This window comes from Leptonotus elevatus, chromosome 3, assembly GCF_054856555.1.
Source record: "Leptonotus elevatus isolate MCC_2025b chromosome 3, RoL_Lele_1.0, whole genome shotgun sequence".
NCBI classification, from domain to species: domain Eukaryota; kingdom Metazoa; phylum Chordata; class Actinopteri; order Syngnathiformes; family Syngnathidae; genus Leptonotus; species Leptonotus elevatus.
This window is the reverse complement of record NC_141241.1, coordinates 10,388,658-10,460,746: the sequence shown is the minus strand read 5'-3', so window position 1 is coordinate 10,460,746 and position 72,089 is coordinate 10,388,658. Positions and strand designations below refer to the sequence as shown.

Sequence of the window (72,089 nt, the reverse complement as noted above, 5' to 3'; positions counted from 1 at the left end):
TTTTTTATGCTGTGAAATTAATAAATAATTCAAAGGAAATATATAGGTATACACTGAAAAGAATCACAATAGCTCAATAAAAATGTCTATAATAATAAATTATAAGCATGAGGTCATGAAGTCAAACTACTGCAAATCTAATGTTGTTATTGGTAGATGGGAGTATTTGTAATACTAATAGTAGAGGAAAAGTCACAAGTTTAAAAGAAAAAAATATTAATATTAAAGATAATGCAAGTCAAACTGAGAGTAAGTTTAAAATATACAAATTAAGTTGTAATATTGTGATAGGTTTTTTTTATGGTAAATATGTCAAAATGGAAGTTAAATATTTTGTGTTTTTTTAACTAAAAAAATGATTAAGTTGTATTTTTAAATGAATAGACATGATTTTCCCAGACAAAAGTCACATTTTTACATATCATATAAATATAAGTAGTCTTATAAAATTAAGAGTATGAAAAGAAACAGTCATTAATTAAGAGAATTAAGTAACACTGAGAAGAACACGAGAATTAACACGTAATGTTAGTAAATATTGTTTGTCAATTTGTTGTGGGAATTTTAAAACTCCATCATTACAATTGCAATTGTATTGTATTTCTTTATTTTATGTACGTGTTTATTTATTGTATATGTTGTGTTTTTCAAAAAAATATCTCGTGTCAGTTTTATTTTTATGTTTTTTTTGGTAGTAATTTTCAGGGGTTGTGGTCTTTTTGGTGTGGCCCTTTAACTGTGAAGTGGGAAGAAAATATGCATTATTGCAGGTGGTGTTTTCAATTAATTAAGTACATATCTTAAGTAAGCATTTGATGTAGTTCATTACGAAACTCGTGAGATAAAAAAAAGAAGGTAATTTATTATAGTTTGTGATGTATTTTAAAGTCACAGACAGTAGAGCAGTGACCTGCCTCTTGCTATGCGCCTGTTTGACCACAGGGAGGCGCTAAGGGATTTAGTATGAAATAAAATAATAATAAAAAAGCTTGATGAATACAGTTATTTTTATCCTTCACCAGCAATTGTCTCATTGCATGTGATTGCTTTACATTTCCCGTTTGTTTCCCTCTACTATTTGCATTCAGATGCAGCCCAACCTTGTTTGTACATTATTTATAAATTTTAGTTTAGTTTTTTTTTTAAATGTTATTATTATTTTAATTCTAATTGCATTAGACTGCAAGTGTATTTAATGAAATGTCCACTCATGCACATGTCATCAAAATACTATTACCACTATTACTACTCATACACCCATCAAAGGCTAAAAAAAACAATATATATATATATATATATATATATATATATATATATATATATATATATATATATATATATATATATATATATATATATATATATATATATATATATATATATATATATATATATATATACTGTACTGTACTGTGCATTGATTATGTGGGAGTCTCCTCTCTCAGTGAAATAATTAAACAACACGGCGATGACATTTTACTGCAGCGGGTATTCCCACAGGAGCCAAGCAGCGCTTTAATTGCCACACACACCCACACACACACACACACTGTAACCTCCAGAGACAAATTGATGACAGCTTCAGGTAAACAAGACAGCTTGTCAGTGGGAGAAAATAGTCGCAGATTAATATGAATCAAGTATGCGCAAGTGCATTTCTTTGATGGTTGTCCATTGAGTTGAGCTGCATTCTTGTTAAAACAAAATCCTAATTTAATGTTAAACTCCCTGTAAAGTGGAACTTCTAAATTTGACACAACGGAGTGTTGGTAACCAGTGCCACCATGATGATTAAAAAAAATGAGGCTTCAAAAACCGTAAAAAAATCTAGTTATTTCTCCGCTCTCAAACGTGCCGCTGAATGTGAAACCATCCCGCCTGTTGTGAAATTCGGATTAATTTTCGCGACTTTACTCCCCATAGAAAATATCGGGCCTGTCGTAGCGGGGCTTTGCACGCCATGACAAGGAGCGCTAGCCACCAGCTAGCGGCTAGCGAGCTAATACACTTAGCCTAGAAATTCGCAACGGCACCTGCTAACCTAACCACGGATGTGAAGAAGGCATTCAAGTTTGTGTACAGTGTGGGATTCCCTTGCAAATCACTGGGCAAAAAAGAAAACAATAATTAATCAGGAACTGAGTACTGCATAGAAGTTCCCATATTTTTTCAGCAATTATCTTCAAACATGTATTTCAGCCAAAATTTCTGAATTCACTTTACGGGGTATTTAATTCTGTAAGTCCATGGTTTATTTTTATTTTTATGAAAACATGCTAACACCTGATATGGTAACTGAGCAAGATAGCATCTTACGTACAAAGCACTAAAATAGGTTTTTACAGAGCCGTATATAAGCTCTGGGGTTTTAAGAACTATTTCTAGTTAGAATTTTTTAAACACTAACTTGATAAAAGTTGGTATACTATTTTGCTAATATGCTAATAGTTTGTAGGTTATCCTTATAAGTTAGTTTGTTAGTTAGCAGTTCATCTGCTAGCAAGAAAATCAATACAAGACTTGTGCATGAGGAGCAATGGATGACAAGGGTCTTCTGGATTTACCTTTTAGGGAAGGAGATAAGTTTTAGGCAACAGCACGCTGAGGACAGTGAAAAAACAGGCCACTGAAGTAAACTAGAGTTTGGAACATGAAAGTGCAGTATCCAGAACTAACATAGTAAGCTATCGCTACCATGCATGTTTATCTCTATTGCTAGTATGTAGCGTAGCTGTGTGTCTTCTTGAGGAGTAGTGGTTTCAATATGCCAATCAGCCTTTTTTTTTTCACAGCACAATAGTATGGTAATGCTTTATTTCCATGTAAATTATGTCAAACGACAGTGATAGTATTTCGCTAAAGAGTGCTGTAATGTCCACATAGGCTCATTAAAAACACAAGCTAATGTATTGCCAACACTGAGCTCACGAAATCCATGGTTTCCATTGATAACCGGCCACAAAAAATATATATTTTGGTCTTAAATAACACAATGTACATAACTACCCAACTGTGATTCCCAAATGGATGACAGAGGACACAAAAAAATTAGGTTTCGCTAAAGCACTCACTGATGCACTCACATCTTGTTGCATCATTGACCTCAATAATACATTTTAAGATTTTAAAAGTTTGGGATATTTCTCAGCATGGTGGATTACTCTAAAAATCTACTTCAGAACAACCAGAAGTTCTTTGTACATTGTTAATTCCAACCACTGACAGGGCAGAAGTAGGCCTACCTTCAAAATCACAGTTTCCTGTTTTTGCTCTTAATTCCTCTCCTGTCAAAGCAAGAACCCTATGATCTTTAAAAGGCACTCATATGTGATTGCCCCACAGGGATGCTACAAAGTCGCCTTGCCACAGTTATTTAGCTCTACTTTTTTGCTTTCAGTACAAAATAAACCCACAGAAGTTGTTGCCTTAATGGAGAACTCATAAAGTTAATGGGAGTCAACAGTGAGGTAATTATGGTTTTTCGTTTCAATTGCATAGTGGCTGTCAAAGAGTGTTCTTTTCTTCATGATCTGTCAAAAGCGGATTTAAGGAGGCTGGGAGGCAAGGCTGCAAAAGGGCAAGGTAAGTAGCGGTAGTGATGGTTTAGGGTATTTTCCCCTACTAAAATGGTCATGTATGACCTTAAGCTGACAGAGTACAGAGGAGCTTTTTGTTGTTGGTCCCAGGGGAGATGTGGATAGAGTGCTCTTTCATGCGGTTGAACAAACACGCGCGTTGCCGTCTGGACAACGTCTGTCGGGTGTGCACCTCACACAGGCATGTATTTAAGCTCTTGTAAGAGTCGCATGTGAGCGCAATGCAGGCCGGCATCCGGTGGGTGACGTGAGTGGTATGAGGAAGACTAGCGCTGTGTCCTCATGCGCACGGGAACTTTTTAAATGGACATTTCTCCCACTCTGCAACCATTTGTGTCCCAATCTATGGCAGCAATCAGACTGCATCCTACACAGGTCACCACTCAGCTACACTGAGATGCTAGCTGTAAAATTGTCAACTGTGTGACCTGCACTTCCAATGGCCCCCCCATTGGTGACTGATCCCATGACTTGAGGAATTAGCAGGTTTTAACATCTAGGGGAGGGGTCACTCCGGTCCTCAAGTGCCCCTATCCTGTGTGTTTTAGATGTTCTCCATAGATACCAATGGGGTATATGCCACGGAGGAGGCGGGACTTTCGACTTCCGGGTTTCACACATCAGCTTTGTTCCCGGTTCCGGTTTGAGACGTGTGAGCCGCATCTCAGTACTTGCGCTTTTGCCTTTATGTCCATCGGTTGCGCGTTCCTGTCGACGGGTGCGAGTGTGTCTCAGTTGTCTGAAGCATTTCTAAGAGCTGAGATGCCCTGGGCGGGAGCACGCGGTTGGGGGCGCAGGGGTGCGGGTGCGAGTGTTGGAATGCGGCTAGCAGTGGCCGGAAACTGCGCTGAAATGTGAAACCCGGAAGTCCGTGGCATCTACCCCATACACCCAATTCCAAAGATCAGGATTGTTATCAGGTTTCTGCAAAACGAGCTGATTACTGGAATCAGATACTTGCAGGATAGGGGCCTTTGAGGACCTGATCTAGGGTGTCCAGGGATATTTAATGTCTTGCTTTAAAAGCTGGTAAAATGGTAAATAGTAGCTATCCTGTCAGCCTCACAGTCAGGAGATGCAAATTTGAATTTCTATTGGAATATCTTTTCTCCCAGTATGCAGATTCCCGTGGCCCCAAAACATGTATTTGATGTTTGTTAAAGACTCTGAATTGTCCAAAAGTGTGACTCTGAGTTTATGGTTAAATGCTTTGTTGACATGTTCCTTGCGAACGACTGGCAACGAGTTCCAGAATGTACTCCGCCTTTTGCCGGAAGTCATTTAGCATAGCCACCAGTTTTCTGTTACCAGTGATGTAACATATCTGAGGAAGACAAGAGGAACAGGTTTGGGGAATCTAGGTCCAGAAAGTGAAAACCCTGCCACAGGTGCTTCTATTCAACTGGCAGGTAAACGAGCTCAACTCCACCTGTTGAGTAGAAGCACCTGTGGCTAAAGCCAAACTACACTATTTCAGGGTTTTTACTTTCTGATCCTGGATTGATGTCCCGTCCATTGATACCTCTGCAGGTGTTCCCGAATGACTCATCGCGAAACCCAGCCTGGACTGGTCAGCAGTTAGTCAATGGGTGATACCATCTTTACAAATATCAGCTATGTCAATCACTCTCAGAAAACCAAATTATCCTCTTCGTTGGAAAAAGACCAGTGGACCAGACTGTGGACTTGGAGCACAACCAAACTACATCTTCAAAGATGAATTTCCCAAAAATTGAGATGTGAAAATACAGTTTCATATTAGACGAATGATTAAAAACACAGCGGACCTGTAGAACATGAGTGATTTGGCAGTTGAAGTATGGGAGTCTCCCAAGAAAATCAACGTTGGTTGTCAAGTACGCTCTTAATCATGTTTCCTTACTAGTGCTGGGATTACATTATCGTAAACATCATACAATTCCACAAATCTCTCAAAATTCTGTGCCAGAGTATCTTTACTAAGGGGTTGGGTGGGGGGGGGGGGGGTGGAAGGAATCTCTGCATGCCGCCAGACGCTAAAGGAGGGCTCGCCCAGCTGTTTGGAAGGGGGCCATGTTAGTCATCCACGGCAAAGAAGGGGTGCCGCTGCCAGCCTTGTGTAATCACTGATCTCATGATGAGAGTCGTCCCCCTCTGACAGGGAATGATTCTGGTGAAATACTGTATTTTCCTGTCAGAGAGTGGTTGGGGTGTTGGAACAGTGGTCCCCGTGGTTGGCTCCATCATCGACACTCCCATTGGAACCTGCCAGTTGCGGATACTGTTTTTGCCCTCAAAGGATATCCTCCAATCATCTCTGCTCAGATAGGAGAATCCATTTTGAATCATCCCATCATAAATATCCTTAAAGCAAGGATTCCCCAGCTGGGTGCATGCACCCTTAGAGGTGAGTGAGTGCCCACTGGGCGTGCGCCATGTTACAAAGGCCATGGTGGCCTGGGATAGTAATTAAATATCTACAGGATAAAAACAGTACCTTGGAAAGTGGTTGGTTGTGAATATTCTCCCCCATCCAGGTTATTTCATTCTCAGACCTTTGAATAGATCACAACTGGACTGTTCTGGTTTTCTTAGAAGACACGTCACCTCGTGGTCCAACTTGGAGCTTAAATAGTCGGGCTGGTGCAGTCAAAACCCCCCACTAAGAACAGTCTTTGTGATCGATTCAACGTTTCCTTTTTTTCTACCTTCCTGAGGGTTATAACCGAGTTTTTGTTCTAGACCTCCCAAAGATTCCCACCAGGATGCACGTGCTTGCTCGGGGGCCGCATCAAGTCCCAACCCAAAGGTTGTTGGCTCGATCCTTGTGACCATGTCCTTGAGCAAGATTCTGACCGCCCAGTTGCTGCATCATCAGTAGCTTAACTCATTCACTCCCAGCCATTTTCACTGAAGCAACCCCCTTCGCTCCTGGCTGTTTTACTGGATTTCGACAAATTTTGCAAGGCCCACAGAAAATTGTGTTATACTGCTATAAAAACATAGAACATACCAAGAGAAAGATTAGAGTCTCTTCTTTCATCAGGATTTTTTTTTTTTTTTAGATTTGTATCTGTTTCCGTTTTGCAGCAATTAGCATTAGAGTATAGCTAAGTTTCATTATTATTCGCAAACCTATTAAAAACACTGGGGAAAAGAGCTTGTTGCAACATGGCCCTGGTTGATCTCTTATACTCTGCTGAAACTTGCTAGCCATTTTTTGTAATAAATACCATTGCTTAAAGCGACCTCTTCAGATCAGAAGCTGCATCAAAGCCTTCTGTATGCTCAAGCATAAAAAAACCCCATAAAAAACATAAAAATATGTTTTTGGGACCATGGCAATATTTTAAATACAATGTGTTTACACGTTTTTGGGAGCAAATGAAGTAATGAGGAGTCATTGTTAAAGTGCTTTGCATACCTTAGGTAGAAAATGTCGATTAAAATTGACCATTTAGCCCAAACAACGGTGAATTTCGGGCACGTTGAGGCTTCCGGAAAAACAAAACAATTCTAAAAGGGCCCTCCTACTGCCTAATGCTAAGGCCCTTGTGACCGAAAATGACCTAATTAGTTAAAAAAAAACACAACAAAAAAAAGTTTGATATCTGAGTAAATTATGTTAAGAGCTTGGAAAGAGAAATGCTGAAACATAATGTGTTAAGACACTCAAAAATGTGATTTAGTGGACAATATAATAAGCAACAAAAACCCTGAATAGAAGAAAAAATGTAATAAAATAGAAAATACAATACCCAAAATGCATAGTAGCTGCCTTGAAGGAAAAGTGTTTAATTCATAGAATTTATGGCAACTTGAAGACATACTCCATAAAATTGGTGAAGGAGGAAAAAGGAGGGAATTAAGTTGTCTTTGTTATGAGGCCCACCGACTGTCTGGCCGAAGGCGGACACAGCCAGCAGCTCCTACCTCCACCATGCAAGGGTGAGTTTATTCCTGCAGAAATGGGAGAGTCACTCCTTTGCATCTTTATTCTCATAATTAGGTCGCAAAGCCATGAAGAATGCAGCCAGAAGATGAATTACCTACGGCCTTGGTCCAGAGCCTCACAGTCTTTAGTTGCAAAAAGTAGCCCTTAAATCCCGAAGTTGTTGTTCATTGGCAACGTCGGCTCAAAGACGAGTACAGATACAAAACTGGAAAGAGACGTAATATCAAAAATTGTCCAAATTCTCGAAATTTCAGCCTCTCAAGTAGTCCTAAAGGAAAACAGACAGATTATCTTTGAACTAAATCAAAATAAGACACTAGCAAACATCTGCTTTAACTGTGGAAAACAAGAGCCAACATTTTGGCAGTTTTCTGACATGTTACGGCCCAACCAGTAACTGAATCGTAATTTTTTTTTTGGGGGGGGGTTACATTTTCTGTTCTGTTTTTGACTAAAGGGATGGCAATTTAAACACACACACACACACACACCCCCACACACACACACACACACACACACACACATATATATATATAATTCGATTAATTGACAAAATATTCGACAGTAAGCGAATTTACTGGAAATGCGCAAAACGGACATGCGAGTTATGCACGTTTCCATCTGTTCTTCTCTTGCAAATATTGAGAGGAGACTCCGCCGCTGTAGGTGGCAGTATACACCACAGATCCACCAGTAATTAAAAAGAAGAAGAAAAACAGGAAGCGACTGCGCCATGTGATGACGTCGTATGAGTTTGCTTTTGTAATTCTTGATAAACTGTAGCATTTCTTTGCTTACTTTATCGTCCGCCATTGCTTTGGGACTACAAACGTACGTGTGATGTAATATCCGGTCAAAACGTGCGACGTGTATCGGGTCTTGTTCGCAAAACCTATTTCCATAGCCAAAATTCACATTTTCCAAATCCACCCCCTCGAAGCAAAAAAATTTTTTTTTTGCAAATTTTGGGTATTTTTTCAAATTTTTTGCGTTTTCATTCAGTTTTATTTTCGCATTTCTGGAAACCCCACTACATTCGGCTATCAAAATATTCATTAGCTGCAGCACTAATGTAATTGATGACCCCACAAAATGTTTATAATAGCCTATAATAATTTAAATATGTGACAAATTATGATCCTTCCCAAAACAGTTCAATATCATTTCAAATAATCTTAAAAGTAAAGAGTTTATTATGTCCTTGATAGCGATGTCATGCTTTCCTTTAGACAGAGATTTGGCGCCATCTTTCGGGCCACTTTCAGAAATAGCACAAAAACAACAAAATCTCTAAATTGGGCACTAATAAGTCAAGGTACTGCCGGAACGCCATTCCACCTCGTTGTTTGGCCGTGGCTTCGGAATGATTGACAAGCTGGAGTTGGAAAGTAACAGGTGCCTCCTCGCGTTCCTCTGATTTTTCCTCGCTAACAGAATTCCCGGGCAGTTTTGCGCCGTCAGTGACATCCCTGCTGCGGAGGTACGCTCGCAAGATCTAATCAGTCTCGCTTCACCGCTCTTGATCCTCTTTCGCAATTACGCTTGCAGCTGCAAAACGCTTGTTGCTTTACATAGGTTGTCTAAAATGCGGGTGTTGTGGCGACATGTGGCTCACTGGGGGTGGGGGGGGGTGGGGGTGTGGGGGAGGGGGCTATTAGTCTCTGAAGATCTGCGGTTTAACAGCAAGCACATAACATTTCCTACCCAAAGCCAAGAGTATTTAAGCATGTAACGGGAAGGAATCTGCTGTTGTAGCGTGTGGATTGTTGACTTTGAGCTTCGATTTCTGCTATAATCAGTGGTGAGTTTGTATTTGGGGCAAGTGTATCAGTGCCCCACCAGATGCCGTCAGCAAACAGGGCATCTTGTTCCTGGCTTCCGAGAACAATATTTGGTACTGTATCGAATTAGACCATTCTAAGAGGAGATTTCACCTAACTTTGGTGCAAGGATATTTGTCGTTTTTTTGGAATTGTTTTTCCTCGCAGCCCCCGGTTATTTGAAACCGGTGAACGTTTACCAGGAGCTCAGCGTACAATCTGTTAAATGCATCTTAGACTTTCTGAAGTTTAGTTAAGACATTTTAGTGGGCAACCAGTTTTGGTTTAAATTACGGCTACTGGCATGTGAAACATTTTCAGCTTTGTTTTGACAAAATAACAATCAGGTATTTGCTCTTGCATATCAACCTAGTGGATGCTTAAGTCTGGCAAGAATCATCTTCATGGCTTTTGCTATATATGTGGAAAGTATACACAAAGATATACAATCACCTTGAGAGTAAAATAACTGCATGAAGCCTATTTTGAAATCAACCTGTAAAGTAATAAAGTAGTAAAGTAGTAATAAAGTAGTAATAAAGTAGTAATAAAGTAGTAACAAAGTAGTAATAAAGTAGTAATAAAGCAACCCATTACCTTCACTGTTTTATGCCAAAAGTACTGTAAATATGTAGTCTTCTGTCCTGACTCCCAACACTGCTTTAATATGCATTAAAACTACACAACAATCAGATTTTCGTCAACAAATGTTTTGTTTTTGCACTTAGAAAAAAGCCAAAATACAACAACAACAACAACAAAAAGAAGAAAAAAAAAGAAGAGAAAAACTTATGAGCTGTTTGGATTTTTACATCTGAAGCTGCCCAGAAACTGTTGCTGGCTACTTTGTTTATGTAATTAATTAATTAAATTATTTATTTATCTTTATGCTGACCAGTGTTATCGCCATTCGTGTTATGGGTGATGGAGGACCAAAACTTTATATCCATTTTTATCTTCACTTTTATTCATTTATTTATTTAGTCATTTATTCATTTTAAATGTTGGCAGTTTTAGTCCTCCATAGTGTGTAAGCTTATTTTCTGGACTCATATCGTCACTCTCTTAAAATAATTGTCATTTTAAAAGTCATTTTCTTTTTGCAAAAAGTATTGTTTTTGCCCAAATCATCTCCTCATGATGCCGATTTCAGATCAGGAAAGATTACTTCGGCGATTATTTTAAGAAGGTGTTGATATAGAAAAACATTCACCCTCCATCTACGGATAATTGAGTTTGTATATTTTCCAATCTTAACTGTTATTAATACTGCACAGCATGACGTGCCTTTTTTTGGGACTGTGTCCTGTCTGATTGAAAGTGGCCCCGTTAGGACTGCAGCATTACCATATTTCAATAAATTGTCACAGAGGCAATATTCACGCACGTCATATTAATAACAGACAACAAATAAAAGAAAAGTATAAACATCACGCATGAGGTATTAAAATGCATTTCAATGTAATCTAAGCAGGAGGAAAACCTGACTCATCGAACTAAATGATGCTCTTGTAGTATTTGTAGGCAGAAGTATGTTATTGACTGCGACAGCTATCACTTATAATACGCATAAGATGCAGAATGTAAATTGTTGTTTTGGCAATGTTGCCTTTGATAAATGTGACTTGCGTGGCATGCGGTAAATGTCATACTGCAGCTCACGTCCCAAATCCTGTACAGGCTTTAACCGCTAGTTTCAAGCAGGCAAATATCAAAAGGCTCTCCGCATAATCCTCTGGTCGTCTTCGCTCCCGCGTTCAGATTGCAGCGCTGATTTGTACTTCAGGTCTCCCGCTGCTCCAGTTTTCCCAGAGACCACGCTGGCACTGGCATCTCTGGCACTGTGCATTATGTATATCGCGTATCTTTGCAACGCAGTGGGTGTCTGCTGGGTTTTGGCTCTGCACGCGCCTTGGGCAATTTTTCCTTTGCACTTTGCTCAAGCACACGCCGTCCCCCCCCTTTCACCCTGCCTTTTGCTACGTTTGCACATGGTGCTAATTTGTTTATACAGCCCAAAACTTAAAGGATTCATGTGATGAAAAACAGTTCCCAGTTAATAACGTGTTCTAGATTTTCATTGTGGCCTTGACTAACCTCCGTACGGGGATGTTCTGTGTAATCCATTTTGATTCACTACAAGATACGTGTTCAAAAAAAGATTACATTTTGCTGCTGTACTTAATGAAGTGTCGAGTGATCAGTGGTGAGAGGGTTACTTTACTTTTAAAATATATGTCGATACAGTTGCTACTAGTAAAGTTACTAGTTTAAAAATATAGTCAGTAACAAAATCCAAGTAATTTATTACAGTAATGTTACTTGATTACTTTTAATAGCTTTTGGATTACACTAATGCAAAATATGCTAATGAAGACAAAATAAATATCACTACAATATAGGGTGTCAAAATTAGTTCCTGTAATGCCACCGTTTTTTTTAACGAGTGATTATTGACTGATCCTTACTTGCAAATCCTGTACTGGGGGAATTCCAGTCGCAGCGCAGCAGACATGTCCACGTCGAAATTTAGCAGCAATAAATGTACTAATAATGCGTATATTTGTGGAGACTGGGGTCAAGTTGTGCAGAGTTTCACAAGTGACTTCATGTTAAAGATTAGATAGCGAAAAGATAAATGCACTGAGCTGTCACCAACGTCTTACAAATGCAATTATGCCATCTAGTGACAGAAAAAATTACCCTAACACAAATCAATATCACTCTCGTTTTTGTTTTTTTTGTTTTTTCACAGTACAGGGCTTCTTTTCAATGTTAACTAAAAAAAATTAATTATTATGAAATTACTGTATCAAAAAAATGCAGGCAAGTTTCTATTAGTTTAACATTTGTTTCCACTTTTATGTTAAGAGTATGAAAACTTATATTATTTTAAAAATTGCAATTAATCGTGAGTTAACTATTGAAGTCATGCAATTAATTACGATTACAAATTTTAATCGCCTGACAAACCGATTACAATATAATATGCTCATACTGCAGGTCAATTCTAATTGTTTTGTCCATATGATATTTTTAACAGTACAATTAAAAAAAATCTAATTGAACCCACGCCTCATTCGCATGAGGATGTAAATCAGTACCCGGTTGCCCAAAATGTTAAAATAAATGTACATACGTTATCCCATATTTACTCTTATAGTATTGCAAAGCATTACTCGTGCTCTTGCAGCTTTAAAAACAAAGAACTGTGCCCTTAATCACAAGATAGCGGCTGAAACAGACGAACTGTTAAACTTTGACTGTTGAAAACCTTCAGCGCCAAAGAAAGACACGTCTGTATTGTTATCCGCACCATGACTCATATCCGTGATGGTTGCTGCTGTGTGGTCCCCCAACTTTTAGAGCAGCAATGACTGTGTAACCAGGGACCGCCCTAAAATAAATTAAAAGACACGGCTGGGCAGAATGCGCTTCAGAGCGGTAGGAGACTGTAACTGTGCACATCTCTGTCTGTTCTCCTCGGGAGCAAAACAAATCTAAGTCTGATGTCTTCCTTCCTTGTCTGTTGTTTATTAAATATTCAGGTTGACTGAACTTGCCACAAAACTCTTATATTTTTCACTACTGGTTAAATAACCGACCATTAACTTGAATGGCACCGTTATCTTGTTTTTCAAAACTCGGTTAACGTTAACCTGACTCAAAACTTAAAAAACAAAACATTAGGGAAACAAGTAACGCTGGTACATGTATTCCGTTCCTCCCCAAGCTCAGTTGGAGAGGCAGCAAGAGATGACTTTTCATTGTTTTTTGACATTCTGCATCACAAATCCTTGTTTGTAGCATTTTATTTCATCCCATGATCGCACACAAATTCTGATAACCCATAAAACACATAGATTCAACAAATGTAATAGTTACAACTGTATCAAAACCAAACCATCATTTAAGTCAGTCATGCATCAGTGGAATATTTGCTTATACATTCTTCCAAAAAAGAAACAAGGCATAGATGACCATATGTGCCACCTGACCAGTGTTGGTAGTTGAAGACAGTGTAAACGCACAACAATCGTGAGCCTTGTTATCGAGAGAGCACCTTCTTTTTAAAACACTGGAATGTGCATGCCAGGCTAGTAACTGATGATGTAAAAGAAACTATACACTGCTCACAAATGTACAACTGTTCAATCTATCCCTACATAAAGAATCCTAGAGATTGTGTAATGTGCCTTAATAGGTGCTGCTGGTTTGGTTGGCAAAATAAGTTCAAATTGATTATTCAATGTTCACAAATAGTTGTTAACTCAACTGCATATAGACAAAAGTGTCCGAGAACCAAAACTGTACTTAGATGAGCATTTTTGAAACAGTTACTTGAGGAATTTTGATGTCCATAAATCACACCTTGGCAGAGCAGAAAGTGGAAGAAACAATTACTATTTTAGTTGTAAATGCTTTATTTGTATTTTTATTTGTATTTGGAAAATCACTACGGTCTATAAACCAATGTCGTGGCAGCAATTTTTTTCCTACTCTGCCCACCTACACCAATTTTCCCCCTTTAAACTAGCCTTGTGGGCCGTGAAAAATATCACTACGACGGCGTGTTAGTGCCACATATAAATATATATTTTTTTAAAGGGTGGGGGCAATATTCAGAGAAAAAAAACTAGCAAAAGTGGCAAATTTGGGACTTTATACAGTGGCAAATTTGCGGAAAAAAAACTTGTACATTTGCGACTTTTTTGTACATTTGCGGCAGTTTTGTTCTTGCATATTTGGCCTTTTACAAAGTGGCAAATTTGCGGCTTTATAAGTGGAAAATTTGTGAGTTTTTTTTCTTGGAATATCCTCTAAAAATATATATTTATATGTGGCCCTAATACGCTGTCGTACTTTTAATATATGCTGCGGGCCGCTGAAAAATGGATGGCGGGCTGCAAACATCGCCAAAGCCGTTGTTTGGACACCACTGATAAATAGCAATTTTTATTCCTTTGAAGGATAATGCGCCAAATTGTTAAATGTGGCATGACACAACTAGTGTAGACACCTACTTGAGGAAATACGGTATGTGTATTTTTGAATCATGCTATCTATAAACTGGTAATTGGAAACAGGGAGTTTTTAATTGCGAGACGGTATCTATTTGAGTAGCTACCACAAGTAGGAAAGGACAAATTGTTGCATGGACGCTGAAAATTTTAAATAAGTATCGCCACGACATTTGGCAAGATGAGTTCCACACAATCCCAGTCCAGTCTGACCCACTGTAACAACAACCAAAAAAAAAAGAACATTTCTAAGCCTATGTGCATCTTTTAGAGACCCAATTTTCACATCATCCTTATTTTCCATCACTGGCACACTTCATTTTTTATTCATGGTTCAAACAGGAACTCTGCAGGTAGGGAGTGTGACCCGACGGCACACACCTATTAAAATCAATACTTCCACAGAGTCTGGAAGCAAAAATGCCAGGATGATATCAGTATGAGGAGTCTCCTGGGATGTGGAAGTTGATTCATAGCATAATAACATTCATAGCTAACAAAAATGCATTGTACAATATGGTCACTTAAAACAGGTGAGTTTTTTTTTTTTATGGATTAAATCGGATTTGGTTATTTATATGTTGTGAGCATTTGCTGACTTTTCTTTGCACTCTGAGATTTGATTTGATTTTAGAATTTGCATGACGTTGACGATCAAATACTCTGGGGTTGGGGAGGGGGGGGGCAATGCTGTCCAGGTAGGTTGCCAACCCCTGTCTTAAAACCAACACCAACCTATTGAATCAGTGCCAAAAGCGGATCCCACTTCTTCTCCCCGATGGGTCCCGAAAATTTGAAAAAATAAAATAAAACAGAAAAGACAAACAAACAACTACAGCGAGCTGACAAGTCCCATTCACATTCCGATGGAAGAGCAGTCAGGGTCACTTGAGTGCGGTGATTCGTTTGGTCTTCCAGTGCCTGATCAAGACCTGCAACGGAAGCAGTGGATCCGATCAGTGTGGAGAACATGGACTCATTTCCTTCCTCCATTTCCTTCCTTGGAATGTATTATTTTATGTTTGGGGGACAAATTGAAAACAAATACCAAACATGGATGGAATGCCAGAATAGAATGAGACTGAATAAAAACAAAACTTTGTGGAGCAACCACCTGTCAGTTTTCATCTTCTCCACATAATGTCTCCTATGCGCTGCTGTTTTGGTTAGCAACATAGTTGAAACGGGCTTAGCAGTTAATGCTGTAATATCCACGTATCAACAATGTAGAGACATTTCATATACAGCAGTCAGGTTTCCATCCAATTTCCACATTTTTTAAGCCAATTTACTGAAAATGCGCAAAACGGACATGCGACTTATGCCCGTTTCCATCTGTTCTTCTTTTGCAAATATTGAGAGGGGACTCCGCCGCTGTAGGTGGCGGTATACACCATAGAGATGTGATCCACCAGTAATTTCAAAGCAGAAGAAGAAGACCAGGAAGCTATCTAAAATAGCATTAATATTAGCTTCTTTAATTAATTCCAAAAAGATATGTTTCGTCGGCCCCTCAAACATACCTTACATTTTATTGTCCGACAAAGTACGTGTGATGTAATATCCGGTCAAAACTTACGACATATATCCGGTCTTGCTAGCAGTTATTCGCAAAACCTGTTTCCAGAGCCAAAATTCGCATTTGCCTTTTTTCAATACGCTTCAAAATCCACCCCTTCCAAGCGTAAAAACTTTTTGGCGAATTTTGGGCCCTTTTTAGAATTTCTAGCCGGCTAGTTCCCATTCAGTTTTAGTTGAGATTTTTTTTATATTTCTTGAAAATTCGAATAAAAATGGGTGGATGGAAACCCCACTAGTGACCCCAAGTGAGAAACAAGTGGAAGAGATTGAACCTGATAGAACGTCGATGAGATTTGAGGCTTGCAAAAACTGTGTTAATTTAAACAGCACCCAAATTTGAGGGATTATCCTACGACAGCAGTTTGAATAGGGGTGTAACATAACGTGCTTGTTTGAAATGTTCAGTATGATGCAGCTGAGTAATGTTTCCGTATAGAAGTGCAACTTTTGCCACACATGTACTCCGTAAACAAATACAGCGCAGCTGATTGCTGTTAACATGCTTTTGGCAGTACAGTACTTCAAACTTGACAACAGCATCACGTGACCGTAATGAATTTGAAGCTGCATTTACAGTGAGGATGTTTCGAAGGGTAATTTGTAGCATGAATAATAAATATATATTATGTGAATTAGTGTAGACAGGATGACTATAGAAATGAGCTCAATTTAAGTGGATGGCTTCACATAAAGAAATTCTCTTTTTTTATATAATGGAGGTCATGCTCCGCACATCTGCTTCTGCAATTTTGACTAATTTCTCTGCAAAGTGAGTCATTGCGTGCACTTTTCTTTAATCAAAGACGGGAAATGCTTTAGCGAGCACATTTCCAAGTTTGGCACTTTGTGCATCTTCTGTACTGCTAATCGAGCTGGAGAAAAGTTCATCACCCCTGCATCTTCCAGGCGGGAAAAGAATGTGTAAAGTTTCAGAGGCTATTAATCTTAATTGAAGAATGAGAACATAATTTGTTAAATCATCAAATAGTTTGGCTGGGGAAGCCATTAAGTTCACTAATAAGTCGTAAGTAATTTGATACACTTTGATGCTCTTCATTGAGCTGCCATAAAATAAGCGCCATTTCTATACTGTGCTTCAGTGGAAGGTGACATGATGTGAAACATAATTTACAGTCCTCGCTCCCAGGACAAAATATAAGGGACACCATCTGTGGACATCCAATTTAAGTAAGGACAAAAAAAAAAAAGCCATGAAATAACCAGCCCCCTTGAAATTGCTGCTTATTGTGCACGCGTTATTCTCGTTGTTATTCTGAGGCCAAACATATCGCTAATAATACCGCAGTTGTGTTCATCCTGGTGAAAAATTACATCTCAAGCATGAACCCTCAAATTGGACTGTTGGCTCCCACCGACCATCCAAATACTTTTAAATTTTACAATATTGCTTTCAATTTGCATATCTACCATGAACTTCAAATTCACTTCACATGAATTGTAACGTGCCAGTGACATTGTTAATGTTATTGTACAAATCAAGACCCTAGTAAGTCGACCCCTCAAGTAATGATGGGTCAACGTATGGCTTCAAGACATTGAGTAAAGTTGATTTTCCGAGTACCGATCAATTTGGACTTACTGCGCAAGCTGGCATTTGGTTGTCGTAACAAAGCGTCCCGTGTAGTGGATGTTACACCTGACCACATTGTTGGTGAAATCCGATTCCATTACCAGAAATTTGGGGTTGACCTTGAGCTAAAAACAAAAAAACATCAATGAGATTTGAGTTATTTTTTTAAATGACGGAGTCCCACTCACTTCTTACCTTTAGTATGTAGTTTCCAGGCTGTATATCGGTGATGTCGATCCATTGACAGTCAATGTCGGCATTGTAAGTATCATAGCAGCCTGGGCTCAGACCCTGAAAAAAACAGTCCCTTTGGATGTTAAGTGTAATAGTTATGCTAGCTAAAACTACTGATTAGCCTCAAGTGAAGGTGGTTTGCTAAGAGAAGCAAAACATTTTCTCGTTTGTTACGACTTGTTTCCGCTAGCATCATTAATTGTTATAACAGTTGTTTTCAATAATTTGTATCATCATTATCATTATCATTTGTGTAACATGCTTCTTTGGATGTTAAGTGCAATCGTTTTGCTAGTTAAAACTACTAATTAGCCTCAAGTGAAGGTGGTTTGCTAACAGAAGCAACATTTTTTTTCCGCTTGTTACGACTTGTTCCTCTAGCATCATTAATTGTTATAATAGTTGTTTACAATAATTCATATCATCATTATCATTTGTGCAATGTGCTCCTTTGGACGTTAAGTGTAATAGTTAGGCTATAGCATGCTAGCTAAAACTACTGATTAGCCTCAAGTGAAGGTGGTTTGCTTGCGCTGAATAAGTGAACTGAATACCGTCATTTATGTAACATTGGCTACTTGCAGTACTTGCTTTGTGTTGCTAACAACCACAATCAATTAATTAGTGGTTGATTGGTTCCCACCTTCTTATGACATCTTTCGACGGAGCCGTCATTTATCTGCGGTTTGATTAACTGCTGCATTACCTGAGTCTGCGAGGTACACGCGTAACGCTTCAGGTGTCCGAAGTCGCATGTGGTGTCCTCCAGACAAAAACTGGCCTTGTGTCCTTCTGCCACTTTGCGACCCGAGCTGACCTCCAACAGGTCGTAGTGGCTGAACTCATCCATGCTGTGATAGTGCCTGCGGCAGGAAAAAGGGAGGGGAGGCAAACAACAGTCATGTGAGTTTGAGTTCGGCTCATTCCAGAGAAACTCTGATGTTTGTGTAAATATCATGAAATCATGTGTTAGTGTTTGAGAATGTAATGCCGTGCCGTGCCGTGCACACCTGAACAGGATCTTTCACGGCCAAGGGAGGTTAATTAATGACAAATCAACACGTTACGTATGTCGCAAATGGAAATAAGCGTGTATGAGGGAAGCTATTTATTTGTACAAGCTGTACATGTAAAATTATACAAGCGGTTTATTTGTGTGTATTTCGGTGAACCAAACGAAAGTTTGATTCTTTAAATCCAAGTCGGCATGTATTACTCTTCTCCCTGTGACTTGGGTTTCCGTTTAGGAAGATTAGCTTGTTACGACTTGTTATATATACATACATATATTATTACTAACTTATTTTTTCTCTGTGATGTGATGAAGTTAATTAATTCCCAATCATCCTTAATGAAATGTACTTGTAATGACACTTCAGAGGCCTTCCTAATAAGTACGAGGCGCATTGCCAAGTGACATTTGCGTGAGTGAGTAAAATACTCCCGTTAAATTTCGATACAAAGGGCATTATGGAACACACTGTATGTTTAAAATAAACATGATGCGTGATAAAATTGATGTTTATTACTACTTGGCATAACCGCGGTGAGGTAAGCGCTAAGGACTCTTAAAGTCACACAAACTGAGATTGTGAAAATATTATTATTATATTGCATGTTTTTATGGGAACGGTTGTTAATAGACCCAAAGGACGACTTGGAAAGCAAGTCGTCGTCAACGGGGTGACCATTTCCGCACTCAATCTTTCCAATGGTGACCTCCTCGTGTGGTATAAACACATCCCTTGTTATCAACACGTGGCATGAAATTCAAATGAATGCGTTCCAGTGTCGGCTGTCCATAAACCAGCAATAAGCAATCATTTATAGCACGTGAGATGCTGTATACAAAGTATTATTTATATAAGGCGTGTGTGTGCTTGTGATGCTTGAAAAGTGGAAAGTGGTACCTTGCCTAAAGTGGGTCCCCCTAGGATTCTTGGATCCACTCTCAGACTACATATAAGCTCTGGAAAATGCGACGTTGGAAGGATACGGAGCAGATAGCTTATAATCATAATATACAAAGCATTCAAAGCTCTCATTGTTAGTCATGAGAATGTTTTCCACCGGCAGGTCACAGCTCGGAGGTTGCTTTGACTATTTTTTCTTACCAGTGACCTGACACTCCATGCAGCATATGAAGACATACTGTACGTACGTACCAGCGGCCATGAACCCTAAATGTCACATAGCCGCAGGACACAAGACGCTTGGTGGAAGGAAGATGGAGAATGTTGGTTTTGCTCCAGGGCTTCAACTCCCATCGCAAAATTGAACAATAGTGGCACTTTAAATGGAAAAATAAAACACTCCTTCCAAAAAGTATTAGTAACAGTGAGGGAGGCCAATTACTTTACATTTGAAGGAGACAATAAACATTTCTGTTTTGTTGCCCGTTGTCGCATGACAATGTTTATTCATACACTAAATAATGTTTAATGTTTACGTCACAATCATTTTTCAGGTTTTGCCCGTGAAGACTATATTTAGAGCTGAGAGGTTTTCAACCAAGAAAGCAACAGTTGTGGACAACAGAAATACCCCAAAACAATTAAAAGTAGCAGCTACAACTTCCAGATGCTACACCAAAGGATGCAAACTAACGAGCAAGATGAAGGCCAGGCTGGAATTTGCCAAGAAGTACAGCGACCAACCTTCAAAATTCCTTGAGAAAGTTTGATGGACTGATGAGACAAAGATAAACTTTTACAAAAAGAGTGGAAAAAGGCTAAAGTTTTCAGCTCATGATCCATAACATACAAGCTTTGAAACCTCAGTGACTTGCTTGGCTCTTTTACTTCTGGGAATGTGCTCACTAATCTTCATTGATGATGTAATACATCAAGGAAGCAGCAAAAAGGAACTCAGACGTCTACAGAAACATTTTGTCGGGCAGTACAAAGGCAGATTTAGCTGCCAAACGTTCATCAGCGACAAGAAATGGATTGAGCCAGGTCTTTTTCCAGACTTATAGTGTCTATTTATTTTTTTAATTTTTTATTTTTGCTTAGACTCCCTTCAGTCTCCCCTGAAGGGAGTAAATCCTCCAATCTAGATTGCCAGGTGATCTAGATTGCCGTAGCCAGTGATGATCATGATATAATCCAGTATTGCTAATGCTAATTTGCGCACTACTCGCAGAACTTTTACCACTCAAAAGAACGGCTATTCATACAAAATGTTTCAGGAATGTATACAGAGAAGCATGATAACATTACTCACCGGGATATGCTCTTGCTACGCTGCAAAGAAACAACTTGTATTGGAATAACTTGTTTGTGACTTTTTCCTTCTACTCTAATGTGGCTACAACTTAACAGTGTATCAAAATGCACGGAACCACATGCCACTGAGTGGCCAACTCGTGTACAACATGAACAGCGCTCCCAATAAAGGCACACACAAACAAGGGCAAGATAGTATGAAATAGTTTCAATCAAATTCATTTGGGGACATTTAAAATTGATTCTGAATCGTACTAAATGAGAATCACGATTCTTATGAGAATACATTTTTGGGGCGCAACCCTAGAAAATATTCAGGTGCATTGCACACTGTGTGGTTGACACGTGTTATCTTGCTTCAAAAACACTACCAGTATTATTTTATTTTTGCTTTAATGTGAAAAGAAGGCACCCTTCCAACACGAATTCTCTATAAAGACTCAGTCGTTCAAAAATTGTAGAAAGATAAAACATTTTATCAGTGATATTGTGTTAAGAAACATGCGTGAGAATAAAGTTGCCATCTGGAGAGTTTATTGAATAGAAATGTAGGCCAGCAGAGTTTATAGTAGGAGATTGTGAAAGAGATTCCTTTCATAAGCAAACACTGTGCCCCAGTAACCCATATTCCCGCTGTGGCACTCGAGCAGCTATGTGATCGGGTGTCACGGATTGACAGCAAAAAAAATAAAGTTTTTTTTTTCTCAAAAAAAAAAAAAGATTGATTTGTCAAGTCAGTCAGTGGAATGATTGCCTTGGCTTGCTGCCTCCTGGGAGCCGCCGCCGCCATGTGTCAATGCCGACTGACAAATAAAAAAAACAACAACACTGCCAATCTCCTAATGACTGCTCGCATTCCTCCTGCGTGAAGACGGTCAGGCAGAGTCTTGGCAAGACCGTCGACGTGGAATATACCGTCATAAAAATGAGAGCAATAACACCCCCCACCCCTCCCCTACCGAATTCACACGGAATTCCTGAGTGACATTCAATTTGTTTCTCCGGGGGCCTCGTCGAGCCAAGTCAAACATTTCCACGGAGCGAGCTAAGGACGCTGGTAATATGTCTTTATTGCACATGGCGTACAGGAATCTGCCTTTGTGTTCTCACACGGGATTTGTAAGGGACTCACCTAGATGTCAAAACAAGAATTCTTTTGATGGTGAGCCAACTCTACGTTAATGGAGGTAACCAAGGTCAAACCTTCATGGACAGAATGTTACGACCAAGGCATTCTTCTACAATTTTTTTTTTTTTAGGATATATGACTCTAGAATCTAGAGTCTAGATGATGAAAGTAGTCTGAGACAATGATGCCTTGAGATACAGATGAGCCGACTTGTGACTATTTCGAGATAGATACTGAAACTGAAATCGCTTCACAACAAGCAGCAGTTTGGCCGGTAGTGAATATTTCCTCAAGAAGCCCCAAACTGTTTAATGCCACAACAACTTGAAGATTATAACTAAACGTGAAACAAAAAGGATTACACACATTTTTAAAACGATCACATAACTTTGCTTTTAAGTCCACTAGCTTAATGCTAATACATAATAGGAAAGCCCGCAGAGGGGCTAACGAATAGCATCAATGGGCTGTATGCGGCAGTCTTAGGATTAGTAGTGCAACGGATCACAAAAGTCACTGTTCTGATCGGATCACAAATTTGAGTCACAGATCGGATCGTTTTTCGGATCAGCAAAAAAAAAAGAAAAAAAAAAGAAAGATAAATAGTACTTTGTCTTCATTTATTTTGTAAAATGCTTTTCCCCATTAAAAAACAAATCAATTCAAAATGTCTAATATAGCCGTTTAGGATTTAGGAACACAACTTTAAGTGCAATATGAGGCAGAAACATTCTTTTTTTTATACATGGTCCATGTGTAAAACAACAAGGTACTAAGGGCTTAAAGTGTTCCTAAAATCTAAACGGCTATGTTTGACATCCTGAGTTGGTAATGCTAACAGTTAGCTGCTAGGCGCTTACGTCGGAAACTTCTGCCGTATCTTACAATGACGGCGTAAATTAATTAGCGGTTTCTTAGCGTCCTAAATTAGCGATTGAATATGAGTTTGGAATAGCGTTGTTTTGATTTTGGTCACAAACATTATTTATTTTGAAGTTAGCCTGAGCGTAAGCGTTGTGTTACGTTGAGTATGTTTCGCTTCCTTGACATATCTGAATGGTGTCCACTGTGATTGCGCACTTTGTTGTTGTTTTTCACGGATCAGTGATGACCCATTGCACCACTACTTATGATACTTTGAACAACAAATAAACGTGCTTACTGATGGCAACTGTGCCACTCCCAGGTGTGGTGCGGCCTGTTGGGCATGAAGTCAGCAGAGCCCTTGTTCTTCACCCTCTGCGGGAATCGCAGCAGCACTCGGACATCGTAGTCGTTGGTCTCCGGTGCGTACGCAGAGCTGAAGTATAGTGGAAAGGAGAAAAAAAAGGTTTATTTGTTTCTCATGACAAGACCTGGTAAAGTTCACAGATGGTATGGCACATAATTCATCGCGCAGACTACATGCATTTCATCGCGTGTTGAGAGGCAAGCCACTCAGATGATATACACTCTTGTTACAGGATTCACAAAAACAACGAGGCGCGACCTCGACCGCGGAAGATCCCAGCCATTCATCTTGCGGCGCTTGTTTCATTGGGAATGTACGGCAAATTACGGCTTCCCATCTGCCGGTGATTGCCGCAAACTCAGACAGGATATGAAAGGGCTTTGAGCGATGGCTGGTGATCTTCCTGTTGTCATCTCAATGGTGTCCTCAGTGGAGAGTCAGGCAAAATGATGAGTTTTTTGGGTTCACGCATGCCATTGACTTAATAAATTAAGAGGCCAAAGCCAATTATATATATCGACTTTGTGTTTCTTGCTAAAATGCCAAAATAGTTTTTGAGACATTGCAAGTATTTTTGGTTAGAAGTAAATGTAATGATATTTAACACAAATATTTTTTACTGGCATATGTTTTCAAAACTACCAGTAGTTATTAATCAATTTGTTGTGTAAATGTGATCAAACAGACCTCCGAAGGAAACCCAAACTTATCCCAAACTTATCTTAAGATAAGATAAGATGAGATAAGATACAAAAACGAATTTGACACCCCTAGCAGAGCCAAAAAAGATAACACGTTAGAGTAACCCATAAGTCTAGGTCTAGGATAACTGCTTCGAAAATTGGCCCCCCAAATTTTCCAGGTGTAGCAATTTTTCTTATTAGTTTTGCTGTGTTTTGTTCAACCTCTAAAATGTATACATTCCTGCCACTATAAACACCCTTGCAAAATGTGCGGTAATTTTTTGTGTCAGATGACCAAAAACGCCCTAAGACACGCTAAATAACCTAAATAACCATAATCATATATTTTTTCCACAGGAGCCGTGATTGTTATTCTGAAATTTGCATTGTAAATGGTTATTTCCGGTTTTGTGCTAACACTTTTGTTTTACGTGTGCACTTCCTGTTTAGCGCAGTTTGCGCATAATTTAGATGTATAGATAATTTATGATGATTAATGTTTATTATTAGCATTTGTGTTGTTACTTGTTTAGTGTAGAATGTGAACGATTTTTACTAATTATCTATATGTTTTTTATTATTATTATTATTTTAAATTTTACGGTGATACACAGTTTAAAAAAAAGTGTGGATAAACATTAAATTAACTTCAAGGAAAGATAGATTGTTACAAATGATATCTGTAATGTAATTGAAGACAGTGGCACTAGACAAGCAAAAACGTTTAATTTCCCCCATTTTGTGTGCAATAATCAACACACAGGACATCAATTTACCTCGATAGGCATTTCTCCTCAGCAGCACAGCGCAGTGAGTACATGCGAGCTCTCTGAATGTATGTAGAAGCCTGGACGTAGTTGGCATCTGGAACTAGGTCAGGCAAACCTGATGAATGAAGAAAAAGTCACATATATCAATCAATCAAGAATGTCATGTTTCAAAACATTGTGTGGCTAGAAATAGAAGGTCGTAAATGACGGCATCTTGACGTCATGAATTTGTATCATTTATATGAACATATAAAGTTTTGTTGTTTTACCTAATGGTGAGGTAGGAAAATGACCTACTGATTGTATCTATTGAAATAAGTCAAAACATAAGGGGTAGGACTAGATACGTTTTTAACTTCTTCCTTTTCTTTCTTCCTATTCTTGTTTTTTTATTATAATTTTTTTACTCAAATTATGTTTCATACTTGTAATGTGTTTTATGTTTTTCTATGTTTATATGCTCAATAAACCAACCAACCAAACAAACACAAAATAACAATCAAAATTGAATAAGGGCCAAAAATGTCAAATACTTTTATGAACATAACACTTTTTAGCCTAATCCAAATAAAACCTCGACCTGCGCTCTACTCTTCATTTATGCCAAGGATGTCAAACACACTGGCCGCGGGCCAGAACCGGCCCTCAGAGGTGGTCCAATGCGGCCTTTGGAATTATTAAAAAGGGGGCTGGTATGTTTGTTAACTCCGGCTGGGCTTTGCTGCTGTCAGACTGCCTTTTTTTTTCTCGTTCTAAACCAAGCCTTATGTGCAAGCTTTTAATTCATTCCAAAGAGTTGTCAAGTCAACTTTATTTGTATATCCCCTAATAGCAGAAGAGTCTCAAAGGCTCACAGTTGACAAAGATCGGTGACATCCCCTGATAGTTTGGATTCTGGAACAAACAATTCCAAAATAATAATTAACCTCAATGGGAAAAAGTTGTTTTGAAATCCGAAACAATCGGATTATGTTCAACTCTGGAGGTTCAAATCTTTCCACATTGATCTTGTACACTTGTATGTATGGTAGTTAAGAATGTTAAAAAGCTACTTGTATGTTTTATGCTGGTGACAGTTTGACTCTGGAACAAATTAATTCAAATTCCTTTACTTTCAATGGGAAAATTGTTTGGAAATCCTCTCAAATTGCGAGTCAACCATCTTCGAGATGCCATTGAAGAAATCAAGGTCTACCATGACAAGCTATCTGACACGGATCATCTTTTCCAATTTTTCTGCAATCCAGCCCTTTCCGGCCCCATCCTATATTTGTCATAATTTTTTAATTCCCTGGCATTTATGAAAGCGCTGATGGAGGACACGAGGGGGCAACAGCGACGGGGTCAACGGTTCAAGAATGGGTCGCGATGCAGACAGCCTTTGGCCGCTAATTACCGTACATTCCCGATGATTATCACGCGTTTCTAATGAGATGCTCCATCGGCCTTTCCAGACCAGGGGTGAGTTTGGGGTGACTGAGCCAAAGGGTCGGATTTTGTATTTGTGCGGAATATCGTCCCAAAAGAGAGCATAACACACACTAAGCCTCTAACTAAATGCAACTTATTATGAATATCAGGCCGATGCTTTATGCAGATGATGTTATGCTGCCTCGGCTAATGTGATGTGACCTTCCCTGATGCTCGTTTTTAAAATGAACCTGCCACCTGAGGTTAACCTTTAATGAAGCATGTCTAGGTTGATGAGTTCTATCTTCGGGGGGATGAAGCTCTACTTGGAAACATGTAAGCTGGTTTACGTGAGGGCTTATTGCCATTCAGCGTGAGCTTTTCATACTTTAGTCAAGGGCTGCGGGGGAAGAACGAACATGTCGAAGAAAAACAACAGTAATCTCACAGTGGTGCTGTCAGTTTTTTGTTTAGTTTTAAAGTGGGCCACTGACAAGTTTGTGTGAATGTTACAACAGCAAAGTTTGATTTGTTTGTCAATCCGAAACTTCAGAGGAGAATAAAACAGTCTTGTGTATTTATTTATATAAAAAGAGACTGAGGGGAGCAAGAAAAGTGTAGCTAGCAGTGCTATCTCATCAAAATGGTTTTGGTATGGCACGCTTGAAACACGGCTAACCAGGTACTAAAAATAGTACCTCATACTCCTGATTTTTCCCAATGGAAAAGGTGCCAAACTTAAAACCATAAATGCTAACATAATAACAGTTGGTATGCTAACATATATAGCAAGATAGCAACCTAAAGAGCAGGCCTGTTGTAAAATCCTCATGGATATGCCTTTTCATTTTTTTTTTGTACTGAGATTGCTATCTTCTTCTATGCTAACAACTGTTAGCACGTTAACATTTAAATCATTCTTGAAACCATAAATGCTAACATAATAACAGTTGGTATGTTAACATATATAGCAAGATAGCAGCCTAAAAGAGTGGGCATGTTGTAAAATCCTCATGGATCTGCCTTTTCATTTTTTGTGTACTGAGGTTGCTATCTTCTTGTATGCGTGATTGGCCACGTTGTGATTGGTCAACTGCTAGTCACATGACATATGGACGCCAACTTGTTACCCTGCTGAAACCGAGCCAAATTCTCTCTATATACGGCTCTGCTGTCAGCACGTTAACATTTAAAATTCTTATTTGAAACTGTACACAACTTTTTGTATATAATTTTTAATCATGTGATCAGTATTCGTCGGCCATGAAGAGATAGGTAGGATTTTCTATCCAAACACTCAATAAACACCGGAACAAAACAATGCGTCAATCTTCAACATGGTGGTGCATGACATGGGAAAACTAGCTATACGCTAGCATACCAAATGTTAGCATTTTAACAGCTTTCATTTCTAATACTACAGGGCAAGATGTAAAATCCATTTATTTCTCTTTGTACTTTGTACTGTAGCTAGCTAGCTAATATAGGGTGAACAATGTCCTCTTTGGCTGGACTTTTTACATCTCTGGACATCTGTTGTTGTATTTTTTTATTTTTTTAAATAAATAAATTCATGAAAATGACTGTTTTTTATTGTGCGACAAATGGGAGGTGGATTGCACCATGTTATTACTGGTACACATTTTACCAGTACTCTTTGATTATCTATGATGCGTTTTTGCTTTATTTTTTTCAAACGGTTAATAAAAGCAGACGGTATCTAGACTGACTTAACAAATGTTTGTGGTATGTTTATAGGAACCGCATAAGAAGTTTTGACATGTTGTGTTTGCTCAGTGTTTAGCATGCAGGTGAGTTTAAATAAGGGCTTCGGCTTGCTCGCTTCTTACACAAACATCCTTTCTCAGCGCTCACTCGCCGTGTGAGGCCGATGTAGTAGGACAGGGCACACTTCCTGGGGCAGACCATGTAAACATTGTAAGAACCGTGTGAGACCACCACACTTTTGCTTTTTTGCTCTCTCTCGCTCTCTTCCACCCAAGAAAAGACTTTGTTCTCTGCCCCCGCTAATCTTTCGAAATGAGAAATTGGGTCTCTTTTATAGGGATGAAGTGTTTGGAGGGACCAAAGCTGATCGGCTCTCAACAGCATGTGACAATGCCACATATTACGCTCTAAGTGGGGCACGCTTTGGAGACCTTGCCAGGCATTTTATATACGGAAGAAGTTGTAAAAAGGACGTGCAGGCCTGCCTTTAAGATACTTTTAAGCTAAAGACGATGAGCCGCAGAGAAACGACACATCAGAGTATTTCACATTTATTGAGGTCAAATTAAAGACGAACAAGTGACTCATCGTTTAGCACAGCTTTCACAGCACACTGCGTAGCCTTGTAAATGATAAGAAATAAAATAAGGTTTACTGTTTCAGTAGATGGCATACCAACTGTTTGCATGTCAGGATTTTATCATTTCTCAAATGTACTCAAATTCGACAGCCAGACATGATGTAGTCTCCTCTTCAATTCACCTTTGTACTTCATTGTAGTCATGATGATGTCCGTCTGTTAGCTGCTAACTGATGGACATCATCAATTTGATACAATTCTAAAATGTTGATATGCTAACAGTTAGCATATCAACATTTTATAATTGTATTAATTCTTATGCTAATTCATACTCGGCTATGAGATATGATGAAAAGTAAACAGATTGCTATACGTTGATGTCATCTTATTAGCATACCAACAGTTAGCCTCTTAGCATTTCATCAATTTCATCACAAAGAAGAAGAAACGGGCGACAATAAGGAGGGTCTGGATATTATTAGAGACTGATGGCATTCATCGATTGCACCTGTGCATTTCAGTGACAGGGACACTCCGTGCCACAGGTGCGAGGGCAGGAGGCCAGCTGGGTCTCTCGCTTATGCTTAAAACCTGTAAACTTGTATTTTTTTTGATTGGCTGTTACATCAATGCTGTGGCGTCGTTGACTGGCGTGTCAAATTTGGATTTGCACCAGTGGGCGACGGTCGGCTACTCATGAAAACTAGTGGCAGGACGCCGCACACTGCATGACATTTCAATCGTCTTGTCTGCAATGCTCTGTATGCAACGGACCTTGGTTAGACATCATCAACCTAGTGTATCATTAGTAGTCCTCTTCTGTACTATCATGTGATAACTAATGAGCCAAATAACATGGAATGCTTTGCAGCAGCCTTAATGAATTAATCAGTGCCAATTATTGTCTCATTATTCTTTGGCATGCTGGCCAGTGGCTTTGTTTATGAATACTTTATTTGAGGAAGTGTAGTGGAAAGTGTGTATTTTTAAACACACAAACACAACTTTGCTTCTTTTCATTCAGGCACTAAAGTGTTTGTGAATTTGAGGCTAAAATAAAAACACTGATTTGCAATGAGGGGTGGGACTAAATTAAAATATCGAACTGCTATCTTATGCAATTGTCAGATTCAACAGCAACAGATGAACACTACATTGAAGCAGAAGTCAACCCCCCAAAAAGTATTTACAATACAGTATGTTCCATGAGGTCCTACTAGTCTAAGCACGGTATTCTGATTAATCTTGCATTTGTGGATTATTAATGAAGTAGCAAAATCCGCCCGTTTATCCCTCTCAGTAGGCGGCCATTTTGCCACTTGCTCAGGGCTCAGTTAATGACCAATCAAGGCTCATCTTGCAAATGCCACATGACCAAGCTCAGAAAACAGGTGAGTACTTTTTTGGAATACTTGAACCTGAACTTGAACTTTCATTGTGGTATACCCACATAAGTTGAGTTTGAGACAACTACTAAGTGTTTCTGATAAGCGACACAATTCAATGTTCGCAAAATTGTTGAGTTAAGATGGGTGTATTTGTGTTGGCTATGCCCACTACATGTGCCACACGAGCATCCCACCCAAATCAACAAGTGTAATTTTTGGCCACCTAATGAAGTGCTGCCTCCAAGAGTGAAAATACATGCTCTTACTCTCATTACGGTTGCACATTCTATTCTTCACACTGCAGGCTAGTAGTAAGAGCTCTCCTCATCCCAACCCTGTGAGTCGTAGTCTACATTGGCTCTGCTGTATTGGTGGGACAAGCAGTGGCTCATTTGCATGAGTTGGGACTGGAAAGTGATTGTATGTAAGTGTGCTGGGGACATCTGGGAACTATTTTGAATTGCAAAAAAAAAAGTACAATGTCTCCTTTAATACAAACGCAGCAGACACCCTCTACCTGTCATCATGAGTGTTTTTGTTGACTTGGTTTTGATGAGATTTTGTTTTGTCATATTTTCCTTTTTATGTCTTGTCTTGCCTGTTTTTGTTTCCACCTATCGGCTCGCTCCAGCTAACACATTTCTTGTCCATATGTGCGTCAGATTGTCTTGTCAGTTCATTTGTAACTAGCTCTCTAGCCTCTGGTTTCTTTGTCTTTGAGGGTTTCATTGTTTCTCGTTTCTGTTGTTGTTGTCATCAGTCACTTTTGAGTCATGTCGTTTCCTATTGCGGTGAGGTTATACACAGTTTTCGTTGAATCTGGATTTTTACGTTGAATCTTCTTTTTATTAAATTATTATTATTTTTTTTAAATAAATACATTTGTTTTGAGATTACTCCTCCTTGGTCTTGCCTCCAACACCAAGAAAACCTTCGGTTTGTGACAGTCCCAGCACGATAACAGCGTCATTGTTTTCCGCAATGCAGCAATTACAAGCATAACTCCTCTGTTGCTCCCTTAACCTAACAAACTGGGCCAGTGACGACTGAGCTAGCTAAGACATCTGTACGCATGAAGTCATTTAGCGCTGTGAGCTCCTTGGGTGCTGAATGAATGAAGCTTTTGCGAGCATGAGGGAAGACCAGAACAAAATCTGTCATGTTAATGCTGAGCGTTAACAGCCCTCTGCGTTGAACATATTGGAAAACTAACGTCATTTGTGCCTCGGTAGAAAAAACAAGTTTATCTTAAGTACTGTTTGTTGTTCAACTGAAGTCTCTTTTACATCCCAAGACTCTTGCCGGGACTTTCCATATCACCCTTTCTTGTGGGGAGTGGTGATTCGCTGTATAAACCACCCCCTCTCGTTCCAACCCACCCCTTTCGAACCTTGTTTACTCTCTCTTGTCCCCAAATGCAGGAGGGAGCCCCACCTCTCACCAGACGCGATGAGGTCACCATCGCCGTTAGCAAACTGCACGTGAAGCACACAGAACCCCACTCACATGCAAACAGTGCTTCTTGTGTGCTGGGCTTTCTTAAAAAAACGACACAAGCAGATTGAAATCTTGAATTCTCCCCATAAAAAAAGTCAGGCTGACTCTTACAAAGATTGCTTAAGACATCTGATAAACATGCTCAAAGATGATGATTGCATATTTAAAAGGGCGGAGAGAGTGAGTGCTCAACTTTTGCATCATTCAAATTCTTTTCAGGAATTGCGACGAGAAAGGCAAAAATCCCTGCAGTGGCTGCAAGTGAAGTATTAGTCTGCTTGACTCTGAAATATAAAAAAAAAACTAAAGAGTCTTCTGCAAACCCCTAACTCTCTCTGGAGAGCCAACTTCCAGAACAATATGTGTATATTTGTCATTTTTGTAAACTATTCCAGTGCAAAAAAATAAAAAGCAGATTATTTTACCTCTTTGCTCTTGTTGATATACGCTCCCGACGTTTGTTTGCTCAATGGCGGAGTTTGGAGAGATTCTGCCAGGTGGGACAGGCTGCAGGAAGGGGGGCTGCGGTCTTGCAAATGGTGGGAACTGCTCATACTGAGGACTCCGTACTGGTGCTTGCCCCGCCGTTCCTGGCTGGTCCACTCTGCTGTCGGGGACAGAGGCGGCGGGGTCCTCGTTGAACAGACTGTGGGTGTATCTGCGGTCCAGGCCATCCGCTAACGATGGCTGAGCGGCCTGTGGAGGCACCGCAGGGTTGGACCCGTAGCTGTAAGACTGGTAGAAATGGTAACCGTCATCTGTGAATTCAGGTTGCGAGCCAGGCGGTACCGGGCCCATACCGTACCCCATTCCGGTGTACCCCTGTCCTCCGGCGTACGATCCGCCGGCGTAACCTGCTCCGGGAACTGGTTGAAAGGGCGGCTCATAGCTCCTGTATGGTCCCTCATAACTGGGCTCAAAAGGTAGAGGTTGGTAGACGGGCTGTTGAGGAATGGGATACTGAGGGTAGGACGGTATGTTATACGGCGATGAAGGGTAGGAAGATGAGGAGCCTGTGGATTGTCTGACCCGAGTGCCGGAGGACCCCTGGAAGGGTAATCCACCTGATGTTTGCCTCCAGTTATCAGGCACTTGCCCGAAACCGAAAGGATGCCTGGCTTGTCCACGGATAGTCTCAGAGGATCCCCGTGAAGGCGCTTGTCTGCGGACGTTTCCACCTTGAGGTCTACGGGATGACTCAGGGCGGGTGTCAGCAACCACTATTCGGTGATCTTGGTCCTCCGTGCCGGTCCCGGCGGGAACGTATTCGGACCCACTGTTAAGCAGGCTGAACACTTGACCGTTGTTCTCCCACTGGATCACCTGCCGCCACGGGGCGGCTGAGCCGTCCTGCCTGGAGGTCCGACTCTGACTCTGGGCCTGCCCCGATCCCGCCAGGACGAACACTAAACAAACAACAGGCAGCATTGTAACTTGTGACTCAAAACACCTGTAGCGCTGTCAAAAAAACATGAGTGTCCTGTTTCCTGGGGTTGGTGTGTTGGCAGCCTTGAGATGATGCAGGGCTTCTGCTCAGGCACATCTGCGGCTCTTCTCCTGACAAGCGAGAGGAAGGTGAAAGACGTGGTAGTCTGTCCAACGTCAGACGTTCCTGCCTGCCTGCTGCACCGCTGCAAGTTTCTATTTGCCTGATTGCTTACAATGAGCTGTGAAAAAAAAAAGTTTTTTTCTCTTCTCTTTTTTTAAGGAGAGGTCCCACATGGCCCTAGTGCTAGTGATGTTTCCTGGCCTGCAGCAGGCCAGCCCTCCGTGAGGCCTCCAGAATCAACATTACCATCTGCAAAGGCATGTACTGTAAAATACACCTCACTTCTCACAACTTCTTGGACTCTTCACATTGTGTCGCATGGACAGGCATATACACATATGCGAGCAACAGGTGTTTTATATGGCTGCTATTATTCTATTGCTTTACCTTTTAAACTTCTACCACAATAATGACAAGCAGATGTGAGGCTTTAATTGGTAACAGTGAGCATTCTGTCATAGAGAGCGGTTATACTAACACAATGAACACATGGTTGGAGCACGTTGCTAAGGGAAAGGAAACAAGCAGTGAGTCCCTAGGAGTCATACACGAACAGGAAATTCTTAAAAATGCACAATTTACTAAGAATGGGCCTTAAAATTCTTTACCGTTTGCTTTACATCAACCAAACTCACCTTTAACTGAATATTTTCTATTACAAAAGAAATATTCTGAACATGTGTTGCCAATTGCATCTCTTTAAAATTCCGCTCTTGCTTGCACTCATTTAAATTTGTAGGCACCCAAGACAATAATTGTGCTACAGATTATCAAATGTATGTTTTATTCTCCATCTCTTATTTCTCCTCTTTTCTATTATATGTACTCCTTCTACATAGTGCCCCCTAGTGTTCATAGTGAGGCACCACATAACTGAAATACCTTGTGTTACAGGCTACATTTAAGTGAGAATAGGAGCAAGATAGCTAGAAACACATGCAGTTAGATATGAAAATGTTTTTAATGACACGTTGTTACTCTTAAAATATTATATTTAAGTAAAACCTGTGCCATGTTCATGAAAAAAAGAAAGAAAACAAATTTCCATCACAATTTCAGTGATGTAATGCGATCAGTGCTTGCTATCAGCAAGTACTCAAATGTGTATCACTGCCAACGTTATTACATTTTTGTAATTCCCAAGTTTTGGGATTTTTATTAGTATTATTATTTTTTTATTTAATAAAATATATTCCATATGAACTTTATTTTTCCTCTAAATTTACTTATTTTCTAATACTATTTATACTTAGAGTTGTTTCCCCCTAAAAATTATTGTATTCATAAAATTAAGAATAGAATATATTTTTAACATTCCCAAATTAACATTTATTACATGCATATTACAATTTAATTATACAAAGTGCATGAAATGTATTTATTATTATTACGTAAGACATTTTATTTCAGTACAAGTAGATTGCAAATATAACAATACAATAGAAAAATGTTGTCGTATGGTTATAGTGGATGGGCCCTGTTTAAAGTGGGAAGTGTGTTCTCTCCTCCCATATCCTGACACACAGACAGCAGTGCCACAAAAACTCCTCCACCCCTCAATACCCCCCTATCACAAACATACACACATGCCCACACACACAAACACACACGTACACAAAAGACCCCCTGAGGCTGTGAGCTGAGACACAGTTGAGCCCAAAGTGGTACTGCATGCACTCGAAACGTTCATTTGCACAAATGTTCAGAGACGAGTCATTAGTCGGCATGCTCACGTGGGATTGGAAACGAGCTGAAATGCACGCAGGCAGAAACAAAAAATACAATCCACTCCTCTGTTATCAAAGTCAGCAGTTTAGAAGGTGTTTTCCTTGGACGCCACTGGCCACACAGCGATGTCACACGCCCAAGAAAGGACAACATTCCTCCAGGCCTTAACATTCCCTTTGTGTCCCATAGAAACGCGGCACTTGAGTGCATTTGGTCAGGGGAAAATAACATGTTTTGAGCTATGGATAATCTGTATTTATTTACATTTCAATGGTTTTTAATTGGATATTTTTCTGTAGTTGACAAAGACATACAGTAATTAAATAAAAACACTCCCTTTTTTATCAAGTTCAGGCTTGGCAGAGGTAACAAAACATGTAAACTTGAATTCTTGTCTGACGTATAGACATTAATGAACTTTTGTGTGGAATTATTCGACATGCAGAATGCAGTCAAGAGAAAATACATACGAAGTGAAGAACTTTTTACACCATTATCCAACATCAACAGTCGTTATTGTGACTTAAGTTATAATTTTAATACTGAGGAACCATTGTAGAAAATGGTTAAGGTTATACAATTTTGCGGCATGTTTTCAATGGCAACAGTGGAGGATTTTAAAAGGTCATAGTTTTGCATTCAAGCCATAATACAACAGGAGTGACACGTGCTTATTGTTTCAGTTGCAAGACACCCTTGCAGTAAAGATGTGAACTGTCACTGCACGCTTTGAATGCTTTGGAAAATGTTGCCCCTCCCACCCATCACATACACATTTATTATTATAATTTTTTTTTACATACACACCATTATCCATTATCCAAAAGCCACAGTGTCCAAAGTACTATTAAAGTTAACATTTCAGAAGCAGAAAAAAGTAAATCAAAAAATTAAAAAATAAATTTTTGTTGTATAATTGCATTTTCAATTGGACTTTTATTGTAATTAGTAATAAATGTGTCAGTTTAGCACAAATTGTCCATAGGATCTCTTAATGGTTCCAAATGTAGCATTCTAATGCTCCAATTTTGATTGCCTGTGCAATACTACGAAAACAACTTGCTAATTATCAAAGTGGTAGTGCTGTGCAATTATAATATGGTGCTGTACGTTTCTATATAAAGCAAATCAGAGAGACAAGGTGTAAGATTAGCAGAAAATTGGTTTAAATCGTGACAGTTTTCCCACTTCACGTACACGTTCATAAGCCAGATAGCTTCATCAAGGTGTGCGCATTTCCTTCAAGCTCGTTTGCATGCATGTCAAAGCCTTGTTTTTCTTTCTCGTTTAGCAATTAATGATACTCAAAGATGTTTTTTTCTGGTGATACAGCTTGGGGCTTTTTATTTCTTTTGCACCCCCCTCCCCTTTTCTCCATGCTTAATTACAGATTGATCCCAGAGGATTTTTCTCCAGCAAAAGAAAACTGCTGTGAGAGACACTGGGAATGTCTTGAGATGCTGTCAGTGGAACATTCCAGTGAGATTTGCAGAGTTTTTTCCCCTTCTTTTTGTGTGTGTTGCTTCCGCCGCCTCTGCTGCCGAGTGCCTTGTCACGTCGTGCCTCAGAGAAATACTCTGAAAAGAGCGCTTTTAATGGGAGTGACTGTGCAGAATGGGATGAAAGCCCCGAGTAGGGAAGCCGAATGCGACTATTGTGGAATGTTACTTAAGCTCAAACGTCCTTGAGGTGGCTTGATTTGGGGGCGGGTGCTTTTAGAATAAGCTATTACTTTGTGTTTTTTAGGTTTACGTTTACTAGGAAGGACAAAACTTGACAAGGGGTTTTGAAAGAACTCGAAGTGGCTAGCACTAGCAGTTAACATTAGAGGGCTAATTTCCATACCGACAGTCAACTCCCGGCGTTAAAATGACAGCACGGCACTGAAATGCTTTTTCACACAGTCAAGCTTCCACGCTCGTCAGTCAGCTAGCACTAGCAGCTAATTTCAGAAGACTAGCTAGAGTCAAATTTCCGGCGAGGTTTGTTTATTTACCTTGATTGGGCATCAAACTGTAATGATAAAGCACACTTTTACTACAGTAACATGCTATAATCAAAAATAAAACACAAATGAATGTCCCCTTTTTAAAAAAATTAAAAATACAATTATAGCAAATTTCCCCTTCTCTAGCTCCTCTCTATGCAGCAAGTGTCTAGCATTAGCACTAGCTAAGCAGAATCATCCCCGTAGAGACTATTAGTCAATTCCTGGCTCAATAAGTCAGCACTGTAAGCTAGCGGACTAGTTAGCTGTTGCACAGTTAACTGGTCAGTCAGCCTGTTGCTAGCGCTAGCAGCTAATGTTAGCCACTAATTCCCATGGCTACCAGGCAGTCAACTGAATGTTGAGTCAGGACTCAAACATGACTGAATGGCACTGAAATGCTCCTTCGCACAGTTAGCAAGCGAACTAATTAGTCAGCCATTAGCTAAGACAAGGTAAGGTTAAAGGGCTAATTTCCGCGCTGACTAGCAGTGAAATCTTAAACGCAAAAACGCAACAATAAAACGCACGCTATCAGTTACACAGTGTGCTAGTCAAGCAACCAAGAACCAAGCTAACATTATTAACTATATTCTCATGGCAACCGTCAACGTCGAATGCTGTCTGTTGCAGACCAAATATACTCCTTTCAATGATTCATAATGCTACACTTCAGACAGCTTTGTGATGAACAAATCTGTGTTTCACATCTGAATTCAGTATGTACTGTATTTTTGTTAACAATCTTCAGAAAATGTCAATTCAAAGACTGGAACCTTGTGCGGCAAACAGTATTCAGGTCATGTTTCTTTTATCATTATTAAACTCCAAGTAATATCGCGCCATTAATTGTGAGCCGCCATTGAGGTAATCTGTAGGTCATCTTAATTTATGCACAAAAAAAAAAATCTGACTTGATTGTTGTACCAATGGCAGCCAATGTTGCAGATGTTATTCCACACTCAATTCCCTTCTACAGTGTTCTCTGCTTACCGTTCGGCTTTGATATGTTGCTTTTAGTGACACAATATTTTTGTTCATGGCATCTTTGCCAGCATAGTGAAAAGAAAGCAAGAATAGGAATAAAGCATGCAGACATTCAGACAATTGAATTAAGGCACCATCGCTACGTTAAAAACACATACGACCAAAGCAACATTGGCATATTCAAGGACAACATATGCTAAAATCGTATTTCTCTTAACATGCTTGCCAGTAAAAAAAGAGGACAAAAATGAAGTCATCACTTGTCTCAAGGTCGCTCGTTATGAAAGGAGACGGGTGGCAATGGCCGCACCGCAAAAACGCGCGACCTTCCCTTGACACCACCCGTTCTTTTTTACTTTCATCTGCTTTGCTCACTGTCGCACCAAATAGCCACTTATTATTACTTCCATCCAGCGTTGCTGCGTCTCAGGCCGCTGATTGCAAACACATTGGGGGCCATTCCGCTCACGTCCGCACCCTTTTGAAGTCCTCACCTGCTTTGCATTAATTTCATTTTCATTCAAGGAGAGTCATCAGGCACCTGCGCTCTGGAGTGCAAACGCCCCTCAGCGCGTAAGATAACTCTAATGTGTTCAAATGGACCTTGTGATCTCTCTTCAACGAGATTTAAAGTGACGGTTTGTTTTGTTGAGAAAACTGATTTAGTGTTCCAGGTGTGTTTGCAAATCTTCTGAGAGCTGTTGGCCAAGTTACTTACAAAATCAAATATATTATACTTATGTGAGTTGATTTAATGGGCAGCACAGTATGTTTGCATGGTTGCATGTTTGAATCTCTTGTCTAGCATTCCTGTAACATCTCACCGTGCTTCCGTGGATTTTCTGCAAGCGCTGATTAGTATTTAACTAAGGAGCTGCTTGAAAAATGACCGGATGTTCAGGAAACTCTTGAAATTCCGACGGACAGTCTGTTCTTGATGGTAATAACTCAAAGGGTATCCAAAGTACTGTTAAACCAAACAGAAAGGCTGGACTTAGACAGACACCCAAGTCTCAGTGAGAGGAGCAATACATTCTGACTTTGTCTAGACTTGTGGTGGATTTAAAAAATACCTTTTGCGAAATGTTTTATAGTTCAGAAAAAAGAGACCATCTGGTCACCACAAGGTTGAAATACATTGCAACTTGCTGGACTGTGATTTTAACAGGGAAAATATCTAATATAATGTTATTTGTACATGCCTTACATCACCGTGTTAGAACAAAAAGTGAACGTTACTACGGAGATCCTGCTGCCATGATGTCAATATGTGTAATGGCCTGAGTTCAACTTCGGGAAAGGCAGTAAAAGCAGATAAAAGGCTCGGTATGCTGGGAACTCGCAAGAAAAGATAATAACCTGCCCCACTGTACACATTTTTGCAACTGGCCGTGCAAAACCCCAAGACTGACCCCACCCGTACTGCTTTGTACAGTAACCCAATGTTGAGTCAATTAAACTGTGCCTCTGAGAACCACTCCTGGCCCCCAATGCACGATCAAGCCAAGATTGTCCTGATTGTTCCCATGAGATTGTTTTGGACGCATTTCATTGCTTACATCTTTGCTATTCTTACTGGAATCAGATGGATTGTAAAGAAAGGCAGAAATTCAACTGAAATGTGACTAACACACCATATATTTATTGGAATAGTCTGTAATTGTGGGGTGAATAACAACAACAAAATGTCAACCTTTATTTGGACATAATGTCATACTAAAAAGATTGGAGGGAAAGCAAAAAGGAGGGGCTGCTGACGGCCGTACTTTCCACAGTGCTGTGATAGCCCTGTAGCTTTTTTTTTTTGTCTTGCCGCACTGATATTCACATTTCGTTGATGCCGTTCCAAAAACGATTGATAGCCTGTCAAAAGTATATTACTTGAGATGCATTTTTGGGCTAGACTGGACACATGAAACACATACACATCTAACCGCAGGTAAATAGATATCTAAATGGTGGAAAGGTAAACAACTTTTAAATACATATTCGTTATATCAGGCTCGCATTGACAGGGTCTTTCTGATCCGTCTGTTATTTGCTAACGTGACGCTGCAGTTACCCTATCCGCATTTGGAAGAGGCCTAACTTTGATCTGAAGATATCCGTGACGTATATCTGAATAGTTCAAGTGACACAATTTAGTTTTTTTTTTTTCAAGTGGCCCAATTCGGATATGCATCATGGCAGCATGAGTATATTGAGTCAGATCTTCAGATGGGAATCAGGTCTCTACTAAATGATGTGTCGGACTTTTGCAAATGTTAGTGCAGCATATTCACACAGATCATATGTTCCCGGTCAATTTAAGCTGGACGTCACTTGAAGTGCACTGCTTAATACAGCGAGTCCTCGAGTTACGTCCGAATTTTCGACTTAAGTTGGATTTTACCCTTAAAGTCGATATTTACATCAAAATATTTAGTACAGTAATTTTTAAAAATATTTGCGCCACCGAGAAGGGCCGGAACCAATATTTTGTGCAGAGCGGAGCTAATTCAAACTTAAACACGGAAATATGATGCACCTGATGGCGAGCCGACCTGCTCGAAGGATGCCCGTTGCTAGAGGTAGCAACAACACAACTTCAAATAACTTTAAAATGGTGCAATTACTGTGGGAAATTAACGAAAAGGAAGGTGCTACGGACGAGGCACGGAAGCCTTAAAGTCGAAACGACGTAGGTCACGTACGACAACTCGAGGACTCCCTGTACGAGGTAGATGCCACGGAGTTCCGACTTCCGGGTTTCACACATCAGCGTCGTTTCCGGCCACTGATGGCTGCGTTCCATCACTCACACCCTCACCCCTGCGCCCCACAACCGCAAGTTGACGCCCATCTCTGAAATGCTTTGGACAACTGAGACAGACACACTACACAGAGGCGTAAGCGCAAGAACAGGAACGCGGCCCACACGTCGCAAACAGGAAACGGAAACAAAGCTGATGTGTGAAAACCAGGAAGTCGGACGTCCCGCCTCTTCCGTGGCATATACCCTATTGTGCATGTACACTGGTGTCTGCGTAAACAACACAAACACCTACTATGAATGTAATTTACAGCAAAATCAAAGTGTTAAATACCGTCTAAATTTGCTACATTTAAGGTGTGTGTTTCGTTAAATGAACAACATAATTGCCAATGGTGGACAGTGGACTAATGCCAAGGTTACCCTCATCTAAATCAATTGAGGTAAAGCCAGTATACCATTTGCGGGGCAATCGTTGATGAGTGCTTGCAAAGGCAGAGCATGTTGATTTCTCGTCAGGCTTGGTTCAAGGTTGCAACATTCGCTAAAGATTTTCTAAACGTTCTCCATGTTCAAAATCTCCTCCTCCTACTAAACTATTAAAACTGTTGGCGATCTAGAGAACGTTTATCGACCTTGAACAACCTCTGATGAGAAATCAACATTAGCTACCTTCGCAAACTCAATATTTGCCCCTCAGTGGGATATGGGTTCAAGAGTCTAATATTTGTCTTGTTTATGTCTTACTGTATACTTCCACAACCAATCCAGGAAGTGGTCTCCCTGTCACCTGGTGTCCGTTGGGATTGTCTCCAGCAATTAACGACAAGTATGAAAAATGAATAAACGGGTGTTTACTTCCACATTGCCACTGCATGATGTTAACATTTGCGGAGTTTGGGTGTCTGCGCATGTGGCTTGTTTCATGTGTTCCTTCAGTGGAAACACAGTCACATCAGACAAAAAAATCTGATTTTGGCATTAAATTAGAAGAGAGCACGTGGACCTTCAGTATGAATTCAGCGTTGACATCCACTTCTTTTACATGACATCGCTCGTCTAATGTGTTTGCACGAGTACAGATTTGCGACCAGTAACCCTTAGCTCAGACTCAAACTAAAAAGGCAGGGGGCGGGAGCATAGGGGCTAATTTGAGCTTGCCTCCATCATGACAGCATACTCCGGTGCAGACGGCTCAACCTCAGGGAAGGACAACGAGGCAATACCCAATCTAAATCGGAGATTATAATGCAAACAGCCCTGAGGGGTTCGCTAATGGCTAAGGTGAACCCGAGAAGCAGCTACGATTCCGAATCAGGAATACTAATTAGGTCTCTCAGGGACGCGGCTATGGACGGCGGGGTAGCGGCTACGGCTGGATTAGTAAAACCTAAAAGTAACGAGGGAAATCAAGATTAGGGATCTCGTAAAATTCCATTGTCATTTAGCTTTGTGAGGAAAAAGGAGGAAAGTCTGCAAACGTGCCAGTGAGCCCCTTTCATTGAGCTCAGAAAGGGTCCACTCCACAGATGTCCTGTTTCGTCCACGCCCCAGAGAAGTGTGGCCTACCCCCTTGTCCTCCAAGCTGATCACTCCACTCCACTCCCTCCCCATTTTTAAACGTTCTCCAAACGACACAACAAGGTCCTGGTAATCAGATATACCGACAAAGACAGACAACAACCGCATCGAAAATCATCTCACATCTCCGCTTGATAGTGTTCAAGGAGAAAAGAGTCAAACACACAAAAGGAAAAGAGTGAATCCGTGGCTATTCACAGTTTACCATTATCGAGCTTACCTCTTCATGTTTTTTCAATGAAACATAACATATTTTTTTCTTAAAAACTCATCTATTCTTGACTGTGCTTATTTCTGTGCTCTTTCTGTCAGTCCCCACAGTGCACTCTAAAAACAGTTGGGTCAAAAATAACCCAACTATGGGTCAAAAATGGACTCTATTTGACCCAACTTTGAGTCGAGAAATGGATCTTTTTTTTTTTAAAAACAGCTCATAAAAATTCGGTCAGATCCTTTACTTGGGTCCAAAAATTGGGGCATTTTGTATAAAACAACCCATAAAGTGGATCGGTCCATTTTTTTTCCATAATTGGGTTACTTTTGACACAACTGTTTTTAGAGTGCCATGTCACAAAATCTCCCTGCTCCCCCTGCGGCACGCTGACTACGTTTACATGCAGTCAATATTCGGGTTAAGGTCAGAATTCCGGTTTCTGAAACAATCGAGGTAACACGTTTACATGCGTGGCGGAAAGAGTTACTCCCGTTTACATGCTCATTTGTGCTTGATTGGACCGCCTACAACGTAATTACGTAAATAACGTCATTTCCGCTTTTAACTTACTATACGTTCAAAAAAAGACATATTTATGTCACTAACCACGCTAAATAAAGTAGTTTCCTCCTCGCTCCAGAAGTGTTTTTGTTTTGCTGCAAGCGTCATGTTTGTTTACAACGGTTTGATTATTTCCAGTGGGTTACATGCCACAAGCACGGACTTATATAATGTATTTACTGTATGTGTATATAGGCACAAACTGTGGCGTTTTCGCCGTAAAGACACACAATAATGTGAAAACGCAGTGGAGAAATCAATGTTATTCAAGGGAGGCTCCTTTAGCAAGTAGGACGGAGCTGCGCATACAAGTCGTGACTACATAGACCAAGATTCCTTGCGGATCAAATAAGCGAAGAAAAGAAGCCGAAGAAGAAAATAGCGAGCATGCGCCCAGCAAAAAACTTTGCCCCGATCGATCAAGATATTCCGAATGCGTTTTTATGAGCAAAAATTCCGGTTATGAAAGGAGTAACCCAGGGCTGTTATTCAGGAGTTTTAAAAACCCGAATAAGAGCGTATTCGGGGTTTTGCGCGTGTTTACATGGCCTTACAAAACCCGAATATTGCCAATATTCGTGTTTTAGAAGGGTTATTGCCTGCATGTAAACGTAGTGTGTGTTAGCGGAGAAGTTAATGAGCGAAGGTTCCAGTAGTAGTATTGGTAGTGGCGATGTAAGTGCCTAAGTAAAGAAAATGAGGCCTATTTTCGTGCCCAACACAAGACTAGTGTAAAGTCAGTGTAACTGTGCACATAGTTGGAGTTTAATTTATTTGATTGTTTTCACAAGCTGAAGGAAGTGTTTGTGCCATTGTACACCATTGTGGGATGGAATGCAGTCAATTTACGGCCAAATGAAGCGACTCCCCTCTATCCTATTAAAATCAGGTCGGTGGAAGCACACTCATGCTTGACATTGCCTTTTCATGGCGAAACCTTAAAGAGCTCATGAAACTTTGACATTCTGCCCATATTGAACAGCATAGACAAAAAAGCTAGGCAAATTCCCTGTCTAAGATACTTTGGGCTCCACTTGAATGGATTTCTCAGTAGGAGTTTGTCAAAGTACAAGTCCTGGATTTCATCTAAAATGGCTGACTTCCTGTTTAATTTGGGGTGTGGGTCCTTAGGAATTTTCTCTGCGTCCCGTCCTGATAGACGTGTCCACCCATTTATGCGTTGATTGGTGAAATTGATGTCCAGAGCTTAATTTTTTTTCAAACTTTCCAGAGGGCGCTACTGAGTGAATTTTGGGTGAGAGTGTTTGTGTCCCTTTAAATACAAATATTTTCACAAGGATACACACACACACACACACCAAGAGGGTCATTAGACTTCTAATGAGGGGCGCTGTTGTTTTGATCAAGGCATCTCCAAATTCCGGACCCTTCACCAGGGCTAATTTGCTGATCATAGCCTATATTATGCGCAAATGGCCGCCATAATGTTATTCAAATGACTGCGTTGCGCACCGTAACGGATCCGCCATCATGTTCAAAGTGCTTCTCGCTTTGCATGCTAATTGAAATAAGGGCTAAAAAAAAGTCCAGCGGTAATTGAGCAATGGGGAATTTAGGGTTGGTGTGTAGAAAATATGATGAGGTGGGTACATTTTTCGCAGCTGAATATAATTATTGGCAGATGATGATACGTCGATCAACCTGTAAATAAGATGGTTGCCTAACTTTGTGCATCCATTAACAAAAAAAATTACTCACGGTTTTGAGGTTCCATGTTTAAAGTGGTATAGAAAATGGACTGAACTAAAAGATTGACAAACATGACAGCATAACAATGTTTTCCTTAATATGCCGTGATGTGGTACAGTTGCAAACCAAATTCCTTTTTTTGGCATTTCAGTTCTGTATCTGGGGACTGCTACGATATGCTGTAATGCGATATAGTCGCAAAGTATTTCCTTTTACATTCTCTGGAAACTGCTACAATAAGGTGTTATGTGATCACAAACCTATTTGCTTTTGGGGTCAATGGCAAATCTAATTCTTTGTTTTATCGTTAGTGGCAAACATTGGTTATGTCCTTTCTTCTTTTTCTTTTCTTTTTTTTTTTACAAGGCATTCTTCATTTTGCGTCGCCTCCCCTCATCTAGCCCGCCTCCCTTCTTTAGCCAGACAGAGTGATGAATCTGATACGCCAGCGAGTCAGATTACATTATGCAGTTCTCACAGATAAGAGAAGAGCGAAACAACTATTTTCTTTGGCCTTATCTCCTCCGAGAGGCTGTGTTTCTAAAAGGGGAACCAGCCTCCCCGGCCAGATTTCATTAGTCATTCTGATGCGAGGCCTTCAGTGCTGATTAGACTTTATGGGCTGGGAGATTTCACACCGCCGTACTTGCACTTTTTTTTTTTTTCCTCCTCCTTCTTCACACCCTCCCTCAAGGTTATATATACACATACAAGCACGTGGAGCACATACACAATGAGCATGCTAATTGTTTAGTTCAGGTGTCGCACGTGGAGGTCACACTTTAAAAGGTTTGGATATTTTTGGTCGGGCAGCGAGCGTGAATTTAAGCCTCTTTGGTGCAAACCTGCACTGCACTACACTGCACTGGTCGCCCCCAAAGGGGTTACAGACCTTTCATGTTTACGATGACCGCAATGAAGTCCTATTCCTCCCGAAAAGAAGCCATCATTCAGACTTTCCATGCATCTATAGAACATGTGGACTCCATCTGAAAGAGCAGACCATATGACATGATGTTTACATTTACATCGGAGCACAATCCGTTTGTTTGGATTTTACAGCAAAGTGTCCCATAGAAAATGATGGTGATGATGTCATACACGTTTGGATACCAGTGTAGCGCGATTAAATTGCAGATTTCAGATTTTACGTGAGAGGCAAATCTCTTCATCAAAACTTAACCAAAGCTGGCTTTGTAGGGTCTTTTGTTCTTTTATTCATATTTTACATGACAAACAGATTCACTCCTAATAAGCTCAATTTCTGCTAATGGTTTACCTGGCCCCAAAAGACAGCCGAAATAGGCTTTAGCTCACCTACGAACGTATTTTTCCCCAAAATTTGGTTGAACTCCAGATCGTGCCACTTACTGTATGTATTTCATTGTGCAAAAAACACAGTTCAAACTATAGAATATTCTATACTGTATGTTATATTAATAAAATATTATAATGTATATTATTTTTTCAATTATCATTCATTTTTCTTTTTTTTTTCTTTACATAATGACATTATTTATAAACATTTTTTTAATGCAAAAATAAATGTGATATATTAGCTTTCTATTTTGTTTCATTTAACATGTTGGGGGAAAACAAACACACACACACACGAATGTTCAACCACTTTTTTTCTGACGTATCAGTATTAGTACTCAACTGTTGGGTAGTCACAGATGTTGATACCAACTACCGATACCACTAATACTTTTGATACATAAAATTTCCCAAAGAAAAAACAACGACTGGAAATTTTATAGAAAGACCTATATATCCCAATATTTTAAAATTGCATGAAAATAATTGCAATTTTTTATTTAATTGTATTTATTTCATAAAATACCTATTTTGTATAGAACACACAGTACAATTGTCATAAATAAATAATAATTCAGTAACCAGAAACCATCCCAGTACAACATTATTTTTATAGCATTTAACATTTTGAGTATTTAATGGCCCTTATTCATCCATAGACAAACACTAAAAAGCAATTTAGTTATGTACTGGTAGGTTATTTTTAAATGCCTCCCTCTGATAAATGCCTTAGCCCTAGTAGACATGTGGTACTTTTTGCATTTGAATACATCCACAATAATATGAGGACTTATAGCGTGAGATGTTATTCTGAAGTGCTTGTTGCTAAATGTTGAACTTCAACACTAAAGCACAATTTCGCCATATCGCACAAGTTTAGGGGTGATGAACTTTAGAGATTTCCACTGTTAGTACCTCCCCCAGACACACACACACCCACACACACATTGTTCTTACATGTGCTGCTTCACGGTCTTATAGCATCTCCTACACCTGCAGCTGTACCGCAGCTGGAAGCGTCAATGCCTTGCGCCAAAGCACCCCAGCAGTAAATGTAACACACGTGTCGTAAAGATTCCACAATGACACATGCTGCCCATTCTCTCTGTAAATAATAATGGTGGGTGTTGTAAAAAAGGTTTTACCTGAAAACACCCAAAACCTAAACTGACCGTCAACAAGTTGCTGCCCTCTTGTGGACACCTCACAATAGATTAAAAGGGGGAAAACATTACAATAATCCCCAGAAGCATGATTTATCTTGATGGTGTCAGCTCAAGCGCATATTAGAGATGATCATGGAGAGCATCTCACAGGAAGTAGAATTGTACAATACACGCACTTTGAATGAGAGCCATTTTATGTAGGAGGAGTTTAGAAGTATTTTTTCTACAGGATGTTTAGCATTTGAATTCCATTTCTTGGTCTTCAAAAATATTTAGTTGCTTAATATTTAGTCTCGGGTTAACATGTTCCATAACATATTCCATCTCCTAGCCCTAAAAAATTACTTATTTGCCATCAAAGAATATGTCTCGTGGTTTACATTTTCCATAGCCCGTTTGTTTACCTTCAAAACATATTGAGTTGCCTTCACAGTATGATTGCAGTTTACTCTGAGATCAAGTGATTGAAGAGTAGTTAGTTCTTCTTCACGCACGTCATTAACATGGTTTTGTCTTTTGCTACATTGTGGGGCCCATCCATGCGTGTTTTTTTTAGTTTAACTACAATTGTGGAGACCAACTTGAAATTGTGGGGACATTTTGGTGGTCCCCACAAGTTCAGACCTCTTTTTGGAGGTCAAGACTTGGTTTAAGAGTTTAGGTTTGAATTGGGTAATGGTTATGGTTGGGGTAAGGAATGGGAATGGGGGTAGGCAATATTTTTTTATGGCTAGGGATAGGGGCTAGGAAATGCATCAAGTTAATGAGATGTCCCCACGACGATACAAAGACAAGTGTGTGTGTGTGTGCGTGTGTGTGTGTGTTTGTATATATATATATATATATATATATATATATATATATATGTATTAAGGGTGGAAATCTTTGAATGTCTCACGATACGATTCAGATTTTTGTGTTTGCGATTTGATTCAGAATCGATTTTCGATTAAGGGCGATTTTTTTATTCAAAATGATTAGATTGACTATGATTTTTGCTTCAATCCATAGATGTGCAAGGAATTGTAATGATCTACTCCAGTCTGACTCGCTAATGCTAATTAGCGTGCTATTCGCGGCACTTTTATCACTCAAAAGAACGGCTCCACACTGGTAAAAAAAACCTAACCTTTATTGGAATAACTTGATCGTGACCTTTTCCTTCTACTCTCTAATGTGGCTACAACTTAACAGTGTATTAGACCGTGTGGAACCACACTGCCCCTCAGTGGCCAAACCGGGTACAACATGGACAGCGCATCAAATAAAGGCACACACAGACAAAGGCAAGACAGTATAATTTAATTTAAATAAAATTGATTTTGGGACATTTAAAATCTATTCTGAATCGTACTAAATGAGAATCGCGATTCTTATGAGAATCGATATTTTGGCACACCCCTAATATATATATATATATATATATATATATATATATATATATATATATATATATATATATATATATATATATATATATATATATATATATATATATATATATATATATATATATATATATATATATATATATATATATCTCCTCCGTTCTTATGTGATGGCTTATGTAATGGCTTGTAAATACAGAGTGTGCTGCTATATGTAAACATTCAGCATGGGAGGGAGTTCCTGCTTCAGCACTTTTCAATACCTTTTATATCTTTTTCACAAGTTTTACTGTGCACTTCTGGGCAAGCTTTCGAGCACCTGGAACGCTGACTTGGGATCTGCTTTGCCAGCTTTTTTCTTTCTGTCCCCCTCTCCATCTTTCTTCTAAACTCAATTTGGAGCGCAGGTGAGAATAAAAAAAAAAACAGTTTCCGGGCATTTTTGAAAAGCACTTACAACTGAGGTTAAACACACAAGCTTGTGGCATTTAAAATGGAGGTATTTTACTGATTTAATCAAGGCACCAAATGCACATTTACACATTTGATAACACTGAAGCGTATCGCTAACAGGTATGAGAAAGCATGATGACAAATCTTAAGTCAGGAGGATCAATTTGCAGAATGTGGTCATACAAATGTATTGGTTTTTGGAGCTAAATTAGCATTAATGTTGCACAATGTCCCTCAGATTCACTTTGTTGAAGTACAGTTAAACCTCAAACCAAACACATTTTTTTCCATGCCAGATAGTGGAAATGGAATTAGCCTCTTTGTGGATCAAACTGTCACCATCATAGAACTTATATTTTAAAGGGGACAAAATATTATTATTAAATAATAATATACATCATAACATAATATGATTATTATCCTGGTTTATTGTTATCATACGTTGTTGTGTGCGAGTGGAAAACACAAAAAGTTCAAGAAAGAGCAAATCACACTTGACTTTGGTGATACCGCTGTATTGAGGAATCAAGAGCAGGCCTGATTCATTATTCCGGTCAGGCATCAAGCACTATTGGCTTTCTTTATCAAGTTTCCTCTTGCGCTACTTTGAGGCCAGAGTAGGTGGATTCTCCTTTTCTTCCCCTCAAAGATCAGCAGACAGCTCAATGGAGTCCCCTACCAAAAACCTAATAAGTAAATAAATAAATAAAACAGGCTTTTCATGCCACTGTTGAAAATGTCACCGCGGCGTTGCAATAAATCACACAGGCTTGGCTTGTGATGTGTTTACTTGTGCATCGCTGTATCCGAACGTTCTTATCCGTACTCCGCTGGTCGCTTGTGCAATTCTTTGGCTTGGCTGACATTTTCCCTCGTTGGCTTGTCCCTCGCACCATATGGGGCCAAGCGTCTCGGCGAGCTGCGAACAAGCCTTCCCGACGGTCCACGCCCCTCCCTCACTGAGGCAGAGGTGATGTCGTTACAACTGCCAGGAATACGATACATTCACTCGATGTAGAGTATAAATAGAATCCCATACGAAACGATTCAGTCTGGTTGCAAATCAATTGGGCTATCATGAACTAATCTTTAAGAATCGATTTCTTTACTCCGGTAATTGACCTACACAGACACCAATATTTTTCATTCCCATTTTCAACAATAATCACGTCACCTTACACTCACACAGGATCACAGAGTGTTGATAGTGCAAGTTATGCTAAGCTAAGTTAGCTGGAGAAGCTTTAACATGCAGCGAAACACGTGGAACCTCGACTGTAATGACAAGTTTGCTCTATATTATTTATTTAGTTGTTACTAACATAACTTTGAGATTCCTTTTCCAAAAATCATTTCCAGTTTAATAAAATTTGGTCGTACACTGCCATTGTTATTTACGTCACAACGCGCGGCTCTCTGCCGAGCAATGTGAAACGCTTATAAAGAAAGCAAGGTAAGCCTCGTTCCTAAAGAAACAAACATGCGATCGGGAGAGTGCTTTCGTCATTCACCGGACACATTCAAGAGTTTTGATCGCCACTTTAGGAACGCAACGGAGACTACCTTGCTTTCTTTATAGGAGTTTCACATTGCTCGACAGAGAGCCTGCCGCCATTCTAAGTCACTACGCACTGAATGCGTTGCGACGTAAATAACAATGACGGCGTACGTCCAAATAAAGTTTCTACAAAATGTATTAAAAAGGAAATGATTTTTGAAAACTGAATCTCATGTTAGTAACAGCCAAATAGATAATATAGAGCCAACTTGTCATTACAGCAATTTTGCAGAAGGTGCTTTGCTCCCGTAAAGTAATGATGGGACGTATTGTGACGAGGCTTTAACTTGTTCAGTTTTAGTTTACTTAAAAACCGCTAAAACTGAGTCATTACCTCAAATAGACATCCGGCCGGCTTGCCGGCAGGTACACAACCCCAGCTTTATTTTCTTTGTTTAACAAGACTTCAAAACATGGACATCATCCTGTTTTTCTTGCTCCATGGAAGTGTGACAACAAATGGCCGTGCGGTTAAACTTGGAAGTGGCCAAATATTACGTACGGGTATTGCAAATATGGTTTGAAAATTATTTATTACAATTTTAAGGCAGAACTGTTTGTGACAATTAATTTGTTAGCCAATGTTAGCCCAAAAATTTCCCGCCCTATCCTACAATGCAACATGCTAAAATGATTACTATGCGATGTAATTCACTCCAATTGTTTTGCGATACTTTTTACACTGTTCTGCATCATGAGAAAATTTGCATGAACAAAGTGACCTACAACTTTTTTCAGGTCATTAATGTTTGTCTATATGATCCTATTTTTTTCTAATTTGATTTTTTTTTTTTAAGTACAATTACAATAATTCCCATGCCAGTAGCCACAATTTGAACCAAGAATGCTTGTCAACATAATGTGCATTAACTTGCCAACTAAACCTCATTAAGTCTAGGATGCATATAACAGATTGTAAACTGAGCCTTGTTTATGGTACAACCAGTAGAAGGTAAAGTTACCTTTAGCTGCTCCCTGAAAGCTCCTGATAAAAGTTCACCTGTTTCTAAGCCACTGACATTAGTGGGGTTTCCATCTAGCCATTTTTATTCGATTTGTCAAGTAATGTGAAAATAAAACTGAATGGAAACACTAGAAAAAAATAAATAAATGTTTTTACGCTTGGAGGGGGTGGATTTTGAAGCATATCGAAAAAAGACAAATGTGAATTTTGGCTAAGGAAACACGTGGCCCGTTTTGATTGGATAATACATCACACGTACGTTTGTAGTCCCAAAGCAATGTCGGACGATAAAGTAAAGGTATGTTTGGGGGGACGAAAAAACAGAAATCTTTTTGGAATTAATTAAAGAAGCGAATATTAATGCAATTTGCGATGGAAAACAGCAAAGAAACGTTACGGCTTATCAACAATTCCAAAAGAAAACTCTTATGACGTCATCGCACGGAGCAGTCGCTTCCTGTTGTTCGGGTGGATCACATCTCTATGGTGTATAGCGCCACCTACAGCGACGGAGACCCCTCTCGATATTCACAAAAGAACAACAGATGCAAACAAGCATAAATCGCATGTCCGTTTTGCACATTTTCAGTAAATTTGCATAAAAAATTCAAAACAATTGGATGGAAACCCCACTTGTGAGGAGAAGTGTTTTAAAAAAACAACAACAAATAAACAAATAAAAAGCTTTGCCGGATTAAGTAAATAAATGGTCTGTTATTGTTGGCTGTGGTTTTGGACCCAAGTGTGTGTGTGTGTGGGGGGGGGGGGGGGGGGGCAAAGCGAGGAGGCCGAGGTAAAATCCAAAACAAAAGGGTTTTATTAATTAAACAAAAACAAGGTGGCGCACAACGTGCCGACAAAAAAGAACAAAGTCCTAAATCAAAGCAAACTCAAGTGGCATGACGAGGAACTAGCAAGACATGGGAGAAGCAACAAAACTTGGAAACGACAATGGACCGACCCAGACTGGACAAACACAACAGACTAAATAAATAGACACTAATGAGACACACCTGGGGAACACAATAGGCTGAGGTCACCGATTGGTCAGACACACTGGGAAGGGAAGAAACACAGGTGGACGTGATCAGACATAACGAGACAAGGGGAGAAATCAGGAACACATGACAAACACCAACCACAGACAAAAACAACAAACATACCCATAATAAACAAAATCCAACTCCATAACATGGTCAAAATAAAACATATTTGGAATTACAGTACGATTCGATAAATTTGACCTAATTAGATGCAGGACCTATGATTTGAAGCAGTGCAAAGAATATTGAATATTTTATGTATTTGTGTTCGCAATATTTCCGTTTCTTTCCCCTGGGAAATTTCCCTACCAGGCTAACAAATTAGCAGCGGGAATCAAAGGCAACACCCATCGCTCTTCGCATCACGATATGGAAACTCCGGGTTGTGGAACAAAAACTTTTTCCCCGGAAAGCCCGCATAGCTTTTGTGTTGCTAGTTGGAGGGTGAATGGATGGAATGTCAAGAAGTTACTCAGACGTTTCCTCAATCAAAAAACGATCTCTAACTAACTCTGCTGCTGAGCTGCGCTGTCGCAGGTTCTGCGGTAATAATAAGCAAGGCGGAAATGTTTGAAAGACGCCCCCTCGCCCCCCGACAAGAAACACAGAACTGTCGGCATGATTTGTGCTTACTCTGAAGAGGTTTCGCGGGCGTTACAGTGGGGGGTCCGCGACAGGAAGTGACAGCAGTTTGATGAGAGCAACAGCAGGCAATTACAGTTCACCACCTCAGCGGGGAATTGGAGGCTGTAACCTTTTTTGTAAGAAGAGAGCCATCTTGGGGGAAATGATCACGCAGTTCTCTTTTACCTTTTGTGCTTTTTTTCGGCATTTTGCTTCGACTGATGGATAATTAGTAGATTCAGCATATTAAAGCTTTCAAAACAAAACATTTACATGTATATAATAAACTCATAATCCTTTATAGTCACCCGAAGTTTAACTCTTTGACTGCCAGACGTTTTCAGAAAAGGGATGCCGTCAGTGCCAGCCGATTTAAGCATTTTGACTGATCTCTCAAGGTCCACAGAAAATGTTCTGTTCGGACTATGGAAACACACGTACTACCAAATGAAAGATTGGACTTTCATCATTCATCAGAAAAAAAAGTTTGTTTCTACCTTATTCCGTCCTTTAGTAATCAACAATAGAAAATGGTTAGTTTCACCCAATTTCGCCTGTTTTGGACCAAAATACGGAGAAATCAAGCTTTTAGTGAAACGATTTTATTTCATGCATTCTAGTGAATTTTACACTTCTTTTTGTCCATGAATGATGCCACAAACACCTAAATAGTGCTTTACTTCTATAAAACACTACCACCAAGAATGAAAAAGTGTTTTTTGATAGCAAAATACATTTATTTACATTCAACAGTGTAACAATTTGACAACAATTTGGCAAACTATTTACAAATGTGTGCAACTGTGGTGCTATTTACAAATATGTGGATGTTTCAACGACAGTTTTTCTTTTTGTAACACTCTCCTGCGTGCAAGGAGACGCAACAGCATTTGCACAACAGATTGCCTCTTCGCGTGCTCCACTTTCTTGCAGGCCGTTTTTTCCGGGAAATAGCAAGTATATACTGCAGTGTGTGTTGCCATCAAGTCTAATATCAGGATCATGCTACGGTGGTGTTACGGTGGTGTTACGGTGGTGTTACGTCTCGCTTCCTCATGTCCTTCAGTTGCTAAACCGGGTTGTAAGAGATGTTTTGATCCATTTTATCCACTCCATTCATGGTGGCATCGTAGTCCAGAAACAGTGTCTTCTCCGTGATCAGACTGTACCCGCTCCTCCGATGAATATGCATTGGACTCGGGGTACTCTTCATTGTCCGACAAAATGTCCGCATGTGGAGCTCCGGCGTTAGCAGAGCTAGCCGGTGATGCTTTATGACGTGAGAATAAAGGCCGCGTCCAACTGTGGTGTCCAACTGTGGCGTCAACCTCGGGATTCACCATCACCATCATCATCAATCTGCATTGGTCGATGCCAACTCTCCATCGCCCGATCGAATGTCCGATTGTGTAGAAGTACCCGGTCGGTTATTGTGCGCGTTTTCCGGCCTTAGCAGCGCTAGCCGCGCTTAGCCGGTGAGGCTTACTACGTGATCATAACAGTCGCGTCAAGGCTTCCAACTTTGGCGTCAAGCTCGGAGTCATCATCATCGTCGACATCAATGCGCTTTTTAGTATTGATCGATGCTTTCCGTCTTTGAAAAAAATGCTCAAGCGTGAGCTGCTTGCAACCGGTTGCTTGGTCAGCCATTGTGGCTTATTCAGCCATGTCTCCTCAACACTCTAGCTCCGCCTCACGTCTTCTACTGACGCCCACGGTGGGCGGCCCATCCAACCTTGTGCAAAGAGAGTCATCGCTGCCCTCTAGGGGCCAAAACGAGTCTTTTACTAACCAGATCTGCCTGATACTTTCAGCACAGCTGCCCAAGGCTTTCCTGCACCCGTTTCCAAAAAAAACAAAAAAAAACATAGTGAACGTCTTTTAACGTCCTCGGCGCCCTTCCCTAGGTTTATGCTAAACATTTTATAACGTTTATGGCGGTCAAAGAGTTAATGATGCTGGCCCAACCGGCTCACCGGTACGAATGTCATAAATAAATATGACATAAATACAATCTACCCGTTTTTAGCCATCTCAGGTGGCGGACATTTTGCTACATGCTGTCAACTGAAAATTATGCTCAGGGCTACTAGCAACTAATCACGACTCAGCTTGCAAACATCACATGACCAAACTGACTGTGAGTCATGATTGGTTGTTATATGAGCCTGTTATGAAAATTTTAAGTGTAAAAATATGTTTGCCTACCATGGTAATTTTTTTTGGGGGGGAACAGATTCCTTTTGGGAAAATTGTCAACCAGCACCAAAGAATGGATTGTGTTTTACTTTAGAGGTTTTCTTTATATTAAATCATTCACTGCCATTGACGGCTATAGACGTCAACAATTTATTTGAACTATTTCTATTAGTTTAAAATGTTTTCCCACTTTTGTTAACAAGAAAATGAAAAACTAGATTTGTTTTTATTGTATTAGAACAGATATAAAATTTGTGATTAATCGTGAGTTAACTAGTGAAGTCATGCGATTAATTACGATTAAAAATTGGAATCGCCTGGCGCCCCTAATTTTTAATCATATTTTCAAAAAAAAAAAAACGTCAGGGATGTATTTATTTACATTTTCAATCAATTTTATAAGAGATGCTGCTGAACCTGGGAAATCTTTCCTACTTTTATTTTTGCTGAGATTTTGGGAACTTTACTATTGCAATTTTTTTTTTACTCAAATTTAGAAAATACTAATCAGTTAACAAACAATCTGTTGCAATCTGTTTGAACAGCGTTGAAATAAACTATTATGGCTTAATGTTTTATTAATATAACATTGACATTGTTTATTTCCATTTATATTTATTTTTTAATCTAATTTTTTTATTATATTTTTTATATCCGTTTTATTTTCACCATTAGTCATTTAATTTATTTATCTAGTCATTTATTTATTTTTAATTACATTTTCTATTCATGCACTCTTACGTGGACTGTCTTCACCCAAAAGGAATAATGATGACGATGTAGCGGTGCATGGATTTTTAGCAAAAATGCCCGCGTGTGCTTGAGAGTCACCTGAAAAAATGACAAAGGGGGCCAAAGGGCTCTCGGATTTGTCTAGCATGATGAATGATCACCAGCCGACGGCGGATCACTCATGTCGTTATTGTTCCCCAAAAAAAGGCCAGAGTGTCACTCTCTACCCTAGGGTGGTCATTAGTAGTGCCCGCCCCCCTTCTCCCCTGCCCACCAGTAGATGGCGAGGGCGTTCCTACAGCTCCACGCCCAAAACCGAGGGGGGGACGCGCTCCCACTGTCCGTATATAATGATGATAATGATGACTTACATAAGAGTGCAGTATCTCCCTCTCAGCAGGCTCTCCGTAAGAAATGATGCTTTAGATCTCACAGCCTGCTTATGTCGTTCTTTTCTCTCTCTCCTTTGCTTCCAGAAAACTTTCTCTCTCTCCCCCTGTCCCGGCTTTGATCCCAGACCTAATTAGGCAGAAATTGATGAATGCAAACAGCGCGTCAGTTGTAGATTGTATTATGATGTTGTGAGGAAACATCTTGTTCGTAATGCGTTTTTTTACATGCACATGAATGTTAAAGCAGGAAGAAGGACACATGGTGGAAAAGCTTTGAATCAGAGCTTGCTCAAAGTATGCATGCATTCTCTCATTGTGCAGTTTGTTTCATGTCCAATGATGACCTAGAGTCAATCTTTTCTTGGAACCACAAGTGCCTGTGATTTAAAAACAGTATAACATGTCACAATCTTTTTTATTTTAATTTTATTTTTTTTTCTTTCTTTTTAAAGAGCTCAGTATTGTTCATTCGGTAATGTCATCATCATTGCTTTTTTTTTTTTTTTGTATGTGGGTGAGTATGTATATGTGTATGTGCGTGTGTGCGTGCGTGCGTGCGTGCGTGCAAGTGTGTGTGTATTCGTTAGTTCACCAAAAACCTATTAAAAAAATCCCATACCGTTCACCTAAACCGAACACCGCCATCAGGAGACCCGAGGAAGGACCAAAGAAAACAAAGGAAAGTGAAATCCAGCACCGACCAGACACCACCCACCGGGCATGTCACAATCTTATCACTAATAAAATATGGTGGGAAAACTGTTTCACGTATGATGCCAGAATGACAATCCTTGACTGTCGCTTTAAGAGGATATCTGACCCCATGGGAAAGATAAATTAGCTGCGGTCAAAAAGTCAAAATGTCCAGCTCCTTCCTGCCTTCTCTGTAGTACAATTTATTATGTCCAAGTAAGAAGCATATTGATTTTGCAGCATACTTGGCACATGAGGTAACTGAGGTTAAGTGGAGACATGCTTGTCCTCGCCTTTGTACCAAATGGAAGTATCCAGTACTGTACAGTAGATTTGAAAGGACTCTAACTCTAAGGAGTGAGGAATTAGCAACACGTGAACTAATTACATGAGCACACATAAGAAATGAAGGTTTAATTGGTATTGATGATTATTAAAGATTTTTTTCATGTTTATTACATTTTTGGGGCTGAAACTTGCATAAACAATGCTGCATGATTCAAAGGGAAACTATTAGGGGTGTCAAAATTAGTGCGCTCATTTTGAGTTAATTTTAAGTTCCTTTAACAATTTTAGAAATGTGCACAATTTCACAAGTTACTTCATGTTAAAGATTCGAAAGTTCTTAATATGAAAATAAAAATCCACTGAGCTGTCACCAACATCTTACTAATGCAATTATGCCATCTAGTGGCAGAAAAATGACCTCAACACAAATCAATATCACACACTTTTAAATTTTAACCCAATTTTATGAATTATTATGAAATTACTGTATCAATATTTCTATTAGTTTAAACATTTTCCCCATTTTTGTTAATAAGAGTATGAAACCTTTAAAAAAAAGTACATTTTACTGTACATTTAGAACAGATATAAAATTTACGATTAATCATGAGTTAACTTGAAGTCATCCGATTAATTAAGATTTTTAAAAAATCATCGCCTGACACACACACACACGTGTGTGTGTGTATGTATATATATATATATATATATATATATAGATATATATATGGCATTACCTTTGTTTTGGCTCATGAATATGTAAATCTGACTATTAACGCCTCACCAGTCAACTGAATGTCACTTGTTTTTAACAGCACCAAAAACTAGCATTGACACTACTTTTGCTAACACAAGAACAAGTGAAACATTTGTTTATTACATGATTAATATGCGCTTATTACATATTTATAGCATTAGTGCCAAAACTACCATTCAGGGATTTCAGTTTAGAATTTTGTTCTTTTTGGGATGGGGGAGGGGCACTACACGTGCCATACAATCGCCTCTGAGAAAAACTGTTGGGAGATTTGCAACGTGTGACATTCTGAACGGCGCTAAACATTTGTGCCCTCCAAAGTCGTCAGATTACACGCTGTGTGAGCTTGTCGGCCTGATGCTTCCTGACACATTCAGGCCGACCAGGTCACCTCTGAGAAAGCGCTGTATTTTTGACCTGACACACTCCAAAGCCGAGAAGATCAGCAAAAGCGGGCTGCTACTTGAGGACGCATCGAAGACGTCACACGTTACACCAGCTTGCCTCTGAAGTCAGATGGTCTGAAAAGTGTTTAGCCTGATATTCACAATAATATTCCCCCTAAACACACTTTGGTTGGAGAATATCATGAATTGCTTATTACTATTCTTGAAGTAAATGCACACAATTATTTACACAACACACTAAAATGTGGATGTTAATTTGTGCTAGTAGAGTACTTTACGTTTATTTTGTGTTCATTACTAACACTGAAACTAACATTAACTGTACACTTGCATGATGCACCAACTGAAGTAAATGAATGAATAATCATTCCTGCAGCATACCCTAGAAAATGGATCACAATCGGTGCTTACCTTACACTTTAATGAGGCAGCTAGTGAAGTAAAAGCACAAGAATAACTTTCCCCCCAACACCTGGCACAAAATCATAATTGACGCTATTCAGTGATATTTATTACACATGTATTACCACACTTATACTTTTTGTGTACATTTTTTGGTTGAAGGACTTTATATGCTCTTGTATGGCTAGACAATAGACTTCCCCCAACACATGGCATAAATCATAATTGGTGCTATTTATGTATTACATGTTTATTACCACACATACTTTTTTGTGTGTAAATTATTTGATAGAGGGACTCTATATGCTCTTGTATAGATAAATAATAGACTTTCTCCCAACATCTGGAACAAAATCATAATTGGCACTATTTAGTTATGTATTACATGTTTATTACCACACATACTTTTTTTGTGTGTAATTTATTTGATAGAGAGACTTTATATGGATAGACAATGGTGTCCATTGATTGGTCATCGGAGAAATGTTACTTCCTCATGACTCGGTCGAAAGGTGATGGGTTTGAATGTCAGATAAGACCCTTCTGTGTGGGCATTTTTCTTTCTCACATTCCTCTGGCCAAGGGTGTGGCCGGGTGAAACCACAATGTAAAATAAGTCTTGGCAGGAATTAAAGCAGATGGTGATTAAAAGGAGCATAACATTTTTGGATAGCTGCCGCTGCTGTAAAGCGCGAGAGCGTGGGGAGGTGGCGGAGGTTGAGCGTAGCTTCATCCAAGTTCGACAGTATTACCTTCAGCGTCTCTCATTAGTCTTTGCGCTCGTCTTTGTGTGCATGCAGCGGGAGGTTTCACTCCAACAAAGCTTCCATCAGCACGACTCGCCTGGAAGACCTTCTCTTGCAGAAATGTTTAACTGCCCAACAGGCTAATTACTTCTCTGGCACATGGCCTCCCCTCCATTACAACCCTGCGAGAGACAGAGCTGCGTCTTCTGCAAAAAATAAAATAAAAAATGCAGTGAGGGGACCTCCTGAGACGCGGAGCCAGCATGAATCGCTGTATTGATCACATGTGATAACGAACCCGGTCGCAGTGTGAACTGACTTTTAACATGTGACTAGACCTGTGGGGGTCCATTACAAATTCCATGTGGCGTGCCTAAGACGGGTGTGAAGGAAGAAATGCTTGCAACAGTAAAGGGTGGAAGCAGTACCATACAAAAAAATCAGCTAAGATTCCAAAACACTGCATGTGATGTGCGAGGACATACAGCGTAGATGGCAGACTGAAAACTTTCAGAACATGTCATCCATTCCACTCCACGACTCCCATTGCCGTACTACTCCCATTCTGGAGGTCATCTACATCACAGGTGTCAGAATCCGGTCCTCAGTGGCCAGAGTTGATTAGCTTATATATGAATCAGCTGTGTTGAACGTGGGAAACCTCTAAAACATGCAGGACTCAGACTCTCGAGGATCGGATCTACATTAAAAATGATTGTGCATCTGTCAGAGTGTGTGAGAGACTAGAGAGAGAGAGAGAGAGAGAGAGAGAGAGAGAGAGAGAGAGAGAGAGAGAGAAAGAGAAGAGAGAGAGAGAGAGAGAGAGAGAGAGAGAGAGAGAGAGAGAGAGAGAGAGAGAGAGAGAGAGAGAGAGAGAGAGAGAGAGAGACACTAGAGCAGGGTTGGCCAAGTTCGGTCCTCGGGAGCCACTATCCAGCCTGTTTTCCATGTTTCTCTCCACTAACACACCAGCTTCTGCAAAGCTTGCTGATGAGCTGATCATGAGCTGATTCAGCTGCGCTGAAGATGGGAGACATAGAAAACAGGCTGGATAGGGGCTCTCGAGGACTGAACTTGGCTACCCCTGCACTACAGAGACAGAGAGAGAAGAGAGAGAGAGACAGAGAGAAAAGAGAGAGGGAGACTAGAGTGAGTGATAGACTAGAGAGAGAGAGAGAAGAGAAACACTAGAGTGAGAGAATAGAGAGAGAGATGGGGAGACTAGAAAGAGGACAGAGAGACTAGAAAAGGAGAGAGAGACACTATAGTGAGTGAGAGACTGGAGAGAAAGAGAGAGAGACACTAGAGTGAGAGACTAGAGAGGAAAGAGAGAGAGAAACTAGAGAGGGAGAGAGAGACACTAGAGTGAGTGATAGACTAGAGAGAGAGGGAGAGAGAGAGAATTAATAAAGGGAGAGAAAAGAAGGAGAAAGACTAGAGAGAGTATAGAGAGGCAGAAACTAGAGTGAGTGAGAGACTAGAGAAAGAGAGGGGAGACACTAGAGAGAGAGAGAAATGAGTGAGAAAGAGAGAGACTTGAGAGGGAGAGACTAGACAGGAAGAGAGAGACGCTATAGTGAGTGAGAGACTAGAGAGAGAGAGAGAGAGAGAGGCTTGATACTATTAAATACTATTAATGCTACCATAATGTGAAAAGGCGGAGACATACTAATCAATACAAGCATAAATGATGTGTTTTTATAAAACTTTTATAAAACTGCTACATTAGTTAGATTTCCATCCAATTGTTTAGAATTTTTTAAGCGAATATACTGAAAATGTGCAAAACTGACATGCGACTCACGCCCGTTTCAGTAAATTCTTCTTTTGCGAATATTGAGAGGGGACTCCTCCGCTGTAGGTGGCGGTATACACCATAGAGATATGATCCACCAGTAATAAAAAAAAAAGAAGAAGAACGGGAAACGATTGCTTTTTGTAATTCCTGATAACACCATAGCGTTTATTTGCTGTTTTCCATGTCCGCCATTCATGCTGTTATCGTCCGCCATTGCTTTGTGACTACAAACGCACGTGTGACGTAATATCCGGTCAAAACGTGCGAAAAGATGATTGGTCACTCCACTCGCCAATAGTCTGTCATCAAAGCATGATTTTTTTTCCTGCCTTTTCTATCCCTTGCACATCTTTTCTGTGAAACTGTACTCTTGACACATTTGTTTATACATACTTGTTTACAAAAATGCTCCGTGAGATTTCATTTTTTTTCGTATTCCAGATTGCTATTGGATTTCTGTACATCTTGATATTGACTTTACTGACAACGCACGGGGGAAAAATGACAAACAGTTAAATTATTGAATGACTCAATGAAAGTCTTCCATTCACCATGGATTTTCATCTCAGCCAAACGAAGCACACGTGCCGCGCTGAGGAACTGGAAATAGAAAAAATAAGAGGAAAAACCTTTCAGAAACAACTCGTGCAATTAAGTCAGGCATCCATTAAGGTGAAGCCAAACGAATACGCCGCTTGTAATTATGGGAATTTTTGTTGGCAATTAGCGCGCTGGGAGGTTTGTTGTGTTCATTTGAGATAATAAATTAAAGAGGAGTAAAAACTAATGTTAAGTTGCAAAGGTCAATTTATGTGTTAGTGTATTTCCTCAAATGGACACTGTACAAGACAATTAAAAGCAAAAGAAAGAAAAAAATGTGTGTGCAGCAAAACAGCTTAATGCTGCTTCACCATGTTTGCTTTGAGTTTGCAGATCTCAGAGCCCTACTGGATTTACATTCATAATTTCTTTAATGTATTTTGGATCTAAACTATTGATTGATTTATAGACCGTTGGCAGACACCTAACATGTATTGTACAGCTAGCTAAATAATTTGTTTTGGGGTATTTTGATGGCGCTGAATCCGAAAGTGACATTGTTTTTTTCCGAACTGGCTCTACTTTTTGAAATATTCCATCTTTTTGTTGAGCAAAAGTGCTAAATGTGCAAATGTTGACATTTGTGTTGTCTCTAAGCTACAACTTTGAGGCTGCATGTCCATTCTTTCACGTTTGATACAACATTATGAAAGATGGCAATTATTAGTTATCAAGCAGAGCCTTCTATATGCAAATCATGTATCATGAAAATCAAGTAAAAATTCAGAAAATTAAGCAGTTAGCAGTAAACAAGGCTTGTTTCACTATTTGAGAATAAACGTCAAGCATTGTTTATATCCCCAAATGAAATATCAATCGTCAAAAATAAAAATAACTAATTCAAAGAAACTGATTTCATTTCATTCAGCAGCCCACAGAAACCAATAAAATAACTTTGACATTTGAGGGGAAAAAAATGTTGGCAAGTGTAATAAAGGATACCAGCAAATCAGGGGATAGTATTACACACAAGTATAGAGGGAAAAAAATGCTTTTTGATGAATCAATGCTTGCATAAACACATAAAAACACTAACATAAAACACATGAAGGCTGGGGGGGAAAAAGTCGATTGGGTCGATCACAAAAATTGGTCGACGCAGAACTGCTATTTTAATATTTTTTAAAAACATATTTGCAGCACCTGCAAGTTGCCAGAGGCCCGGAACCAATATTTCATGTTTCCGCACGGACATTTATTGCTAACGGACTCCAACCGGCATTCATCACTACTAACTAAGATGCTTTTTAGGGTTTGTTTGTTGTCTCTTTAGACTGAAATGGGAGAAAATTAGCATCGCTACATGTCTTATAAATCAATTTAAAAAAAAAAGTCGTTAGTGACAGCACTAAGACACATCTTAAATGACCACGCTTTTGTCAGTAGAGCGCCACCTGCTGGTTGTGCTGCGCTACTGCCTCACATTTACTCCCATAGAACAACTTGGATCCACCGCATCTCAGATCCATGGATAAAAACTTTCTCCAATGCACAGAGGAGCAGAAAGCAAGCTCAGACGTGACACGCATGCAGGCGAAGTTCGCAACAGAGAAGGTTGTGAATTATTGAAAAGCAAACAAGACCTCGGCGAGGGGCCGGGATAACCGTTCATTTAGGTAATGCATGCCGAGGGCACTGTCAAATTCCCCCTGAAAAGCAGCCACGACGCCACCAAAGGAATTGAAAGAGGGGAAAAGCACATTGCGGCATATTCGTGCACTCATTCATCGTGAGTGCTTGCCAAGGACTTTTTGATTCGCTTGCATCCTATTAAAACAAAACAATGGCGGATTTTTGGACTTGAATTACATTACGCTGGGATAATCTCATTTACAAGGCAGTGTGAAGTTATGCGCTATACACTCCCTCCCCCCCCCCCCCCCTCCAAAGGCTTGCAGACAGTTGAATTGAAAATCTTGAAGTTTGTGTAACTGACTGAAAAAAGATCTGTAGTATCATATCTCTGCAAATAGTGGGTGAGATCATTATCTGTCAGGGGTGGATGGTGGTTTGTTCAATAAACATTTTAGAATAATATTAAACAGTGACATCGGTATCTCACAAAAGGCTTACACCCCTCACATTTCTGCATATATGTAATTCAGGGGTGTCAGGCGTTTACATTTTTTAATCATAATTAATCGCATTATTTCAGTAATTAACTCACGATTAATCCGAATTTTTATATCTGTTCTAAATGTACAGTAAAATATTTTTAAATTTTCCTACTTTTAACATAAAAATGGAAAAAAATGTTAAACTACTAAAAATATGCCTGCATCTTTAAGTCATTGATACAGTAATTTCACAATAATTCATAAAATTGAGTTCAAATAAAAAATATGTACTCTACTGTAAAAAACAAGTGTGATGTTGATTTGTGTTGAGGTCATTTTTCTGCCACTAGATGGTATAATTGCATTTGTAAAACGTTGGTGGCAGCTCAGTGCATTTTTCTTTTCATATTAAGAGCTTTCTAATATTTAACATGAAGAAATTCTGCACATTTTTTGAATTGTAAAAATCAACTTGACCCCAGTCTCCACAAATATCTGCATTATTATTACATTTATTACAGCAATATTTTGACGTAGACGTGTCTGCTGCGTTGCAACCGGAATTCCCCCAGGACAGGCTTTTCAAGTAAGGGGCAGTCATTAATTGCGCGTAAAAAAAATAAATATATATATTGTGGTGTTAAAGGAACTTAAAATTAACACACAAATTTTGACACCTCTAATTCAATTATAAAATATTCATGGGACAACAGTGAAATAATGACACTTTGACACAAATAGTTACTGTTTTGCTTATATCACAGAGTAAACGTATTGTTTCCTTAAAAATAACTCAAAATACCGCCAGGTAAACCCCTGGCAAAATCGAGTACTGAAAATGTTCAAATTGAGCACAGTTAATCATTTTCCCTCTCCAGTTTCATGTGACTTGTTAGCGTGTTACAAGGTCTCAGGTGGTCTCACTTGTTCAATCCACATCATAACTGTAAACACCCCCCACCTTTTCACACTCACATCAAATAAGGTTGCAACTAATAGTTCCCTTAATATTGTGATTTAAAAAAAGTGAATTCTCAGACTGTTTTGTAAATATTTATTCATGCACATAAATTTTATTTTATAAAGTTTATAAAAACATTTTTGAAAAATAGATATTTTGTGATCAAAAGCATTGATTTGAATCTTTATCAGGCTGTTTTGTCAAAAATTCTCGAATAAACAAAAAAATACAGAACATTTTGATCAATCCATATCAATTTCATTTTGGGAATATTTTTTGGAATTTAATTTAAAAAAATACAGTAATGTAAGCCCCACCCATTTTTGTTAAGCCTACCTCCGGTTAAACCACGTCCATTTCCGGTTTATGCCACACCCACTCCAAATACAGATCATTTCGATGGTCGAATGACTAGAATTGAGATTTAAGGAATACCCAGCTCTCTGGATGTTTGTTGCAAGTTGAAGGCTTAGTAAATGTAATAGTGCATGTCTGTCCAGAGGTGTGAGGCTGGGAGCAATGAGTTTGTTTTTGTCAATGTGCTAAATCTCAAAGTCTCTAGGGATCCTTGTCATAGCTAAAAGCTGAGTGACTTTGCTCTTTTTTTTTGTGTACATGTCTTCCGCTTCATGCGACATGGCTAGGAACAAGAACATGACATTTTTTGTCGATCTATATTTGTGTATTTTTGTGTTTGTCTTTACTTGTATTGGCATTTAACTCATTTGCTCCCCAAAACGCATAAATATGTTCTATTTGACATATTACCATGGTCCCCACAAACATATTTATGCTTTGTTGGTTTTTAATGCTAGAGCATACAGAAGGCGTTGATGCAGCCTCTGAACCGAAGAGAAAGCTTAAAGCAATAGTAGTTATTACAAAAACGGCCAGCAAGTGAAAGCAGAGTATACGAGATCAATGATGTTGCAAAAAGGCTTAAAACAGAAACAGATAGAATTATACTTTTCTCCTGATGAAAAGAAAAGACTCAGTTAAAATCCAGTAAAACTGCCGGGAGCAAAGGGGATCGCTTCAGTGAAAATGGCTGGGAGGGAATGAGTTAAACTGAGGGCCATTTAGTTTTATGCCTGCCTGCTGCCTCCAAGAACGAACTCCCAAACTCGATTTGCATCGCTCACGGCGCAAATTGGCAAGCGTGAGCGCTGTCATTTCCTCTCATAAGACACGAGTCAACCCGCATTTTCCAAGTGTCACTAAACTAAATCCACTCATTAGGCTTTCCAGTCTTATCAGTTGTTTATGGGATCACAAGAAAGTCCAACTTTATTGGCGGGTGATTCCGCTCCAGGCGCTCTCTCGTCTGGTATCTCTGTATCTTGTGTAAAGCTTACTGTCATCAAGGAGTCCCTTTCTCATCTCCATCCGCTGGAGTTATAAGTGCCGCCCATTAACGCGGCGCATGTGTGGAAAGGCGAGGGAGAAAAAAAGCAAAGCACAACCGGCAGCCTCTGACTGATCTTATCGAGGTCATCCCCTGGATAGCAGCGAGGAAAATAAAACAGATAAGCCATCTTCTATAACTTAATTAGCTTTTTATCACACAATGCAATTACAAAATTGTCAAGCTATTGGGTGTCGGGAGACTGCCGCCAATACTTTGACGGAGCGAACAATCACAAAGTGGTCAATGCCACTCAGAGAGTGATGGTTTCTCCAGCAAAGGAGGCCTGTAAAGTCTGCACTAAAAGGCGATGCCGTAGGGAGCAATGTGTTTATTTAGCATCCTTTGAGCAAAGCTACCTCAATGCAGAACACACAATTCAAGGGGCCCGAGACACAGCGGTGTTGCCGATAAGGGAGATTAATGGTGTTGTCCCAGCCGGTCGCACGTGCACCCCGAATGTGTCCGCTATCGAAAAAGCATCGCGGCGGCTGCAGGAGGCGAAAGGACAAGATGTCACATGAATAAATAAAGCCAGGAGAATAGGAAGGGCCGGTTCCCGCACGTTCTGGTCAATGCACAAAAATGACATTAAGAAGCGAAAACGCGGAGATGTCCACATTTATAAATAAATCATAAGGTTAAGAAGAGGAGTTTTCACAGTCATGGCAAAAAAAAAAAATGGATGTGTTGTAAGTGTGCTCCGAAATTTGCATGGATATTGCATTGCATTCGCGTGGCCGTGTTTGTGTGTATGTATGAGTCTACGGAGCTGCGGGTCTATTATCACCTTTGTAATCTTGACGCAGTGGCGCACAATCACGCTTACGTCTGAATGTTTTTGTCACAGGAAAAGTGTTCACGAGCGTTCGTGTTGTTGCATGGAGCAAACAGTCCCAAGCAATGAATGATGATGAACTAAGGCTTATTTGCAGACAAAACACAAACAAAAAAAAAAACTAAAAAACATCCCTCATTGGTTTAGCATTTCTAATGCAACTTCATTTTCTTCCTTACTTTCGTTTTTCGTTAACATCCTGGGCCTGAATTTAATTCTGGTAACACACCCTAATTATATAAATTGAATTGAATAGATATAAGTATTCCTAACTTATCTTCTATATATTATGCATCATGAAACACCAACAAAATTATCCTATGCTTAATGGTTAGCAATCACGATTAGCATTAGCTCGCTAGCGATTACCACTTCAGGTAAACAAGCCTATGCTAAATGGTTAGCGATTGCGATTAGCATTAGCACGCTAGCGATTACCACATCAGGTAAACAAGCCTATGCTAAACGGTTAGCAATCGCGATTAGCATTAGCTCGCTAGCGATTACCACTTCAGGTAAACAAGCCTATGCTAAACGGTTAGCAATCACGATTAGCATTAGCACGCTAGCGATTACCACATCAGGTAAACCACGGCTAACTACCATGTACTTCACATATGCACCATTATATCAACATTACACATGTGATAGTGTCTTAAAAGTCACTTACAGATGATGCTTCAACATTATTCCATCAGTAAACAAGTGTAGCACTAGCTGTTAGCTACATGAGGTGAAGGAGTTCCTGTTCCTGTCTTCTTCTGGGCATGTTTAGTGCATGACTGCCCTCTGCTGGTTAATTGATAAAACCACCCGATGTATTTCTGTGCATCCTGTTGGACATACCCACAAAACTTCTTAAAAAAACAAAACAAATAAATAAATAAAGTTCAGGGGAAAGATATTGAGTCCCTTGCAATTCTCTGAAAATGGTTGATTCTTATCAAAATGGCTAATTTCCTGTTCATCTTCGGACCGATGTCCTGAGACATTTTCATCCAGGTGAAACTGGTGGAGAGCAGCTCGAAAGAAGCTACGCAGCAGTCTACATCTTCTTCACTCAAATGTTGGACTGAAATGCAAGCCACCACCAGTCACAAAAGAGCCAAATTAGTCCCTTTGTAACAAAAGATGATCAATAGCAACTAAGAGTCCTATCAATAAAATAGCTCAAATGGAATCAGGCAGTGTAAATGTAGCCTAAAACAGGTGAATGAGCCCCTGTAGTACTGCTTGTTCCTATCATGTTTTAAGTTTAAAGCAAGCCGTATCCAAGACATCAATCAATGGGCCGTCCGCTGAGAGGCCTTGATTAACTTGATGCATAATTCATCGTCAGCGCGTGACGGTCTCAGCGTGTGAAGGAGCCGCGGTTTTGATTTAAAGGTTCGGCCAATCTTTGAGTGCAGCCTAAGAAGAAGCATGTTGAAATGAAAGTGCCCCCACTTTTTTTTTGTGTGTAATCTGCAAGGCATTTATCAGCGGGATTGCTCTAATGGGGATGTCACTTGTGGGTTGAGGGGCGCGGGGGTGGGGGGGGGGGCGCTCGGGCGTCTCCCTCGGGCTTCAGAAGAGGCGCCGTGATGGAGATGAAGAGCCATGTAAAGATTAGCCATATCTCCAAATGAGACCTCCAGTCATATTAGGAGATGCGGAATTGTGCTCTTTAATCTACGTGCTATTTATCATGGTGCAATGATGTCAGCATGCGGCCAGACATATAAGCTGAAGTAGTATCAACATCTCAGTAGGTCACAGATCTGGGCAAGGACCCAATGAGCATAGTAGGGCCCGGCCGATTAATCAACCGGCGATTATAATCTGACGATTATTGCCCTTCAAACGCCGGCCGAAACAATCGGCTAATTGGGCCAAATATCTTATTATTTTCCCCTTTAAAACGTTATAATCGAAGAAACCCAAAGTTTCCGACATTGTGAAAAGTACCCAGAATGCACCATTTTTGCTTATGTAGCATTAGCAACTAGCAAGTGTGTAACATGTTATTCTGTTGTCCCTAAGCGTCCTTTAAGCCGTTTTTAAAACATTGTTAGCCTAGCGCTAAAAGCAAAGGGAGGATCCCATTTAAATGCTAACAGGACGTTAGGCCAAAAGGCCAAAACGCACAGGAACAGTCAGTATTTGTTCTTACTGTTTTTTCAGTTGCTATTATCTTAGGTTATTCTATTCTAATTTCACTTTCTTATTGTTTTATTTTGTCATTGTCCTAAGTTATATTTAAAGTTGATATGTTAAAGATTCAAAGACTTTGTTTTCTCAAAATTCAAGGATGCAAACATCCAAGGATTTTTTTTTTCATTTTAACACACATGACATAGCACGAAATACAGTCCCCAGAGTTTTGAGAGGCAAAATCTAGAATTATTTTACTTTAGGACCGTTGAACTTCACAGATACCACTGTACTACGGAACACATTATTAAGGTGCATGAAACGGAAAAAACAAACATCCATTCATCCATCCATCCATTTTCCAAACCACCGGTTTCAATGCTCAAAGCAACTGAAACGGTAAGAAATAGCGGCCAAATATTTTCACGGAATAGATGATTTAACTTTTGATGAATTCCTTCAGTTTTTGGTACTTCTTGATGCAAAAAGCAATCGCCCCTTTAAACTTGACTAAAACAGCTGAACATCCCATTTTCCGCTTGGCTGAGCTGGCTCTAATGATCTCTTGATAATGGGCTTGACTGGAATCTCAATGCCGTGATCAGGCCTCCTCCTCTGCCTTTTTGTTTTGGGACTTTTGGGTTGAGTGCAAAATGTTGCTTCATGTTACTGAATGCTTGCTTTACAGGCTCATCGACTTTTAGGATTGGCTCTGTAAAAAGAATGTCCACAGCAAAGCATGGAAGGGCTTAGTCGACAAGTAGTATTTAGAAAAGTCAAAGTATGTGTTGATTGATTTTTTTTTTAACCAAAACAAAAAGTTAACCTTATAACAATGTAATAAATGTGTAATAAACATATAATGGGTTTAAATGATTGGAGCACATTTCTTTCTGTTGAGAAAATAATTATTGGTGTGAAATTACGTTTTTGGTGCGTGAACATTTTGCGTAATTCATGTTTAGTATACATCAGGGTTTGCAAACATTTTCTAGTTTGGAGTTTGTTGATCTTTTACAGGGGAGAAAGGAATTCCCTCTTAATCCTAACACCAATTAAACATAACTAATATACCTAAATGCCATAGAAACTGAAAAAATGCTTAGAACTCCGACATTGTAGACCCGGACTTGCTCTGTAACCATGAAAAGTCCGCAACATTATAATTTTATTGCCATATCCTGGAACACTGTCCTTAAATTAGGTTTACTGAAGGAAGTAGTGATTTGAAGGCAGCAGTGGTGGCGGCCCCTGCGGTCCGTGACATTGCTCGCAATGTTTAATTAAGCCACATCTACTCTTGATGGTGCAAGTTGCTAGTCACGAGCCCCCCGAGGACTGGCGAACGGCTGAGTGAAGCACATTCATGTTGTTCCTAAGATTGTTTTCTGCCGTTAAAGGAACAGTGCAACCCCAAGAAGTTAAGGGGAAAGAGAGCACGCCCCAATTCCTCCGCAACATGTCACCGCGGAGGATTATACCGCTATAATATTGTCGACGTTAACACAGTAGAAATGAGAGACTTTTGGCGCGGCGCTCTCTCTCAAATCGCAAATGACTCTTTTGTCTGGAGCAAATCCTTCCACTCAGTCTGAGTGGATGGGAATCAGATTTGTTCAGCCCCCATGCCACGGTTTACCCTTCTGTACGAATGCACCGCTCCCAATCAATGTGTACAATGAGACTTCAGTCATAATCATAATAAACTTTCATACTTGTAGGTCAGGTGTATTCAGCTACATTTTAAAAAAGCCTATAAGAAAATCATAATGTCTAGGATCTGGATCACAGTCTGCCAGTTAATGACCTCAGTTCTAGGTCCTCGCACCGTGGATTACAGGTTAGGACGATCAATTGAAATCAAATCACTTATTTGGTTGTCGTTTGACTTGAAAATAATTTAAAATAATTTTGATGGCGCACTAGCTTTTTATTAGAAAAATAGCTTCTCTGATCCTCAAGATTTATGTTAATAAATGTGTAATTAACATGTAACAACCACTAGTGATTGCCATCTACGCCAACCTCTGTTAACTTCTTGCTTTGGTCACTTGTGATGTCGATTTTCATTTCAGAACAAATAAACATTATCATGTAATGAGCATCATTGAATAGCACCAAATTAAATTTTAATATAGGGTTAGGAATAATAGTGTGCTTTTGCTTCACTAATCATTACATAATTTACCAAGTGTTGTGCTACTAGTCAATGCTAGTTTTGAAGACTAACACGTTATAAGCATGTAATAAAGACATTGATTAAATTTATTATCACCAGTTGCGAACCAAATATGACAGACGTTCACTAGCATGTTCATCAGTTTAATGTTAAAGCTAGTGTTGGCACTAGCATAAAAAGCATGTAATAACCATGTAATGAACTGTAATCAGTTTGTAAACATCACTAGGTAGCGCCAATTATGAATTATATGAAAATGTTTTGAATCAAATGTCCAAAAGATCATAATGTCTAGGATCTGGGCTACAGTCTGCCAGTTTGTGACATCTGTTCTCGGTCCCGCCCCTTGGATTACAGATTAGAAATATGAAATTAAATCAAAACACTTTTGATAGTAACACATTTGGTTGTCATTTGAAAATAGTTTGAAAGAGGTTTGATGGCGCACTGGCTTGTTATAAAAAAGCTTCTCTGATCCTCAAGATTTATGTTAATGTGTA

At 39.6% G+C, this 72,089-nt stretch overlaps 2 protein-coding genes across 9 annotated transcripts in view; one reads left to right on the top strand and one right to left on the bottom strand.

Moving 5' to 3' along the window:
• Positions 1-977, top strand: part of scamp5b (secretory carrier membrane protein 5b) — a 9,554-nt gene extending 8,577 nt beyond the window's left edge. Inside the window, exon 7 of the mRNA XM_086072284.1 lies at positions 1-977. This exon is cut by the window's left edge and continues 823 nt beyond it. The gene's annotated coding sequence lies outside the window, so the exon portion shown is untranslated.
• A 12,167-nt stretch (positions 978-13,144) lies between these two features.
• loxl1 (lysyl oxidase-like 1) lies at positions 13,145-68,043 on the bottom strand. 8 transcript variants are annotated; one of them, XM_086071788.1, is made up of 12 exons: positions 67,948-68,043; positions 59,625-59,824; positions 56,305-56,452; positions 33,448-33,475; positions 32,450-33,087; positions 31,846-32,362; positions 24,824-24,932; positions 23,296-23,433; positions 18,484-18,640; positions 17,739-17,834; positions 17,553-17,668; positions 13,145-15,303 (listed from the first exon to the last, which is right to left on the bottom strand). In XM_086071788.1, the coding sequence occupies exons 5-12, from the start codon at positions 32,846-32,848 to the stop codon at positions 15,297-15,299; spliced, it is 1,539 nt and encodes a 512-aa protein (XP_085927914.1). In that variant the 5' UTR covers positions 32,849-33,087; positions 33,448-33,475; positions 56,305-56,452; positions 59,625-59,824; positions 67,948-68,043; the 3' UTR covers positions 13,145-15,296. The 8 variants fall into 8 exon arrangements, with proteins under 8 accessions (XP_085927914.1, XP_085927906.1, XP_085927910.1 ...); XM_086071780.1 differs by having other exon boundaries at positions 31,846-33,087; XM_086071784.1 differs by having other exon boundaries at positions 31,846-32,977.
• Between the last annotated feature and the right edge of the window lie 4,046 nt (positions 68,044-72,089).

Bases quoted from the DNA above. Each gene is read 5' to 3' on its own strand.
- loxl1 (XM_086071780.1), bottom strand. From the start codon at position 32,848: ATGCTGCCTGTTGTTTGTTTAGTGTTCGTCCTGGCGGGATCGGGGCAG. The intron at 23,434-24,823 runs GTAAATTGATGT...ACTATACTTCAG, and splicing joins GAGGAGAAATGCCTATCGAG to CTCTGCGTACGCACCGGAGA. The intron at 18,641-23,295 runs GTAAGCACGTTT...TTCCTGCCGCAG, and splicing joins GAGTGGCACAGTTGCCATCA to GCACTATCACAGCATGGATG.